The sequence below is a fragment of the Rattus norvegicus genome, chromosome 4 (assembly GCF_036323735.1).
Source record: "Rattus norvegicus strain BN/NHsdMcwi chromosome 4, GRCr8, whole genome shotgun sequence".
NCBI classification, from domain to species: Eukaryota; Metazoa; Chordata; class Mammalia; order Rodentia; family Muridae; genus Rattus; species Rattus norvegicus.
In genome coordinates, this window is record NC_086022.1 from 116143283 (window position 1) to 116214791 (window position 71509).

At 46.9% G+C, this 71509-nt stretch overlaps 1 protein-coding gene across 4 annotated transcripts; it reads left to right on the forward strand.

Moving 5' to 3' along the window:
• Positions 1–8312: 8312 nt before the first annotated feature.
• Positions 8313–57545, forward strand: Eva1a (eva-1 homolog A, regulator of programmed cell death). 4 transcript variants are annotated; one of them, NM_001109243.1, is made up of 3 exons: positions 8313–8588; positions 35824–35987; positions 56245–57545. In NM_001109243.1, the coding sequence occupies exons 2-3, from the start codon at positions 35882–35884 to the stop codon at positions 56616–56618; spliced, it is 480 nt and encodes a 159-aa protein (NP_001102713.1). In that variant the 5' UTR covers positions 8313–8588; positions 35824–35881; the 3' UTR covers positions 56619–57545. The 4 variants fall into 4 exon arrangements, with proteins under 4 accessions (NP_001102713.1, XP_038964078.1, XP_006236770.1 ...); XM_006236708.5 differs by lacking the exon at positions 8313–8588 and adding an exon at positions 35472–35675 and having other exon boundaries at positions 56245–57541; XM_039108150.2 differs by lacking the exon at positions 35824–35987 and having other exon boundaries at positions 8451–8588; positions 56245–57541.
• Positions 57546–71509: the final 13964 nt, after the last annotated feature.

Consider the following 71509-nt stretch of genomic DNA (forward strand, 5'->3'; position numbering starts at 1 on the left):
AAAAAAGCGTGTGTGTGTGTGTGTGTGTGTGTGTGTGTGTGTGTGTGTTGGAATGCCCTCAAAGGATCAGTTGGAGGAGTGGAGCTGAAATTAGAGGTGATTGTGAACTGCCAAAAGGGGACAATGAACTGAACTGGATGGAGTCCTCTGTGAGAGTAGCAAGTAATCTTAACTGTTGAGCCCTCAAGACCCTTCTAACCTCAAGGAAAGCAAGAGACTGGGAATTCTTTTCCTCTGTCCCGTTTGCCCGCTTACCTTTCATACAAACCCCTCTACTGCGTGCACACCTCCCACAGAGCTGTAGAAACCAGCTTTTCCATATCAGGTGGGCCTGGAGTTGGCTGTCACAAGAGGGAACTCTGATCATAGCTCTCTATTCAGGATGGCTATGCTGATTTTCAGTTCCTCCACTTCACATTTATTTGTTATTACACGCTTTTCTTGCTTTTTAGTCTAACCATGTGTTTTCTTCCTAGCAGAGGTGCTTCTGGGGCTGGAGACACACCTCCTTGGTGGTCAGTGTGCTGACAGTAGAAGGCTTTTGGTTACATTTCTGTTGCTATGAAAAAGCAGCCCTAGGAAGAAAGGTTTGTCTTATCTATCTCACAGTTCCAGAACAGTCCTTTCCCAGTGGAGCTCCAGTCAGGGCAACACATTGTATCCGCAGTGAAAAATCGGAGTGGGAGGAACGCTCCCTTCTGCCTACTTCCCTTTCTCCACTTACAGATCCAAGATCCCCACCCAGAGAATGATCTGGCCTGAGGTTAATGCAATGAAGTATTTTATATCAGTGAATGCAATCAGGATAGCCCCATGGGCTGCCCAGAGGCTAACGTAACCTAGATAAGTCCACACAAAGGTGTGTTTGCCTATCTCTAGCCTAGATTCTGGCCAGTTGACAATTAACACTAACACGGCTCTAGGTTCAATTCTACTCACTCAGAAAACAGAACAGAAAAAAAAGGGGTTAAAAAAAAGGTAATCAGGAGGCTGGGGAGGGGGTGTGGGTAGTGGTGGTGGTGGTGGAAAGTTTTGAATGGTCTTCCAATAGTTTTGAATTTAATAGAGTGTGTCAGAAGCTAAGAGGACAGTCTCAGGTGTCACACGAACACACACACCCCTTCCTCCTTTTTCTTAGCTTCCCCACCTCCTCTCTCCGGACAGGTCAGCTGATCCTGGAGCCTCTGGGGATTCTCTTGTCTCCCCCTCCCATCTCAGACTGGGAGTACTGGGATTACAGACATAGCTACTGCATCCAACTTTGCAGACTTCCTGGGGTCTGAACTCAAGCCCTCATGCCTGAACATAAAACTCCTTAGCCACTGACCGTTTTCCCAGCAGTGGTTCTCAACCTTCCTACTGCTGAGGCCTTTTAATACAGTCCCTCATATTGTGGTTACCTCCAACCATAAAACTATTTCATTGATATTTCATAAATGTAATTTTGCTAGTGTTAGTGAATCGTAATGTAAATATCTAATATGCAGGACTTCTGATAGGAGACCTTCAAGGGGTTCTCGACTCACAGGTTTAGACAGACTTTTAGACAACTGAATCTTATCTTCTGCCTCTCCCGGCCCTCCAGAAGCTTCACTTCTGGGCAGGGAAGAAGACAATTTTCTATCTGGAAGGTAGAAGCTCAAAGAGTATTTAACTATCAATGATCTTTTGTCTGTCGACAAGAGAGAGGTAGTCATCAGACTTGGAGATTGGTACCTGGTAGGTTCAATGGCTCAGTGGGTCAAGGCGACTGGCACCAACCCTGACAACCTGGGTTCTAGCCTCAGAACCTATGGGAAGAGGGAACTGACTCCCACAAGTTGTCCTTTCCCCTCTGCTAGTGCCCATGTGTGCCCTACACATACACACACAACATGAATAAATGTGGGGGGGGTTGTTTGTTTGTTTGTTTCTTTCCTCCTCCTCCTCCTCCTTCTTCTTTGTATTGGTGAAGTCTGGAGCTACCAATAAGTGGTAAGACATTCTTGGTGACAAGAAGGTATTAGCAGCTGAAATGGCTATTCCTGGTTGTCAACTTGACTGTATCTGGAATGAACTACAATTCAGAATTTGAGGGCTCACCTGTGATCCAGATCTTGAGGTTGGGAGACACAAGTTTCTGTCCTGGGTCTTGGCATGGAGATCTTGAGGCATAGTGGCCATGAAAAGCTTAGGCACAGGCATGGTAGCATACGCCTTTAATCCCAGGAGACTGAGGCAAGGAGATCTCTGAGTTCAAGGCCAGCCTGAGACAAAACAAGTCCCAGATCCAGGAGTGGTGGTGCACACCTTTAATCTGGGCCACACCTTCTGCTGGAGACCTACATAAGGACATCGGAAGAAGGAAGGTTCACTCTTTTTTGACTGCTTGCACTTAACTTGTGAGCACATCTGTTGGAATCTCCTTCTACTGAAGACCAGCTGAAACAACTAGCCTCGTGGGACTGAGAAACTACTAGACTCAGAGACTTCCACTCACAGCTGACTATTGTTGTGGAGTTGGGCAACAGACAGTAAGTCATCATAACAAATTCCCTTACTATATAGAGACTACCCATAAGCTCTGTGACTCTAGAGAACCCTGACTAAGACAGTAGCTAACACTGCCATATAAGAAGCTTTACCGTAAAAGGCTGCCAAGGATTGGATGAATTTAAATGTCACCTGGTTAATGATGACCCATGGGACTTAACAGATCCATGGAATGTAGTAGCAAAAATGAGTCACTGGGTTGAAAAGAAAAATGAAAGAATGACAAAGATAGAGAGAGAGAAGAGGGAGGAGAGTTGGATGCCCTGTCTTTCCAAGACTAATACATTAGGCATTTTGCCTGCCTGCCTGCCTGCCTGTCTGTCTGTCTGTCTGTCTGTCTGTCTGTGTTTGCTTGTTTGTTTTAAGGTAGGGGCTCGCTCAGCCCTGGCTGGCCTCAAAGGCAATACATAACAGTATGATCCTGAAGTCATCATCTTCCTGGCCCTACCTACCAGATCACGTACAATCAAAACTAACATTTTGTTTGATAGTTTATTTAATTGGTGATTAAAAACAACAAACAAACAAAAAACAAAAAACATGGTCTCATGTAGCCCAAGATAGCTCAGTCTCTCTATATAGCTGAGGATAAGCTTGAATTTATGGTTCTACCTTCACCTCCCCCAAGGCTGGGGTTACAGATGTGTCACCAGACTCAGTTCTATGTAGTGCTTGGGACTGAAGTCAGGACTTTCCACTCTCTAGGCGACTGAGCACCCCCCCCCCCCCCCCGACCTCATAAGAGACTATGCACTTTCTTTTCAAGCTCACTTTTGCCAAGATGAATAGATACAGAATGACTGTAGGGCAGAGCATTCAAAGAAATGTCTCAGCCTCCCGGTTTTCCTCAAGTGACATCATTGAGGGGACATCAGTGTCTCTGTCCGCCCATGCATTAGCATCTTGTTGGGCCATGAGGCGATTTCCTTTGTCTCCTGGTGTTTGGCGTACAAGCCTGCCTTGCTCCAACTCTCCTGGAGACCATTTACTACTTCTGGGATTAATCAGAGCTGAGAGTTCGCAGCTTCTTGTAAAAGCATTGCCACAGGACAGGGGGCAGACTCTGGTTTCAATCACTTATACCTTCCTACAGGAGAACCAGATCTCTTCCCCTCAACCACAAGGGCTGGCTTTACCCAGCAGGAGACAAGGCAAGTCCAGGGATCATTGCCTATTTGTTTTGCCCTTTGTTGTTGTTTGAAGGTAGGGTCTGTTTCTGAGGTAGGCTGGAGCTCTCCGTGCAATTCCTGATTCACTGGGAGCCTCCTGTTTTAGTTTACTGAGTGCTGGGATTGTGGGCGCAGTCAACATTGTTGTTTGGTTGGTTGACGCTCTGTCACAGGGGTGAAAGACCTATGGGAGTGCCTACGGGGGATTAACATTTATGGGAAGACACATCTTAAACTGTGTGTTGACATAGTCCCTGGCAGGGGATTTTGGACTGAATAACATGGAGACCGTGAACAGAGTTCCACCATGCCTTCGTCATTGCAACTTTTCCTTTCCTTTTTTGGGTGTCTGAGACAGGGTTTCTCTGAGTGGCCCAGGCTGTCTTCTAACTCAGACATCTGCCTGCCTCTGCCTCCCAGTGCTGGGGTTAAAGGTGTGCACCACCACCACCACGCAGCCGATTCCCTTTCTTGATTGCAGATGTGTTGTGGCTGGCTCCTATAAACTGAGTCTCCTGCCATGATGGATTAGAACCTGGAACTAAGAACCATGACAGATCCCTTCCTCAAATTGCTTCTGTCAGGGTATTTCACCATTGTCACAGAAAAAGAAACAGAGAGTCTCACATTCCAGACTCAGTTTTTGTTTTTTTCATTGACTCATTTGTGTCCTACTGTGTTTTATTTTATTTATTTATTTTTAGGACAGCAGGGACACTGTTTTTTAGGCTAGCTTGAGATTCACCCTGTAGCTCAGGGAACTAAGCTCCTGGAACTAAGGGAAATATTTCTGCTTCAGTCTCCAGAGTAGGGAGGTTGTGGGTAAAGAGGTGTTATAAGCATCATCACGCCTGGCTTGGTGGTGTTAACAGGCCCTGGACAGGGTCCAGACTTAACCAGAGAATTACAGTCCTCATTGTTTTAGACTCTCCTGGCCTTTGAGGCCCTGGGGTCTTTCCCTGCATTCCTACAAATGGGATTGTAGATCCTGACCCCACACTTCAAACACACTCACACACACACACACACGCACACACACACACACACACACACGCACGCACACGCACACACACACGCACACACGAGATGTGCTTGTTTAAAAAGCTTTCTGGTCTGGATGCTGCCCTGTGATCTGAGGCCAGTGCAGGGGAGTGCTGAATATAATGTGCATTGAGGTTGCCTAAGGTGACCAGGACCATTGCCTGTGATGGACAGGCAGTGTCCAGGAAGTGACAGGAAAGTCGAGTTACATTGGTAAGTACATGCACATCATGGTGCCAGAGGATTCAGGGTGAGGATCTCTCTTAACACATCTCACATAGGTGCCTTCTGGTCTCATCAGCAATAGAGTTTTGTCTTGGAGAGCCCTAAAGTGGTCTAAAGGCTCCCCTAGGCTTCAGCTTGGAGCTGTTTGTTCTGTCCTCCCTATGTAGATTTGTGACGTCCTCTGATCATCAGTAGATGAAAAGCCTCTAAGTCAGTGGCTTTTCATTGCTATTTGGTTTTACTTTCCATTTTGCTGTCTTTTCACGCACAGGAGCACATTCGTGAGTGCAAATGTGTGTGTGTGTGTGTGTGTGTGTGTGTGTGTGTGTGTGGTATATGTCTGTATATGTGGTATGTGTCTATGTATGTGGTGTGTATGTGCATGTGGTGTCTATGTATGTGGTGTGTGTGTATGTTGTGTGTGTCTATGTATGTGGTGCGTGTCTATGTGGTGTGTGTCTATGTATGTGGTGTGTGTGTATGTGGTGTGTGTGTGCATGGTGTGTGTCTATGTATATGGTGTGTGTGCATGTGGTGTGTGTGCATGTGGTGTGTGAGCATGTGTGTGTGATTGTGGGATTCAGTTTGATGATCCCCACACTTATCAGCAAGCATCGTTACCCAGTAAGCCATCTTTTGGACTCAAACAATTTGGTTGGTTTGAGAAAGCATCTCACACTGATGCTTATTATCTTGTCTAAAACTCCTGGCAATCCTCCTGCCTCAGACTCCCATGTTCTGGAATTGGTCTTGAGCCACCATATCTAGCTGAGGTTGCATTTTTTGAGGCAATAGGTTCTACACATTTGCCACATGAACTTCTGTGATATTACCAAGTTGTCATCGATTGTCATTACAATTGTCATTGTAAGCACAAGCAGAGCTTTGATATAGGAGCAGTAGGGGTGGAACAAAAGCAAGGCAGGGCCACTGCTAGCCTTCCACCACATCTTGTTAACATTACAGTTTGTGTGCCCCAAAGGAATGCTATGGGAAGTTCTAAAAAACCATGTCTCCTTTGCTAACTGAAGAAACTCCGGGGCTCTAGATTTTTCTCCATGTATTTGTCTGTGCTGTTTGTCAGAGCAGGTGGCCCCTGCTCTGCTTGCAACCTAGGGAGCCCTGTGCATGCTGCAGGGAGGCCCAGTGTTGTGGGCATCTCCTGTCCATATCAGTGGGGCTGCACACCAAGAGACGGAGCTCTGTAGATGATAGCTTTATTCCCCAAGGCTGCCAAAAAGCAGTTCAATGGAGTCTGCTTCGTTATCACGGAGTAAGGCTACATTTAAGTCAGATGACGCATGTTGTAAGAAGTCAGCATATATTGGCATTTCTTAGTAGCAATAATAAACATATCCAAAGACAAATGGGGTCAGAGTATTCCAATATCCTTTCTTCAGCCTTGGGGACAAATGAACAGGGTCTGGACTGCATCCAAAAGTTCTCCTTAAAGCAGTCTAAGGCCAAATGGTCCCTGAGAAGGTCTTGCCCACCTACAGCGGCTGTGGTTGGTCCATCCCTTTTCCCACATACTGAACATCAGCCCTGTGTGTGGCCCAGACCCAATCTGTGATCTCAGGAATCCCACTGCCCAGGTGGCTGCAAACATAGCATTACATCACAAATCCTTTGTGCCGCCTCTCTATCTGCCTGCTGATACAGCTGGCCAGTTATGGGGAGCATGCTGAGTGCCTGGGTATGGAATTTGGAAGTGGTTAAGTGTGTGTATGTTTTACAGATAAGAAAACTGAAGTCCAGAGAAGAGGCCTTATTCAAGTTCAGAGAGTAGCTTAGTGGCTGTCCAAGGCAATAGCGAACTGGTCGCTTGAGGCACCAAGGAAGCAAGTCCCTTCCCACCAGACCAGTAGCTACCACATGAGAAGACAACTGGTCTGTGTTTACATCAGGACCCTGAAATTGTTTTCTTTGGGGAGAGCGCTTTATTTCAAGGTTAAACAAAGCAAGCACCCTTGGAACAAGTGTAGAGCACGGCTCTCGGCTCTGGCTCTGTCAGATCATCTGGGAAGACTTTCAGAAACTCTCCTGGGAGCACCTCCTCAGACCAATTCAGTGATTGTATGAGTGGAACTGGGTCCCTTCTCCTTATTTCTTAAATCTAATAGCTTAATGTCCATCCAGCCAGGGCTCTATGGTCTGATATATTCAGTCTATCATGCCATCAATGGTCTTGAAGGCAGCGCTTTCTTGAATCCGGGCTTTCTGTCAGAATGTAGACTCTCGGGTTGGGGATTTAGCTCAGTGGTAGGGTGCTTGCCTAGCAAGCACAAGGCCCTGGGTTCGGTCCCCAGCTCCGGGGGAAAAAAAAAGAAAAGAAAAGAATGAACAGGACGCCCTTTGGGTTCATTTTAGCCTGTTCTGCACCAAGCTCAGTGTCCAGTTAATCAGGTCCAGAGGGTTGGGAGAACAGCAGCTGTCTCTAGATTATGTTTCTGATAGTTCCAGAGGGTACCTGGGATTCTGATGACCCCTTCAGTCCCTGGTTATTCCATCCAATTTCTCCACCATCTGAGTCCTTGGTTTTCAGTTGCCCTGGCTCCCAGCAACACCCTTTCTTTCTTGGGCTGGAAAGGCTGTCTCTTCTGTTCCCCTCCTCCTCCCTGTCTCTCACAGGGTTGGGCTGCAGAGCCTGCCTGTCTGTCTAGACTGTCCTCACAGCGTGGAACGCTCTACCTTTAAGACTTCGGTCCACTCTTTTCTTTGTCAGTTACCTGTGCTAACTGTCTAGGAACAGGACGCCCTTTGGGCTCATTTTAGCCTGTTCTGCACCAAGCTCAGTGTCCAGTGGCCGCTCCATAAATACCCCTGTAGTTTAACAAACAAAAACTTCAAACCCAGGCAAACAAGGCTAATATGTTGTAATGGCTGTCTTTCTCCTGATACAAACGAACATTCCTTGGAGATTATGCATCAGGCTTTAAACTCTCCACTCAGGGGAAAAAAAAAGAGTCGATCAAATTTAACAAAGTAAGTGGTTATTTCCTGTCTGGACTTGGGGTTTTAAAGCTGGCTCAAAGAGTGCAGTCCACTAGGCAGGAATACGCTGATGAGGATTGGGGGTAGGGTTGGATGTCTGCTTGCGGATCTGGGCTCCTTGCAGCAATGAGGGAAACGCTGGAAGTTTGGGACATGGTGGGGACCGCGGATGGAGAGATCACGTAACCCAGGGAGCGGTGGGAAGTGCGGAGAGGCAGGCAAGAGTTGCCTAAGTTGAACTAAGTTGGAGCAGCAGTTCAGGTTTCGCGTCTCGCGGCGCCCACGTGGGGAAGGGGGCGGGGAGCGCGAGAGAGGGCAGGTCCGGAGCCGAGAGGCGGGGGTGGGGTGGGGTAGCGGGGGAGACCGAAGGAAATGAGACAACCTTTTCCTCCCACGGACTCAGGCTCCTCTAGAGTGTGCAAGGCTGGAGGAATCCCGAGGCCGGTTGTGCGCGTCCCTTGCTCAGTCTTGACTGGGGAGGGCCGCCCCAAATTGCTCTCCGGCGCGCGCCGGTGCCTCAGCCACAGGGCGCAGCAGCACGTTGCTGTGCCCTTCCCTAGGTGATCTGATCTACTCCAGGCCCCCTGACTCGGTCCCCGGAAGTACTCGCCGGCGGTCCCAGAAAAGGTAAGCTGTTTTCCCGAAGCGCGCTCAGGGCGCCAGGACACCCTAATTCTGCTGAGCGGGAACTCTAGTGCTCTTCGGATCCGAAACCACCGCTTTGTTCCCGAACCCCTGTCCAGGTGATAGCTCGGGGTTCTTGCCTTCTTTTGCTTCTTCCTCCGGGCGTCCCCAGCCTCTTGCTCCTTTTTGGCTTGGTCAGAACACTCTTATCCCTCTTTGGAGAGCCAGTGAATTCCAAATCTGGACGCTTCTCTAGCTGCTCCAACCCCTGGAGCTTAGCTGAGCGGACCAGCCCGCGGCGGTGGTGGACTTAGGGTTTGCTGGGGATCAACCCACCAGAAGTTGACCTAGCGAAGGATTACCTGGCTCCCACGGAGCCACTGAACTATTGACACTTAATTTGACGACCCCCACCCCCAGATCCTCGAGTTCCGAGAGGACCGTGGCGTTCAAAGGCTGTTGGCGCCCCCTAAAGCATTAAATGTGACACTCTATTGCTGAGAGGGACTCATTCAGCTTCTGGGGGTGAGGGGTCCTAAACACTCAGGGTAGGGGGAAGCGCTCATTGTGGGGTAAGAAGACAACAGGTCAGGTTCTGAAGCGGGCGAGCCAGAACTGGGTAGTTTCATTTTTACTACTTAGTTAAACTCCTTTCTCCAACCTCACGCCGGTGGCAGGAACTTCTAGGAGTCCTGGCTTTTAAAATGGACAAAAGGAAACGAGGGAGCAAGCGGCTTTGAACCTCACAGTTTGCAAAGGGTCCAGCGTGAATTTGAATCCCAACTGGTCCGTGTCGCACACCCCAAGTTCAGTCCTACAGATGGTTCCTCAGTCTGGTCTGAGCAAGAAATCTGCCACCTCCTGCCTGCTCGCAGCCAGGAAGACCAAGCCTTTGCCTTTTATAGCAAATACATTGGGATTCCGTTCAAATCCAAAGCGTTTATTTAGAGCCCGCTGCTGTCCCAACTCGGTGAAGCTGACACTACCCGAAAAGCTGCACTCCTTCAGCCCCTCCTTCCCCTCCAGCAGTCGATTTGTTATTCTGCCACTGCAGGCTGGCTTGAGATCAAGTCCTGTGTCTAGGAGGAGGACAGGATCAGACCACCAGCCTTGGTGATGCCTCCTTGTTGCTGGTTTCTTTTCCGAAAAATAGAGAGTGGGCCAGGTGTGTTGTAGCACACACGGGGCTCTGCACTTGGGAGGTGGAAGCCAGAGGATCAGGAGTTCAAGGTCATCTGTGGCCACAACCTGCAGTTTGAATCCATCCTGTGTTCACAGGATTTTGTCTCCATATACCAAAGTCAAAAACTAAGTCAACAAAGTAGGAAAGATGTGGTGGAGCTTAGTTTTAATTTTAGATATACTTTATTTTGTATTTTGTACATGTTGTATGTCTGCCACATGTGTTTTAACTGTGCCCCTTAAGAGAAGTCTGGTTGTATCTGGAAATACTTTTGGCCATCACCATGTGAATGGAGGGGCATGCTGTTCACCTGGTAGACCGTTCAGGAGAGCCCTCTCCATGCCGTTATCTGGCCTATTAATGCTAGTGCTTTCATTGAGTCACCCTGACTTAATGAACTGGTTCACAGAGAGAGCCAGTGTTCCAACTCACATCAGCTCTACCTTAGCAGATCACCCCAGCCCCTGTTCTGATATCCCCGCCCCGACCTGCAACCCCAGGGCCACAATTCCATTGCTGGATTCCCACCAGGCCACTGGCCTGCCCCCACACCTTTCTTGGGTCTCCATTGCTCACAGGAAGGACCTAGATCTACCGGTGTTTGTCAGTCATTAACAGCACCCCCGAGACAGTCTCTGAGGGATGAAATCTAATCTGTGACCTTGCACACCAGCCCCAGGCTTTCCTGCTCACCCTCACCCTCCAGCCCTTCTGCCATGCTCTGGACTCATCCTAGCTCACTGACCCTTTGCCGTTCTGATCTCTTGACCCCACCCTCCCTGCCCCAGTGGCTTGGCAAACAGCTCATCATTCTTTGGTGTAGAACTCAGTCTTTTGGATGGAGCTTTTCTCCATTTCATAAGACTGTATTATTGTTCTCAGTATCCCATTTGTAGACTTTACAGCAGGGGACTCCTTGCTCACCTCTCCACTGATCCCCATATACCAAGCCTCGTAGAGGGCTGTGCTCACACTGCCTAACTGATAGGATAACTGTCTATTTTAAGACCAAGTGCCTGCTCCGTGCCATGCTCACTCCAGGAGTTTTTGACTCGCCTGATATTGTATCATCATTACAAATTTCCTATGGAAGCACAGAGAGGCTGTGACGTTTGCCTAAAGTCACACAGCTCGATAATGGTAGGGCCAACATTCACATAAACATTTGGAATTTAGAACGCACACTCTTCTTGCTACAAAGGTAAGGGGGTTAGTCTGTATCAGACTCAGCCAATGTTCGGTGAATGTGATCTGAGATTTGTCCACTAACCGTGCGGGCCTAAACACGTGTTTGTTCTTTTTTAACATGTACCACACTTAGGATCCAAGACTGTCCTATCAGCAGACCTGGTTTTCCTTCTCCTTTTTGCTTTGCCTGCAGCTACTGAATGGTCAGACACCAGCCCAGCCCCTAGTCATGCTGACCTTGCTGCTAAATGAAGCTTAAGTGTTTGCAGTCTAGGCTGGGGCAGCACTCAGTCTTCAGGAGGATAGTAGAGGGAAATGCAGTTAATGCTCCTACTTGGAAGAGAGAGAGGTTCAGTCAGGAAGAAGGGACTTTGGTGAAGGATGTGAATATGTGCTCCCCTTCCTGTATGGGACACTATGCCTTCTCTCTAAGATCTAGTATAGGCAAACTTTGTTGAGGGATTTTAATGCTTCTCATAACGGAGTATTGGAGAACCAGTTTTGAAGCCCACTGCTGACCCTTGTCACTGGATACTAGATTACAGCTGGTCACTTCACCAGCTTAGAATCCTGTTTCCCTCAAAGCAACCTTGGCTTTGAATGCCAAATCCGCTCCTTGCTGGTTCCAGGGGCCTTGCTCTGATGGGCTGTGTTTGACTCACCAGCTGCTAATGCCAGAAGCAAATTTCTCTAGGTCATTAAAGATAGGAAGAAAAGCCAGATCCAAACCTGGGCATCTCTTCTGTTTGCTATTTGGATAGTCTAACCTAGAAAATAACCTGCTCAGAACAGTGGGGTGGGGTGGCAGTCTCAGGACCAATTAGGGCCTCTGATGCCACACCCTGCTGTCTCTCTCCATGCGTGATTCCTCCTAGTCTCTGTGAAGTGTACCTTGCTGTTAGACTCTGTGCACATCCTGTTAGGCTTAGGAAGACGTGGCTTGGTCCATTATTATGATCGCTGCCTGATTCTTCCGGTGTTACCTAGAACTTGGAATGTGGGTGCAGTGTATAGCTCAGTGCTGGGTGCTGGAGACACACAGACAAAGGAGACATGTGTGCTGGGCTTCTGCATGCATACATGCATGTATATGTGTGTGAGTGTGTGTGTAGTGGGGCTGAATGATCAAAAAGCATGAGTATCAGGAAACTTTGTACGAAGCACAAGATCAAGAAAGGGCTGGGCAGATCTTTAGACATTTGATGAGGAATGGAGACCTAGAGATAGGCCTGGGGAGGTGTGGCTTGTCTGCAATCTGCTGTCTGTCCCTGTACTGCTAGGAACAATGGAGTGGACGTTCCCAGTTTAGGTGCGCAGACTGCTTTGAATGGTGATTCTGCCCTCTATCTCTGTTGGCTTTGTTTCCTCCTGGGGCCAGGGGACCAGAGCCTAGGGAGTGGAGAAGGGATACTGTCTCCAGTAAGCAAAGAAATCGTGGTCAATGAAAGCTGAGCTCAGAGGCTGTGCATGGCTGTTTTGTTTTCTTTTCAAAACCCTGGCTGATAAACTATGGGGATGGCCCCTCTAGAGCTCTGGCTTTGGGACAGTTCCCTTTATAGCATCTAGAAGTCTGGGTCAATGGCTAAGTAATGGGTAAGTTTCTCAGACTTAGGGAGAAAGAGGCAGAAGCAGAGACGGAGGGAAAAGAATCGATACAGAGATCCATGGAGAATGAAGAGTGAACTAGAAGAGTTGTGATATCTGGGCCTCTTCTAATCCAGCAGGTCAGTGGCTATCAGGGCTGACACAATTCCCTGAACCCAAAGCCTTTTGTGTGCGCTTACTGATTGTTTAATTGGTGGAGGTGCCTCTGCAGGTCATCCCTAAACTTGACTCTGTCTACCATTCACGGTGTCTACCCCCCCCCCCCCGCCCCCGGCACACATACCCCTAGGGCCATGCAGGCACTTTTGGAGAGGAGAGATAAGTGAAAAGCTCTAGCACAGGAGTCCCCCACACCCCACCTTCAGGATGTCCACAGCAGAATGGAGAGATGGGAAGACAGCTGCACAGCACAGGGGCAAGCAGGACAAGATGAAGAAGATAATGTGACAGCCAAAAGCTGAATGTCCCCTGGAATCTTGTGATGAGAAAAGGAAAAGACTGGGGCACTGTTGCCATCGAGAGCAGGAGTTTGTCTCCCATAGAGAGACTTTACACAGTTCTGAAACTTGTCAGACTACCTGACCAGCAACCTACGATGGAGGACCAGGGACCACGTCTTGACCAGTACTGCTTAGATTTGAACCTAAATGTCACATCAGGATCCAGGGTGGGAAATGTCACTAGAACTCTGTTTCTGTTCCTATTATCTGATTAGATCTCTTTCGTCTGGTTTTTTTTACCAGTGTCTGTTTAACTAGCTTTGTGAGGATGGATAGCTGAGTCTGGTTCTTTAGAGCCAACAGGGCCCAGGCTCTGATACCTAACAACTGTGGTAACAGGAACGGAGGAAAATTCTTTCATCTAGAGCTCAGGGGATGTTGGCAGGTGAGGGTATCCTCTCCTGAAGACCATCTTATGAACACAGGAGAAAAGAATTCCTGGAGGGAGCTCCTGGTTATTGCAGGAGTCCCTGCGGTGGGTATTGGACTCCGGGGATGAAGCTTCACTTAGATAGATTTGTTCAATTGATACTTACATCGATTCTACTCTCTGAGAGGGGTGTGTGTGTGTGTGTGTGTGTGTGTGTGTGTGTGTGTGTGTTATGTGGGGGGAAGGGAGAGAGGGAGGGAGGGAGGGAGAGAGAGAGAGAGAGAGAGAGAGAGAAAGAGAGAGAGAGAGAGAACACATTCATAGCTAAATGGCAGAGCCAGTATGGGATGCCAGTCACACACTCAGCCATCCAACCCTGCTCCTGACCATCTCAGGACAGCCTCTGATCCCTACCACAAGAAAAAAAAAAGATAGAGGATGTAGCTCAGTTGGTAGAATGCTGCTGCCTAGCTTGCATGAAGCCCTGGGTTCAATTCCCAGGACTGCATAACATGCATTTGTGGAACATGTTGTAATCGCAGCACTTGGGAGGTAGAGGCAGGAGGAGGATCAGAAGTCAAAGTCATTGTCAATTATGTAGTAGGTTCCTATGTTCAAGGCCAGCAGACACACACACACACACACACACACACACACACACACACACACAGAGGGAGAGAGAGAGAGAGAGAGAGAGAGAGAGAGAGAGAGGAGAGAGACAGAGACAGAGACAGACAGACAGGGAGACAGAGACAGGGGAAGGGGAAAGGGAAGGGGAGAGGGAGGGGGCAGTCACTTCCTCCTGCCTTTTCTCCATACAGACTTGCTCACTGCTTTGAAGCCTGCTCCTTTACTTTCTTCCTCCTCCTCCTGCCCCAGATTTGATCCCAGAGACAGCCTGCACTTTGTCCTCCAAAGCAAGAGGAGGCGGAAGTACTACTCAGCAGAGGGGTCACCATAAACTTCGGAGGAAAACAGCTTTTCCTAGAACACCCAAACTCAGTGCGAGCTCTCCCCTTGCCCTGTGCTGATCTCTGTGGCTCAGAAGGGCAGTAGCCTAAGGGAGCATACTTCAGGGATCTTGTTCCTCTTGTAGGAGGGAGAGTCACCGGGGCTGGCTAAGGCTGGCTTTCCAGGCATCTAAACAAACACAGCCAGCTGTCCTCATGCTTGCTCAGCCTGTTAGGACAGGACGTATCACTGCAGCCATCAAGGAGGGGGCAGGTGGCACGTCTTTCTCAAGGTGCTCGGTCCATTGCGCCTCTTAGCTGGGCAACCTCTAACAGCAGCCCCCTGCGTTGCCACCCTGAGGTGCAGTAGGGATGTAACTTCTACAGGCGTGGACCGGAGTCCTGAGGGGGACTGCCTATGTCCCACTGCAAAGAACCCGACCAGGGACACATGGTTAGAAATAGAAATAAACAGTTTGTTAACAAAGTAATTAACAAAGGAACGGACTCATTCCCAAGACTGGGAGTGGGTTAGTGAACTGAGGGAAGCCTGTACTCGAACATACTGGGCCCTGAGTGGACTGACCCTTTCCCTTTTGTGTATCTCATTTTTTCTTGCTTTTGTTCACTGAAGCCCAGACAGGACAGGGAAGGGCATCTTCTTTCTCTACCAAGGATGACTTTTCTATGCTAATCTTGATGCAGCTTTCTCTGGTCTCCTGTTGCTTGGCTACTAGAAGGGGCTCCACAAGGTATTGCCAGTGGTCTACCTCAAGGACTTGGTCCTTTCAGGAGGGGCAGGGATGGTTGTCAGGGTATAACCCTGAGAATCTCATGCGAACACCTTGGATGTTGTTCTAGGAAGGTCAGGCATGAAAGTGAGGCGTCCTCTGGCCTCACACATAGATGACTTGGTAACTGTGATGTCTCTGCTCACCTCAGCCTGTCACCATTTGTGGATGGCTCTCATACCAGCCAGGCTTCATTCCATGCCCTAGAGACATGGATGAGCAAGGTACTCTGTTCAGAGACCCCGTGCAGAGACAGATGGAGTCAGAGGTAGAAATGTGTCATCGCACTGCCCATCCTTTGTGCTGAAATACACTCTCTGGAAGCGGAGAAGTACCCTGACAATTCCCAGATGCCAAGGTCGACTAGGAACCTGAATGCTTACATACTCCAAGGACTCAATAAATCAATGTCAGACTAGTTTGTTTTCTGTGGCTGTAACTGCGTAGCCCAGACAGGACATTTTATTATGTTTTAAAGGCTCTTTTTTAGTACACAGCTCAGAAAGCCTAGCTTAGCACCTATGATGTCTGCAGGATCATGTTGTAGTGGAGGGCATCCTTTGGCCTGGACAGAGCAAGCAGCTTAGATCAGGTCTTGCCCCTTCCTCCCCTGTAGGGAGGCATAAGATAGGGTCTATTCCATGACCTTATCTTTTCCTAATTGACTCTGAAAGGCCACCTGCAAATGCCATTTACATGTGAGTTGGGGATTGGGTTTTTAATAGGTGAGTTCTAGGTAACACATTAAAGCCATTGCGGTTGCGATGTTCTGAGAAGTAGGGATGGTAAAGTGCTAGGATCGCCCAGAGGAGGAACATTCCAGCTAAGTCTGGACAGCAGGCAGGACGCCCAGGGGGAGTGCGGAAGGGAACGAGACTGGATTTGTAGGTAGAGGGGCTGATGAGGGAGGACTGGTTGAAGAGAAGGGAGGCCCACCTACAGAAGAGCAAAGCCACTCATTCCATCAGGAAGTGTCTTGCTGATGTCTGAACTTGACTTGGAAGGCACTGGAGAACTACTGAAGGGTTTCACAGAGCAGAGACCAAGACCAAGACCAAGACAAAACTTCCTGGCTGTGGAGAAGACACTAGAAAAGAGCTAGGCAGATGTCAGATGAGCAGCCAGAATGTCACTGTCGTTTGGGGTCTGGAGTCAGATGTTTGCTTCACTGCCTCCAACACCTCTGTGCTACTTGTGCTGGGTGGTGAGTGAGACACTGTCTTCTCTGAACACAGGGAGTGTGATTCCTCATTCCTGGGCAATGGGGCCAGCGTCAGGATTCTGTATGACATGGTATGCCTCCGATCATGTTACAGGTGTAACGGCCACGCGATTATTTTTAATATCGTTACTGTCATCCAGGCAAGAACTAGTAAGTTTCTGAGACACTGGTACCAGGGGTGGAGAATCCAGGGCCAAGAAGCCCTTGGCACTGAAGTCAGCGTTTACTGGCGACTGATCGGACGAAGGAGCACGGAAAGGCAGGAGCCCATGATGACTGAGGCGTTTTGGCCTGGGCATGAAGGAGAAGGGGAGTAGAGCCATTCATTGGCATAGAGGGTGGAGGAGGAGGGACAGGGGAGGGGGAGGGTGCTGTATGGCAGGAGAGGGCAGTGAGCTCAGTTTCAGACTGGCCAACTTGGAAACCTCCAGGACAGGTGGGGAGAGGTGTCTGTGGGCTGATGGCTTCATGAGCTTGGCATTCAAGAGAGGCCTTAAAGCAGATTCATGAGCCAGCTGTAGCAGGAGGCAGTGAAGTCATGTTTCATCATTGCTTCAGGGGGAGCTATGGAGTGTGGGAAGGGGGCTATGGGTAGGGCTTACTTTCCAGTGTTTATTTATTGTTTCTTTCAAGACAGGCTCTTATGTAGCCCAGGCTGGCCTCAGACTTTCTGAGGAACTGAGGGTGACCTTGAACTTGGGATCTTCCTGTCTTTGGGGTTACAGGTGCACATTGCCAAAGCCTGGTTTTTGTGGCTCATGCTTTGTAAGCACTCTGAGTCACATCACTAGGTCCAGATGGTGCTTTTAAAGTATGCTTTGCATTCTAAACCCTCTTATCGATCCTAACTAGGAGCAAAGAAACACCATCAGGAAGGAAGGGGGTTGGTGAAGAGTCTGAACTTCTGAGTACAACCAGAACCAAGGATACCTATAAATGTACCTATTTTATAGCTGAGTAAACTGAGGCACAGAGATGATGAACAACATAGCCATGTAGCTGTCAATGACAGACCCAGGATTTTCACAAGGCTTGTCAGGATCCATATCTGTGCCAGTCTACTCTGAGAACAGGGGGTTGCTGGGATGTCATACAGAGCTCCAGGCAAGGGGAAGAGAAGACTGTGAAGGCAGCATTGGGAGGGGACATGCAGAGAGCAGGAAGACAGGGAGACTGGAATGCAGACAGAAGCCTTTCCTGGATGGAGGGACTAACAGCCCAGGAACAGGTCAGGTCCATGTAGAAGGGCCATTCATTGCCTGGGGGATTAGGAGGCCACCGAGTGATGAGTCCTGAGTGGGTGGGTGGACAAGAAGGCTGCGTTAATGAACACGTAGGAGGTGTGGACGTGGAGCTATCTATGCTGACAGAGCTTGTGGGGAGGTCGGCAAAGAGGAGGTAGGCACAGAACACAGGGAGGAATGAGTTCAAGGAGGCATGGAAGAGAAGCCCCCAGCACATATGAGAGAATCCTGGTGGATGTAGTGAGCTTGGGAAAGCCTGCAGACACAGCTCAGCTCTGCCCACCATCAGAGGATTCCCACTGGGGAGAGCGCAATGGATGTGAGCAAACACTCTCCTGGAGTTTCCACGGAAGTAAAGCATCAGAGAGTCCTCAGGAGAGAGTCATATTTGCTACAATAGCCATATATATATACCATCTCCCTGCATGGGCGTCTCCTTGCTTACTCTCCTTTCCACAGAGACCTTTGTTTGTCCTGTGTTCTGGGCAGCAACCACACACACAGGGAATTATCATGAAAGAAGTCCTGGAGGGGCCCCACCCAAGACCTGAGTTTGATATCCAGAACCTACGTGAAGATCAAATCATGGTGCTGTGTGCTTGGAATCCCAGCAGTGGGGAAGTGGAGACAGGGTGGGATGGGTTCCTTGGGACTCTCAGGCCAGGCAGCCTAGCGTTGAATTCCAAGCCAGTGAGAGACCCTGTCTCAAAACAAACAAAACCGGTAAATAGATAAAGGTGGCTGGCACTCGAGGTGAGATGGACCTCTGGCCTCCACAGGCATACTTGCACACACACTCGTGCACTCCTTCACACGCACAAACACAAAGAAGCCCCTGGTGGGTGTTTCAAACACTCCACCATTCATAGGTGGGGCACAGAAACTGTCTTTCACAATACCCAGCCATGAGTCATCACTCCTAGAATCCAGACAGGTAAAGTTCAGGGACAGCATACGGCCCCTCCTCTCTCCAGCTCCAGGGCTTTGCCTTCAGAAGAGTCTTCAAGGTACCCTAACATGCTGGGGTGCCTTATCCTCTGTGGGGACAGACACCTGCTCTGTAGTGTCAGGTTGGTGAGGGCCACAGCCGACTTATGACCTTGAGGAGGAAGGAGGGGACTCTCAGGGACCCCCACCACTTGGAGAATTGTGAAGCCAGAGTCACCAGCTCCTGCCTGGACATAAGAGTTCTGGTTTTGGGAGCAGAGGAGGGTGGCGGGGATGAAGGCAGTGTGGGGGAGGAACAAGGTCACTGTTTCTGCTAGGAACAAAAAGGTGTGTGGTTTTCACTGCGTCTGCTTTGAATGACTTGATGATTTGTCTTCTGTCATTTAAGTTTGTCATAAGGAAAAAAAAAAACAAGTTCCCTTGTTAACGTTTTGCTGCCCGGCACAAGGAACAGAGGCCCTGCAGGCCTTCTGAGGTGATGTCTTTATCTTGGGGCAAAGTTTCTGAACTTTGGGCACTTAGAAGTCTTTCACTCAGACAGGGACTATGAAGGGTTAAGTCTTGACTCAAGCAATAAATGCTGCTTTGCCTGGCCTGGCCTCCTGGCTAATATCCCCGAGGCACAGGGCTAGAATTGAGAGCCAGCTTGTAAACATTCTGCGGTTCAAATGGCATTTTTGCTCTTGGAAGTCCTTCAGTGAGATGTACACACCTTCACAGAGGGCCTCTGACAGGCTTTCCCAGAGAGGTGCTGCCCTGAATCCAAAAGACCACAGCCTTGGGTGTGTCAGGGAGCATGTGTGTGTGTGTGTGTGTGTGTGTGTGTGTGTGTGTGTGTGTGTGTGTGTGTAGATATGCATTCATGTATGTGTATGTCTTTGTGCAAGTGTGTGTTTCTGTGTCTGTATATGTGTGTGTATGTATGTATGTGTCTGGGTATGTATATGTGTGTGTGTTTGTGTCTCCACACCTACAGCAATAATTCAGCTGAATTAATTTGCTTCAGTTTCTTCCTCCGGGTGTCAGGAAACACAATGCTGGCACAAAAGTCATATTTCAAACTTGGAGGTTCCATGGGTCTCTGAAAAGATACTCTAGGAACTGAAGAGGAATGGGGATGTGGGCGTAGTGCTGAGGGTCCTTGGCTGAGTAGTGGTGTACACAAGCAAGACACTGCAGAGGGAGGACCACAGGTGTCCTCCCCAGCCTTCTTTGGTAGATCGTGAGGAGCAGGCATTTTCCCCTAGGAGGGTGCGTGTCTGTGGCTCAACCCAGGTGTGGACTTTGGGAAGACACGTAGCCCTTTGTGTGGTTTGCATCCAATCTTACGGGTCTGAATGCTCTGTCAGGGAAAAGACTGGGCGTGTGGAGTGACTGCAGAGCACTGTGTGTGTTCCATGATAATTAAGAGTTTGCCTTCTGTGCTTTATCATTGAGAACACTGGAGTGTCATGGTCCACACAGAAGCTTGGAATAGAAGTCTGGGTTGACATTTGCAGCTGCAGCATCCTCACTGTCAAATGCACCCCTGTGCAGGTTTGGGAAGACTGTGGCAATGGGAGTGACAGTGCTTTAGACAGGATGTCTTGTAGACTCAGCCTATACTGAGAAAAAAGGTCTTGATCCAAGTATGGTGGCCCACACTTTTTTTCCAGCACCAGGAGGCCGAGGCAGGTGGATCTCTTCTCTGTGCGTTAGAGGTCAGCTGGTCTGAAGAGTGAGTTCCAGACCATCTATGGCTACCTAGTGAGATCTCGTCCTAAAGAAGACAAACAAACAACCCCAACTAACCAAACAAATAAAAGGTCTCAAAACACGGAAGAGGAACTGTTTCGGTAGAGTTCTGTCGCTGTGATGAAACACCATGACCCAAGCAGCTGGGAGAGGAAAGGGTTGACTTGGCTTACGCTTCCACATCACTGTTCATCACTGAAGGAAGTCAGGACAGAAACTCACACAGGGCAGGATGCTGGAGGCAGGAGCTGATGCAGAGGCCATGGACGAGTGCTGTTTACTGGCTTGCTCCCCATGGCTTGCTCAGCCTGCTTTCTCATAGAGTCCAGGACCATCAGCCCAGGGATAGTACAACCCTCCCAGATCAATCACTAATTAAGAAAATACCCTGTAGACTTGCCCACAGCCTAGTTTCATGGGGGTGTTTTCTCAATTGAGGCTCCCTCCTCTCCAGTGACTCGAGCTTGAGTCAAGCTGATATAAACTAGCTAGCACAGGAATATAGGAAAGATTGGTTTTGATCTTGGCAATGACACCATGTAACAGTTGTTGGGTCCTAGAATTTTAAAGAGTCTTAACTAACTGGAAGGGCTCAGATATTCCAGGTTAGCCCCTGACTTAATTATGTAGCTGACGGTGACCTTGAACCTCTGAACCTCCTGCCTCTACCTCCCAAGTCCTAGGATTACATCTTCTTCCAATTTATGTTTTACTTTGGCAGCAAATAATTTTATATGCTCATGTGTGCTAATTTCATTACTGCTTTTCCTCCTGTCCCTAAGGAACTTCAATTCCTCTTTAGCTCTCTCTTAAAACCTTACAGTGTCACATGCGTACTTTGGCACTTGGAGCCCAAGGTAGTCCACCTGTCAGTATTGCCCTTGACCCCTGATCAGCCACAGGACACTGAGCAGAGTGGCCCCTATGTAGCTGAATTGGTGTTGCTCTGATTTTCTTTTAATTAAAGTTTTATTTCATTTTACGTATATGCATGCTTTGCCTGAACGTATGTCCCTGTGCCCACATGTGTGCAGTGCCCTAAGAAGTCTAGAGTTACAGATAGTTTTGAACCACCATGTCTGGGAATGGAACCTGGATTCTCTGGAAGAGCAGCCAGTGCTCTTAAACTCTGAGCCATCTCTCCAACTCCTTGCACAGGAACAAACACTGGAGCAACCAATTCCACTCAAAACTATGGGAGCCCTTATGTGGCCACCTGCAGCTGCATAATATGTAGTCATATGTATTTCCTTCTTTTGTTTTTCTTGATTTTTTTTTTTTTTATGGTATGGTCTTACTACATAGTTGAGGCCGGCACTTGGCTTGCAGCTCAGGATGTCCTCCTGTTCACCATCGTCCAACCTCCCCCTTCAGAGTGCCTGGATTGCAGGTGTGAACTCCACGCCATGTACAATTGTATCTTCTTGTAAGAGAACGCACCCCATAGGACTGGCTGAGCCTGCCTGCTGTGTTCACTGAACCTAACACCAGAAAGCTGGAGTAGTGACAGTGCGCTCGTGTGTACGGTCCTACAGCATGAAGAGACTTGTGTGGATCTGAATCGTTAAGCGATCTGTTTGCAGCTCCAGATTTCCTAATCTATGACACATGCACACGTGTGCTAGTATGCTCATCATTTTGGCAAGAGACCCTTCTTCAGGAGTGGGCAGTAAGAGCCAGCTGGGCTTGTAAACCCACGGGCCCTGCGGTGGTTCACAATGGGCACAGACCACTGTTTACAGGTCTTAAAAATAATTTTAAAAAGTCTGCATTGTTATTTTATGAGTATTTTATCTGTGCACCACCTGAGGGATGGGTCCTGGCAGAGACGAGAGACATGGTTGGACTCCTTGGCAGTAGATTCCAGATTATGAAATCTTCCTGGGAATCGAACCCAGGTCCTCTAGAAGAGCATTCAGTGCTTTAAAAAAATGTGGTTTTTAGAGTTTTAGTTTTTATTTTTTTTTCTACATGAGTGTTTTGCTTGCATATATGTTTGGGCATCAAGCATGCAGAAGCCTGGTGCCCAATGAGGTCAAAAGAGGGCATTGGGTTCCCTGGAACCAGAGCTATGGACAACCCTGGGCCACCATGTAAGTGCTGGGAACTGAATGTCAGAGATGAACTGCCTGCTGTCGGTGCTGGGAACTGAACTCGGGTCCTCTGGGGGAGCAGGGTGCATTCTTAACCACTGAGTCATCTTTCTAGTCTCTCTGTTTACAGTTAGAAAAATAATTCTTTTGGTATGACGTGAATCAAACATCTGGAGAGCCCTTGACACAGACAGGCTGAGCTCCACTGTTTGGGGGAGAGAGGTGTAAGACCATGGTAGTCCCTGCTGGACTGTTGAGCAGGGCCGGCTGGGAAGGACCCGTATGCTGTATCTGGGAAGTGTCTAGTGCCGGCTCTGGCCTAGCTCGTTTTGTGCTGCTTGGAGCTGGATCTGCACAGAGAAATTTCCTGTGGCTGCCAGACTGACAGGCTCTGTGTCGAGGAATGATCCAGAATGTGCATGTGGAATGTGATTTCTCCCGTCCAAGCTCAGCCCAGGACTTAGCTCTAGATTCCTCTAGACCCCGACCTATCTTCCCTGAGTGGCCAGGTTCTCTGTGGTTCTGGTTTTTTAGTTTCCATATGGATTTCTCAGACTCCTTCTATGTATGTCCTGGCTTTCTTATAAAATAGATATCTTGATTTTATTCTTTGATAGTTTCATGCATGTATATATTTTGATCATATACACAATCCCTTGCTTTCCGTCCCCAGATCCCTTCTCCTTCCCAGGAGGTTCTCCCTCTTACTGTGTCTTTTGTTTCTTGACACTCTTGAGTTTAATTAGGGCTGCTTGTGTGAGTATGGGCTGGGACTTATTTCCTGAAGTTACAGCAAGTTACCAGTGACTCCCCAATCCCCCAAGAAAAAGGATCCAATCGAGCAGGCAGCCATTAACTGCCAACAGCATATAGGGCCAGAGCGGGGATGGGTTGGGGTGGTTCACAAGCCCCTCCCCATCCAGTAGGTTCTGTTTTCGGCCTCGATGATGTCTACAAGTCACCTTTGAACCTGTGAGGTCAGGGTGCAAAGAGTGATGAGCAGAAGAGCTGCCTTTTCCCCTCTGCCGTTTCTCGTCACCTGCACATGCCTCAGATCCATCCAGCTCAGGAGGCCTGCGTTAGAAGGTGGAGGTTTAGAGATGAAGGCTGGATAGAAATGTAGCTAGAGGATCACATGGTTTAACAGGTGTCCTGCGTTAAGGTGCCAGGGGTCTGCCAGCACATCCTTCCTACTCAGCTGCACACTAGAAGGGTTGGGTGAGCTTTGCTTTGGATTTTTCTGGCACGTATGGATTTTGTGGCTGTTTTCAATTCCATACATGTACATGCATATGTGTATGTTTGTGCGTGTGTGCGTGTGTGCGTGTGTGCGTGTGTGCGTGTGTGTGTGTGCGTGTGTGTGTGTGTGTGTGTTGAACAGAATTAGTGTTATGTGACTTTCTCAATCATTCTTGTCTTTTGAGAGGCAGAGCCTCGTACTGAATCTGGAGTTTACTGGTTTCAGCTAGGCTGGCCGGCCAGTGAGTCTCAGGAGCTTTCTGTTTCTGACTCTCCCATGCTGGGATTACAGGTGCCCACTGCCAGGCCAATTAAAAAAAAAGGTTTATTTATCTTTATTTTATATGTATTAGCATTTGCTAATTAATGTATGTGCACTGTGTGCATGCAGTACCAACAGAGGCCCGGAAGAGGGTGTCAGACCTTTTGGAACTGGAGCTCCTCCCGTTCCCAGAGTCTTGATTTCTTTTTCGTATTCAATACAGTCTGGATTCTCTGCCTCATTCTTCTAGCCCAAATGGTCCCACTTTGCTGTCAAGGATTTTCTGACTTGAGGTGGAGCCCTGCAGTGCAGTGGGCACAGAGATGAGGATCTCATTCCTTGCCAAGAACACCTTTTTTCTTTTCTTCCAAATTAGCGAACTACGATCATGAACTTTTAATCATCTTACCTCTTTCTTCAGAGTGCCCGATTGAGGGTAACACCTCGTCCAGTTTACATGGTGCTGGGAGTTGAGGCTAAGGAGGGATTCTTGCCAGGCAATCACTCTACAAACTGAGTTAACCCCAGCAGGTCATTCATGATGTGGATATCTCTACCTGTTTCCAACATTCGAACTCACAGGACCAACTGTGATTGTCTTTGAAAGTTCTTGCTCCTTTTCTGATGCTGTGCCGCATATAGGTCCTACTAAGACAGAAGCCCCTGCTCTCAGCCTGGCTCAAGGAGCCTTATGTCCACAGGCAGAGCCCAAAGGAGGTGGAGATACTGTCTTTAGAGTCCATCTGGCTTTCTACCTGTTTCTCAGACAACATGTCGCTTCTTGTAGAAGTTATGTCTGGTTCTTCCCCCAGCCCCATGCTCCCAGAAGTAAGACCGAGATGCATATATTTACAAATACCTTGGCCATATAGTTTCATTCTTTTCTGACTAGATCACAGCTTAAATTAACCCATTTATTCCAATCTACATTCTGCCACATGACTGGTTACCCATGCTCAGGTCCCATGTATCCAAATCTGGTGAATCTCTAGCACCTTGTTCTATCCCAGAATCCTTTCTGCCTCCTGGATGTCCCACCTCCTATTTCCTTCCTAAGCCATAGGCCATCAGATTTATTATTGACAGGTAACACATCCATACAGACACAAGATATTCTCTCGACCACTTTGGAAGGGCAGCGTCTCAAGTAGCTCATGTTGGCCTTTAACTTGTTAGTAGCCGGGGATGATTGAACTGCTGACCCTCCTACCTCTGCTTCCTGAATGCTGGGACTGTAGGTGTGCACCACTGCACGTGGTTAGTGCTGGGTGCTAGGGATAGAACCTGGAGCTCTGTGTATACAAGGCAGGCGCTCTACTCATGAGTCTACATCTCCAGACTCCCATCATTATTGTTTTAACGTCCCACACAGCCCCACTCTTCTGTCTGCAAGGCTCAGAGTCTAGTGCCATATCATTCTTGGGGGAGGGCCTCAGTGCTCTCCTCACATTCCTAGCTTTCAAGTTCACTCTGCCACCCCACGCCTTGCATTCGCTGGGGACCAGGGATGAAAACATCTCGCACGCCGCCCGCCTCAATGCTTCTGAACATCCCTTCAGACACGCCACTCTGGTTGTAGGGCCCTGTGACTAGATGTCTGATCTCAGCACTTCGATGGAGGTCTTCGGATCGCTGTTTCTGGTGTCTCCTTCTCAACTCTTTCTGCTGACAGATGCCTCTTGTGTGTGACGGTGCCATGTGAGCTGCCTGTGTCTTATGTTTTGGGGACTGCAGAAATAAACTGAAACCAGAGAGAGTCTGGGAGCATCCAACGCTTCCACTACGGGTTACATCACACGTCTTCAGTTACTTTCTTTCCATTCTGGAGACTTCACATAATTAAAACCATCCCCAGCCAAACACTCAGTAAAATTTATACATGCTGCTTGAATTACTATGCAGTCGTATCCCAGAGTGGCTTTCTCAGAGATTAGTACTTCATTGAAATGATTCCTCCAAGTAGGCTGAAGCCAGAAACTGTGGAAACTCAACATTTGCTTTATACAATAAAACTTCAGGACAGGGCCGATTTCTGAAAAAAAAAAAAAAAAAAAAAAGACTTTTTTTTTTTTTAAATAGGATGCTCACTTGAGGGGGGGGGGGGCAAAAAGCACTCTTAGCAGAGCCATGTGGCATGATTCCCAGGTTGAGTTTCTGTCTCTTCAGACATAAAAACTGATAGAATGTGGCTCTAGATGCTCTCATCTGGCACAGGCACATAACAGTGATAATTACTGCTTATTGAGCAGTGCCGTGGTCTGCATGTGGTGTCTTTGGTCCCCTGGAGGCTGATGTGTCAGAGGATTGATCTGCCGTGTGAGTGTGTGGGAGGTGTTGGACCTTGGGGATGGGGACTTGGGCAAGGCCTGTAGGTCATTGGTGGTGAGTATTAATGGCTTTTCTTGTTGTCTCCACAACATGCCTGACAGGAACAGCTTATGAAAGGAAGGGTTTATGTTGCTTCTCACTTGGAGGGTGTAGTTCCTCATGGCTGGGACAGCATGCTGGCAGGGATATAAGGTGGCTTTGCACCCTTAGTCAGGAAGTGGAGAGAGGTGAATTCTGGTGCTTAGCCCACTTTCCTTTTTATTCAGTCTGCTCTCCAACCGATCCTTACGCTGAGGGTGGGCCTTCCTTCCTCAGACAGATATTCCGTATAGCATAGCATTCTCATAAATACACCCAGAGGAGTTTCCTATGTGAATCCAAATCCAGTCGAGTTGATAAAGATTCGTCATTGCAGAGTGTTAGTGTGGCAGAGATTAATGTAGTTCTCAGGGGACTCATTTAGTCCCAGGAGGCTCTTCCACTTCCTGTCTGGCCATGTTACCTCTCCAACTTGTGTGTTCTCCATTGGAGTGCCATCCTCCACGAGGTGACTTAGCTAAGAGGGCCCTAGTAGGGTTGGTCACATATTCTTTGGATTTTCATTCTCCAAAACTATAAGCATCAGGCTTGTGAATATGGTAGACAACATTAATTGGATTTTCTCTTCCTTAGGTTTAAATTTTTTTTAAAAAAAATGTATTCTTTAATCCTTTTTTATTCCCCTCTCAATCTACCCTCTGACTGTTCCACATCCCATACCTCCCATCTCCAAGAGGATGTCCCCTTCCCTACCCCCACCCCACCAGACCGCCCCAGTCCCTGAGGCCTCCAGTCTCTTGAGGGTTAGGGGCATCTTCTCTGACTGAGTCCAGACCCAGCAGTCATCTGCTGTATGTGTGTCGGGGGCCTCATATCAGCTGGTGTATGCTGCCTGGTTGGTGGCTCAGTGTCTGAAAGATCTGGGGTCCAGGTCAGTTGAGACTGCTGGTCTTCCTATGGGGTTGCCCTCCTCCTCCTCAGCTTCTTCCAGCCTTTTCCTAATTCAACCACAGGTGTCACCAGCTTCTGTCCATTGTTGGGTGTAAATGTCTGCATCTGACTCTTTCAGCTGCTTGTTGGGTCTTTCAGTGGTCAGTCATGATAGGCCCCTTTTTGTGAGCACACCATAGCCTCAGTAATAGTGTCAGACCTTTGGGTCTCCCCCTGAACTGGATCTCAATTTGGCCCTGTTGCTGGACCTTCTTTTCCTCAGGCTCTACTCCATTTTTGTTTCTGCCGTTCTTTCAGAGAGGAACAATTCTGTGTCAGAGTTTTGACTGTGGGAAGGCAACCCCATCCCTCACTTGGCGCTCTGTCTTTCTGCTGGAGGTGGGCTTTACAAGTCCCCTCTCCCCATTGTTGGGCATTTCATCAGGGGTCCCCCCTTTGAGTCCTGAGAATCTCTCACCTCCCAGGTCTCTGGTACATTCTAGGGGGTCTCCCCACCTCCTACCTCTTGAGGTTGCCTGTTTCTATTCTTTCTGCTGGCCCTCAGAGCTTCAGTCCTGTTCCCCTCACCTAAGACCTGATCATGTTTCCCTGTCCCCTCTCCCACCCAGCTCCCCCTACCCCCTTCTCCCAGTGATTGCTTTCTTCTCCCTCCCAAGTGGGATTGAGGCATCTTCACTCAGGGGATTGGGCCCCCGGGCTTGTTAACCTTGAGTTCTATGGATTGTATTCTGGGTACTCTGAACTCTTTTGTCTAATACCCACCTTATTAGTGAGTACAAACCACACATGTCCTTTCGGATCTGAGTTACCTCACTCAGGATGATATTGTCTAGTTTTATCTACTTCCCTTTGAGATGGGTCTCACCAGGTGCCCAGAATGATTGAATTCATCCTATGACCTAGAAGGCCTTGAACTTCCCACGCTCCTACCCTCAGCCTCGAGAGTAGCTGGGAATGTGGGCTCACCTTGGAGTTTGGCTTCTTCACAGTTGCCAGCACTGCTTGGATCATCTCTGTCTCACTGGATGGGCTGAGGTGGGAGTCCTCTGGGGAGGATAGTTCAGATGTCAGAGCACCGGGGTTGACCTGCAGCCTCTGGTACTGTCCCACAGGTCATCGTGGAAGAACTGCCTCCACGCCACGATTCCCACTTGAAACATAGCAACAACCACACCTACATCGTGGACAGAAGCATCCAGCCAATTCAAGGGGAGGCCTTGCAGTGAGTGCTGAGAATATAATTAGTTATTGATACCCAGAGCACTGCCTCTAAAGGAGCCTTTATGGCTTTTCCCTGTGGCCACCCCACTGCTGGAATTAATTACTCTATCCCCACTGCCCTGTAACACTCAATTTACAATGCTTTTATGCTTCCTTGTTTGTTGTGTCTTGGGTAGCTAGACTGCAGATCTCTCCCACTGGCCATGTTCATTCATTTCTACATAACCTTCATTCATTCAGGGAAGCCCTCTATTTATTGAAGTAAGATAGGCAGGCTGTGTATCTTGGGACAGGAAGGTAGGCTCCCTTCAGGCTGAAAGGCATTTGGTTAGGATTAGAAACTTCGATGAGCTATTCCCACTGGTCATCTCTGTCTAGTCCTAGGTGAAGGCACCAGGCTGTTAGTCCCCCACCAGAGCAGCACTGGGACTCCAGAGATTGGGGACTGCCTTTGAGTTTGGCCTGAGCTACACCAGGTCAAGCCGGGTTCCATTAACACAGAGAGAGCTTTTGCCAACGAAGACGTAGTCCTTGTCAGTCTCCAGGGAGTTACAGAAAAACTACTGATGGTGCAGACAGTGTCAACTCAGCTTTAAAGCCTAGAAATCTAAACCCCCTTTTTGATTCCAGCCATGCAATGGGATTTGTTTTGAAGTGGTCATGTACCAGGCAATGTACTGACCACCACTGTTGGGAAACAATGGGGCATGGGAGCCTGACAGCCAGTCTTCTTCCGGAACAGGCTTTGGCAACTCAGACTTGATGGTGTCATCAGCACTGATTGGCTAAGGATAATTGCAAGACACGGTAGTCATAAAGGTGACTTTTATAGGCTGAGGATTGAGTAAGGAGAGCAATGGAAAGTGCAAATATTTGTCTGTGAATGTGTGACGGTTTGTGTTGATGGTCAGAGAGGCAGGCTCTAGAGTCACCTGAGATGAGCTTTTAGATTTACAGATTAGGTTCGTCTCTGGGTATTCCTGGGTGGGACCATCTTGATGAGATTAAATAAGGCAGGGACACCCATCCTGTGTATGTGGCTTTATGTAAGAGAAAGACATGAATAACATACAAATACACACACAAACATCTGTATATGTGAGTGCTCATATATACATATATGTACATTTGCATACATATATGAACATGTATGAGAAGAAAAAGGTAAGAAGGGAGAGAGTGGGAGAAAGTTTGTGAGAGAATTACACACACACACACACACACACACACACACACACACACACGTCATTTCTCTGTCTCTTATTATTCTATCTTTCTGCCTGTGTGCTCATTTGTTTTATATGGAAAGATGAAGGCGAGTTTTTTTTTTTAAAAAAGAAGGGAAATAAAGGAAGACTGAATCGTTGCTGGAGTGTGACCCGCAGGAAGGAGAGAGTGATGGATAGAGAGTGCCGGTGTCAGGACAAGCAGGGAGACTGGCATAGGCCCAGGGAAGAGGGTGGAGGGTTAGTGGTATGTGCGTGCGTGCGTGCGTGCGTGCGTGCGTGTGTAGGAGCTCGAGTGTGGAGAGTTGTCTCTGCTTCCTCAGGGAAGCTGGGAGCATGGTAAAAACTGCAAATGGTTTGTTTTCATCCGTGACCAGGCAGGTGGGGGTTGGAATGGTTAAGAGTTAGGCCTGGGGGAGAGAGGGGATGTCAGAAAGGTCCTGATGGGAACTGTAGGGTGCTTGGGGTAGCCAGGCTGTGTGGAGAGAATTGCTGAGGCTAGGATGATGTGCCAGGTGAACACAAGGAAGACTGTGGGTGGGATCAGGGCTCCTAGAGGGGCTGGTGAATGGCGGGAACAGGATCTAACGGAAGCGTGGTTCTCCAGGGAAGCGCTCATCCAGCGGCTGCTGAACACCAGCTCTGCTCCGTTATGGGGAAACTCTGGGAACAAACAGAGGGATTAAGATACTTTCCTGCCCAAGAGTGGCTCAGAGCTGAAGAAGTCTCTCAAGGGGCTGATGGGGTCCAGAAATGTCACTGGGAATGACTCGCTGCTGGAGGGACAGTGGCCAGCAGGTGGTGTGACTCATGGGGCACCATGAGTGCTCATGGAGAAAGTTTAGATTTCAGTCTGCTTGATTATTTCTTTGGGGCCATGAACAACTTCTTTGCAGCCAAGGTGTGGGAATTGTGTGTGTGTTTGTGTTTGTGTGTGTGTGTTTGTGTGTGTGTGTGTGTGTGTGTGCCTGCGCACGTGCGCGTGTGTCATCACCAATCATAATACATGACGCACACAATTTCTGGGTGGAATTACTATTTTGGCTCACAGTTTCACAGGGCTCAATCTACCATGCTTGGTTGATCCCTTACACCTAGCAGATGAGGATTCTACCACTGAACCACCAATACAGGTGACTCCATGCATTTGGGTAGAACATCATGGTGTCCGGAGAGTGTGGCAGAGGCTAGTCTCCTCTAGGTGGGCAGGAATCAAAGAAAATAACATAGGGAAGGCCAGGGCTCCAAGGACATGGAGCTGCCTGTAAACTGTTGCCTCCAACCAGGCCCCACCTTCTGCAGTTCTCCCACCTCCCAGTAGTTATTTGAACCTATCAGGATTAATCCAGTGTTAGTCAGAGTTCTCCATAGGAGGAGAATGAGTGGGGTGTATATGTATGTGTATGTGTATGTGCATGTGTATGTGTATGCCTATGTGTATATGTGTGTATGGATTAAGTCTGTTTGTGTAGCAGTCGTGCCTGAGAAATGGGAACCTGGTGGTTACTCAGTCCTTAAGCTTGGTGTCTCAGCCGTGGACATGCTCCCTTTTTGCACTGGGGAGACCGAAAACCAGCTAGCTGGTGACTAAATGCCTCTGCCCTGGGCTGAAGAGAGAGGCTTCCTGAGCAGCAGGAACAGGCTGTGGGAACAGACAGGTCAGACCTTACTGGGCTTTAATGTCCACACAGAGCTGCAGGGGATTTTATTCCACAGTGCATCTGGGCATTGCTATCTAGGGCCTGAATTACCTTCCTTCCTGTCCCAGAGAAGCGGCCTGCAAGTTTCACTGATGTGGGGCCAGGCAGACTTGTCCCTCACCCCCTGGGCTGTAGGTTTTGGCTGAAGAGAAGGAAGAGGAAGCGGATGTCTCTGATGGTCTGTTTCTTGCTTCCTTTCTGGTTTGTACAGAAGAGGCTGGATCCTCCAACTGGCTAGTCCAAATTCTAGATAAAAATCTAAACCAACAGGGACTGGAGAGATGGCTCTGCAGTTCAAAGAACTGACTGCTCCTGCAGGGGACCTGGGCCTGTTTCTCAGTGTGCACACGGCTTACAACCGTCTGTAGCTGCAGTTCTAGGGGATCTGATGCCCTCCTCTGGCCTGTGCCAGCATAAGCATGAGGTGCACATACATACCTGCAGACCGTCATTTACATAAAATAAAAATGTTTAAGTCCTTTAAAAAAACACCGTTACTCATGGGGTTTTTCCTTTGAGAGAATGTTACCCAACTCTTCAAGGACCCAGACACCCCACCCCCAAAAGACCTCTCTGTTGGACTCATGATGGAACCAAGTACAAGGTGATCGCCCAGATCCTCCCCCCTCTGTGTGTGTGTGTGTGTGTGTGTGTGTGTGTGTGTGTGTGTGTGTGTCCCCTTTTCTTCCTTTCAGCATCTGAGATGTCAACTGGGGCCAAGCAGGTTTAGAACTCTGACTGGCTGCAACCACCCTCATCGAGGATGACCAGTTCTGACCAGATACTTCTTTGTTCCTGGCAGGCCACCTCTCCCCAGGTAGCTATCAACCCCCAGGAGTTCCCTGCGTTGGGGTAACCTTACTCCCAGGTTACTCTCTCAGGGAAGGCACATTGCTTCTGAGTATAAGGTGCAGTGGACTATCACCGGGAACATTTCATTTCTGAGATTGCACCCTGTGTACATGGATGAAGAATGTAAATGTGTAACTGTGGGAATGAGGTCACCTGTGATGCGGAAGCTAATGAACGCAGCGTGCCATGTGACCAATTAACCATTCAATCTGGGTTCTCACAAGATGGGGCATGCCGTTGTCTTCATCAGGACAGCAGTATGTGGTCAGGAAGCCCAGACACTGGGACTCGTGTGGTAGAAGGTGGTTTCTTTCCATTCTTTTGCTGTTCGTCGATAATTAGGTGAGGAAGCTGTGGACCAGTATATGAAAGAAGACTGCCATAGGGTTAATAGTTGGGGACCTGGGAAGATAGCTCAGCGAGTAAGAGGACTTGGTATACAAACACGAGGGCCTGAGTTCAAATATGCAAAACCCACTTTAAAAGGCTGTAATCCCAGGGCCTCGGGTGCCAGAGACACAGAAAGGCTGTTAGCTCATTGCCTCGCACCGGATTCAGCGAGACTCTGACTCAAGAAGTTAAGTGGAGAGTGACAGAGCAGGACACCCTCTTCTGGTGTTCGGGTGTGCACACAGTACATGCAGCTGCACGCCTGCATGCGCAGGCATTCTCTTTCATCCATACAAGAACTGGTAGGTCCTGCATTGCTAGGAGAGCATGGACAGAGTGTTTGTTCTTTAAACGTGATTTTTCTCTGGAAAGATATGGAATAAACCCAGCGGATTATCACTCAGACAAAGCTCTGGCTTTGGAAATAGGTGATCCTCTTATACTTCTTCCTTTTCCGAGATCATCCCCATCACTCCTAGCACCAGTGTGTCTGAAGGGCTGAATCCCAGTCTTGGCATGGACCTAGTACCCCATGAACCAAGGAAATATTTCTTTTTTTTTTTTTTAAAGATTTATTTGTTTATTATATAGAGGGCATCAGATCCCATTACAGATGGTTGTGAGCCACCATGTGGTTGCTGGGATTTGAACTCAGGACCTTGGGAAGAGCAGTCAGTGCTCTTAACCACTGAGTCATCTCTCCAGCCCCCAAGGAAATATTTCTATGGAGATTTCCTGTAGGGTGGGCCAACTGAGTCGGGGCTCTCTGCTTACAGATTAATAGGCCACTGTTTGCTTGTGGCGTCTTCTTTTGAGGACTTTGCTGGTTACTTCTGAGCACCGAGACACCGCATTGTTGAACCAGTGTTTGAAGCAGTGCCTCTGTGGGCAGACACTGGCACCTTCTGGCTGACACCTTCCTGTATGGGACGGGCACATGGGATTCTTAACCTGAGGATGCCTTAGGCTGGACTCTGAAGTAGTGGTAACCTCGTCACTCGAGAACCCTTTCAACACTTTGGACCAGATTGCTCTTAATGGCTGAAGACTGACCTATATGAGATATTCAGCAGCATCTCTGACCCCAAGCCTGAATGATAGTGTCACCTTGTCTTGTAGCTATAGCAACCAGAAATGATGCTAAATGCTGCCAAATGTGTGTTGAGAGGACAGACCACCTGGGCTGAGAACCAGCCTTCTTGGAGCTGAGAAGGGTCAGAGAGCTTCCTGGGGGAACATGGCGTAGCCCTGTGCATAGAAGTGGCTGAATTTCCTGTCCTGTGCTGGTGTGCAGCTTCATGGTGCCCTGGCCACATGAGCCCCAAGGATTATATACTACAACACTCAAACTCGGCTGAGCGTGCCAGACACTGACACTTGGATTTATCATGTCCGGGATGGGGCCTAAGATTATGCAGACCTAACGAGCTACTAATTAATGTTGTTGCTGCTGATACTCAGATGATGCCCAGCGAGAATGCAGGTCCCTGGGGGCCAACTCGAGATCACCGTGGGTATTTTTTAAAAGTTCTTTTATAGTTTAAAATTATATGTGTGGGAGTATTTGTATGTTAATATGGGTACCTGAAGAAGCCTGATGAGGGGTTTGGGTTCCTTGAAGCCAGAGTGGATGGTGGTTGTGAGTTGCCCAACGTGGGTGCTCAGAAACAAATCAAATCCTCTGTAAGAGCAGTAGATACCAAAGGAAGACCACAGTCGAATGCATGGAATGATGAAGGAACTTGGTGCCCTTGGGGAGTTACAGACAGCCTGGCATTGTTGGAGCATTCGATGAGTTTGTGTCTGTGTCTGCAGCTGTGCAGCTGGGGAGGCGTTTCCTTAGGAACTAAGGGTGAGGGTCATACAGGTGCCAGTGTTATGTTAAGGTCAGTGGCTGTAGTCTTAGGCTGCGGCTGTGTGATCAGACCTGCATTGAAGAAAGACAGAGTCATCAAAATGAGCATGTGGGAAACTGTTTAAACAGTCAGGAGGAGAGGTGTGGCTGCATCAGGGAGCTTTGGTAAGGCCAGGTGGGATGGATCTGAATGTAAGATTCTAGCAGCTTCCTTCTCTTCCTGGATCCTGGGGTCCTTGAACCTGTTGAGCCCAGAGCCGGTGTCAAGGAACTGACCAGCGGTGTGGTCTCCCACTATTTACCTGTATCCTTCAATGTCACCCTTCAGGAATGGGAATGCCAATGGCTACTGAAGGACATGCTCTGCTCTGGCCCAGAGGCTGGGGGGAGGAGAGTCATTACCCCATTCCTCCTACCCACCCCCACACAGTGTTCAGCCCTTTCAGAGCCCTTTTATCTCCCCCTCTTCATTCTGATTGGGTACCCTTTCAGGGGGTTCACCTACTACCATGTCTGATAGACCTCCAACTCCAGTATAACCCAGTCTCCCTAATGGCTCTGATAAGCTAGCCCACCTCAGACTGATTTCCTCGTACTGTCGCAGCTTGTGCAGCCTTTGCTTTAGGGGCGATAGGTGGTCACTGTTCCCTTTTTCTATCTCCACAGCAGTGAGACTGTTCCCCTCACAGTTAGTGAATCTCCCTGCTGCTACCCCACTTTACCTTTTTAAAAAAGCCCCGTCTCCCTTCTGAACTCTGAGATCCCTGTCCTTGTTTTAACCCCCAGCACATTATTGTCAGAGTCGTGGAGCCCAGGATCCAGAAGCAGATTGAGCTCCAAAGTCTTCCTTGGCATTTTAGAACTGGACACACAGTGAGTGGCAGCTGTGGGATGGACATCGCCGGCCTGTCACCAGGGGTGGCATATTTTGACCGAAGGGACAATGCACCTACCTGATCAAAGTACATGTGTGATGTGAGATGTGTGATGTGGGCCATTGGTGCAGACTTCCAGAAAAGAACAGGAGCAGAGCGGTCCCTGAGGGGATGATGTGGTTGTAATGGACTGTTCCTCAAAGATGAACCTGGAGGAATGCTGTGAAACTCATGAGGACCGACCCCAGGGAGGGCTGTAGCGGAACGGTGAAAGGGGACAAGTCAGGAAAAACAGTGTGTTACTTTCTGCCTCCTGAAAACCTGGTACGTCCCCTCATTAAGACAAGACACAGATCTTCGTGGCTCCCTGACTGGGAAAGATGGCTTCCTTTGGGAACCTGGTTCTTTATTACTGAGCACAACCCCAGGAAAGCAGATTGTGTTTCATTGCTCATGTTGTGTCTCCAAACAGGAGAGGAGAGGGAGGGGCCGTGCTGAGCCTGAAGAAGTGTCCAGGAGCTCTTCTCCCAATGCCACATGAAGCTGCCCTCAGCCCCAGCACAGAGCCAGTGGCCGCGCAGCCCTTGGAGATGGCTTTGCTCAGCAGCATCCTGGCAGCCTGGGCCTATATCTCAGGTGGGTGCTGATGACTGCCGGCCAGGGCTGGGACCCGGGCTGCTTCCCTTTGCCTGGGTCTGGTCTTCTACTAGGAGAGAAGTGAGTGGTCACCAATAGGGAGGCTCTGCTCCATTGGGTTGGAGATGAAAGTTCTTCGGGTTACTATTTAAGCGGGATGTTCTCTAATTTGGCAGGTGAATACCGAACAGCTTTGTCTGTCTGGAGAAATGCTTAGTTTCCTTTAGTTATGGAATACTGCTGGTTTCCCTTCTCAGCACATCAACCAAAACAGAGGAATCCTCCAGCCTGAAAATTTCTGTAGTCTCAACCCCATACAGGCCTGCCCCTCTCTCTCTCTCTCTCTCTCTCTCTCTCTCTCTCTCTCTCTCTCTCTCCCTCCCTCCCTCCCTCCCTCCCTCCCTCTCCCTCTGCCCCCTTTCCCCCTCCCCTCTCCTCCTCTCCCCTCCCCTCTTTCTTTGTGTGTGTGTGTGTGTGTGTGTGTGTGTGTGTGTGTGTGTGTGTCTGTGTGTGTGTGTTTCGGGGGTCATCTGAAATGTTTAAGAACCCTCTGGAAGAGAGGGAGCCAGGAGGTATGTGAGTCTTGGAGACACTGGTGTTTAATGGCCTCTTCATGATTCAAAGCTGTGCTCTTCAGCAAGATGGCTGACTTTCTTCTCAATATTTTCTTTTCTGACAACCAGACACTGCAAAAATATAAAAGTTGCTATTTAATAACACATGGAAATGCTTTATCATTTGAATGATCAAACTTCTGTCTTGCCGGAGTGGCCGTTTTAATGTTTAATGTTTGGATAACTTGCTTGTGTTTTGTTTTGCCTGGAGTTGTATGGATGTTGTATGAAGGATGCGAAAGATCCAATTCGACTCCCTTTAAGGGAAGAGTTTTATTTTCTGATTTTCCAGCCGAGGTGCACATTGGCAACTTAAGGATTCAAATGTAAAACGCAATGCTTCTATTTACAATGGCTGGGTCATTGTAGGGAGACTTCTGAGGACCAGCCCGTCTGCCATTTGTGGTTGGCAGGATGGAGCATGTCTGAGTTACTTTCCCGTTGGGTTGACAATGCCCTGAGAAAAGCAACGTAAGAGAGAAAGGGTTTGCTTTAGCTCACACTTCAGGGGTAGTCCATCACGGTTGGGGAGTCAAGGTAGCAGGAGCCTGAGCCTGAAGTGGCCTGCAGTGTTGTCTCACAACCAGGAAGAGAGAGCAGCAAGTGTGGACATGCTGCTACTAGAGCCTTGTTCTCTGTCTACACAGCCAGGATCCTCTGTCCGGGAGATGGGCCACCTTTCCCAACTGAGACTGATTTTTTTCACATTAATTAACATAATACAATCCCCTAAAGGATGTGAAATTGGGAGGGGTAAGTAAGGACGAGTACAGGAGGAGCTGGGGAGGGGGAGAGTAGGTGACTATGATCAAAATACATTGCATGCAAGTATGAAATTCTCAAAGGGTTAATAAAAAACATTTTTTTAAAAAAAAGATCATCTGTCACAGACATTCTCGAAGGCGAGCCTTAATCTAGATAGTCCCTCACAGATGCACCTAAGCTCTGTCACGTTGACTGTCAGCATTAGCCACCACAGGGCATCTAGTCCTTGGGTGCCACACATCTTGGTTCTTCTCTCATGACTTAGAGAATACAACTCTTATCCTGTTTAAGGAAGGCCTCCTTCCTGGGCATCCACACACTAGTGGGATTTCGCTCTGATATTTTTATAAATACAGCTTCTCACAGGCTGTCTTCAAATGCCCCATGTGCTTGTGCCACCAGTGTGGTTTATGCTGGAGACTGAATCCAGGGCTTCACGCAGGCTAAGGAAGCACGCTACACACTGAGCTACCCTTCTCCAGCTGTGTGGGGATAAAGAACACTGAAGCCAGAGTAGGTACATTTGGGGCTGTGACAACATGTTTGCACAGTGACTGGAGGAGGGTCCACCTACTCTGCCATGAAAAGACTTCCCCAAAGTGAAGCAGAGGGCAGTGGGAGGGTCTGGGATCTCCACAGGCTCAAGGATACCTGCAAACTATCTATTGGATGAAAGGGCCTCTGGAGAGAGCAAACAGTAGTGGACTTTGTCTCTCTACTCGGTACAGGGGGGCACCTGGCAAGTTTCCATTTTGACCAGCCTGACCCTGAGTTGTGACCAATGAATGTGGCAATTCATTGGATTGGCTGCTGTTTCCAGGGTGTCATGTGATCTTGTTGAGTCTGAGAAAGCTCATGGCCCTGTTTTTCTGTCTCCTCCAACCTTGCTTCTCCTTACGCCATTACTCTGGAATCAAGTGTTATGTGGGATGCAGTAAAACTTCTGCATGTGAGGGGGGGATGCTGAGGAGACAGCTCTGCTGTGGAAAGCACACGCTACCAAGCTCGACAACCTGAATTCGGATTCCAGGATCCACATGGCAGAAAGAGAGAACCAGCTTCGCTAGTTGTCCTCCACATACATGCTGTGGCACCGGTGCCACCCTCATCCCCCACCCTGTTAATAAATGTGGACATTTTTAAAAAATTAATAAGCATGGGCTAAAATTTAAAGCAAATGCCAGAAAGTGGAAATTTAGATCTCTAAAATGAGATTCATTATGTGTAATAACAAGACAGTGAGCGGCCGGAGAGATGGCTCAGTGGTTAAGAGTACTATCTGCCCTTCAGGAGGACCCGAGTTTAATTCCCGGCACCCACATGGCAGCTCACAACAATCTGCATGTAACTCCAGTTCCAAGGAATCTCACACCTTCACACCAATGCACATAAAATAAAATAATAAGATAAAAATGATTAGAAATTAATTCTGAGTGGCTAAATAGATGGCTTAGTAGTTAAGAGTGAATACTACTCTTGTAGAGAACCCCAAGCTTAGTTCACCCCGCTCACACATGACAGCTCCCAACCCCAGTAACTTCTTCACTAGAAGACCCTCTTCTGGTCCCCACAGTCACCTGTGTGTAGGTGCACATACTCACATATGAATACACACAAATAACAATTTTTGATGATTCTGAAATCAGGAACATGCTTCGATTATAAAGGCAATAGTTTTTTTTAAAACACAAAGATGAATAAAATAGGTAAAAATAGTTATTGTCCATGAGGATAAATTAGAAGCAAATATAAAAATATGGCAGGAGAGACTTGTAGCAACCCTTTGATCTCACCTGGCTTTCTCCCATGCCATTTCCCCTCTATCAGGTTGTTAGTTTCAATAGGACCCAATCTCTCCAGCTTAGTCTCAGTGCTTCGGTTGTATGTTGGTTGATCTTCAGTGTCACCCTAAATGGGTTGAAAGGTGACTAGAATTTGGGGCACATGTCCAGGTTTGTCTAATAGGTTTTTCAGAGATTGGTACATGGAAAGTGAGCCAAGTAGGGAAGACTCATCTTGAGTGTAGATGTCTCTATTCATAGGCTGCTGGTTCAAGTAGAACCAAAAAAAAAAAAAAAAAAAAGAGGAAGAAGGGGGAAACACGTGCACAGGTGGTATCTTAGTGCTGTTTTCTGAGGCTTTGATAATAACAACCCTGAATAAAAAAAAAAAACTTAGGTGAGAAAGAAAGGCTTCATGTTAGCTCACAATTCCAGATTAGAGTCCAAAAACTACAGAAAGTTAAAGTGACTCGAACTTGAAATGACTAGTCATATCCACAGTCAAAAGCAGAGAGAGAATGAATGCATGCATGCTTGCAGAATAGGATTCTCCCCTGAATAGGGAATGGTGCCACCCAGAGTGGGCTGGGTCTTCCCAACTCAACTCAAACAAGACAATCCCCTCATAGACATGGAAACAGGCCAACTTGATCTAGACAACCGTCACTGAGGTTTCCTCTCTATAAAAGTCAAGATTGTGTTAAGTTGGTAATTACAGTGCTATACTTTCTGGGTGGTGTGTTTCTTGCTGCTAGCATTGATTGTTCATATCAGATTGCAGGTCAGTCCACCTTTCAGTGGGGACTTCAACCAGAATCCTCCAGGAGGTTTCCAGCCCTTCAGCCTGCATCATTTGTCCTTCTTATTCTGGGGACATCCAGCTGCTCTAACAATTGAGCAGGGATTGGCTTCCTCAGCTTTCCAGCTTGGAGACTGGAGGACGCTATAACCTCTGATCATGAATCTAAGTTCTCCCTCTGCCTTATTCATTCTGTTCCTCAGAAAAATCCTGACCAACAATGCAAACTGCTTCTTGTCCACCCTTGAGGCCCATTTCTTTAGCAACATGTCTGGGACTTGCTATTGCACACAATTGTCTGTCTTGGTTCCTTGGTTCTTTGTCTAATGAGTGTGTGTGTGTGTGTGTGTGTGTGTGTGTGTGTGTGTGTGTGTGTGTGTATGAGAGAGAGAGAGAGAGAGAGAGAGAGAGAGAGAGAGAGAGAGATATGGTGGTCATATGAGGTGTTTGAATATTCTAGGAGAGATCGAGAATGCTTTGTAAATCTGGGAGTCCTCTATTTGCCTCTTTCTTAGCCCAAAGTTGTGCTTTTCTGCAAGATGTCTGACTAGTTGAGGGTGTCTCAGACAGTGTTATACAGAGTCAGCTTGCTCTCTTATTACATGTGCAACCCTCCCACTTGAGTGAGGTCTTTTTCTTTTGGCTTTTGTTTTGTATCTGTTAGCTGGCATTTCTGGATGTTGTTTGAAGAGGAAGAATCTGGGGTTCTGATTAAATTTCCTTTGGGGAAGGGCTCGCTTTACTCTCTGATTCTCCAGATAGGGTTGGTGGTTGTGCAGGGAGAAGCCAGCAGACCCACATGGCCTCTGATCCCAGCCGAGCCTGTCACATAGATACAACTTGTCCCATGTATATGTGGCATGAATCTCATGCTGTAACTACAGTAGAATGTGCTGGCTTTTCACAACAGCTACCCCAACATTAACCATTTCATAACTAACGATGTCAGTTCAACAAAACACTCCCTGAAAAGAGATGATAAACTGTGTAACCCAGACGGGCTCCTAACTCATGGCAATGCTCCTGCCTTGGCCTCACAGGTACTGGTATTACAGTTATAATCACCAAACTTAGAATGACTCTTAAAGAAAAAAAGTTACTAAGGATAAGATGTTTAAATTTATAACATATAAAAAATCACAAATTTAATCAAAGAGTCCCAAGGAAAGAGTCCCAGGAGAATGGCGACAGAGGACAAGGACTGGCAGTTTGCATAAAGAAAAATGAAAATGGCTGCTAAAGCTGCAGAGTTTAAAGTTCTAGCAAATCCATGAACAGTGAGGACAGGGTGGAGGTTCAGGAAGGCAAGTGCATGCATGCAGAAGCCGATGGACTCACAGACGGATGGGTGCTCTCTGGGGAGCAGTTTGGCAGAATCTGCCCAAAGCCTTAAACTCGCATATATTACACCTTCAGCAACTCCACTGCCAAGAATTTCTTCTAAGGGAATAATTAGAGATCGAGGCAAGCACATTACTATGAGGACAAGAACTCTCAAAATCAGTTTGATGGAAAAGATGAGGAAAATTTGCCGAACAGGATATGAAATAGGAATATGTAAATGCTGTGCAATGAAGGGGATGAGAACAGGCCTGTATAAGGTGTAGTGTGTGTAGCCCTGCTGTCTGTCTGCTTTAAATGGGACTGCATTCTGCTCTAATTGTGAGTGCTAGATCAAGTAGGTGACTGGGTGCTTTTTATATTATCTTGATTTTAGCTATATTTTTTGTATGGTGTGTGTGTGTGTGTGTGTGTGTGTGTGTGTGTGTGTGTGTGTGTGTGTGTGTGTGTGTGGTACTATATGGAGATGTGTGTACATGCCCAGAGGACAGCTTCAGCTGTCATTCTTCAGGTACTCTCTGGCCATCCAGTAAGCCTCAGGAATCGGCCTCCCTCCACCTTCTAGGCCCTGGGATTAAAAGCATCCATACTCATCCCTGGATTTATTTTTTTTAAATGTGGGTTCTAGGAATCCATGTGCTTGCAAGGCAAGCGGTTTATATACTAAGCCCCAACAGAGCCTGCTTAGCTGTATTCTGTAAGAATAGTATTCGACTGGAAGACATACATTAGATAATTCCCATTTCTCTGTCTTCTTGAGCTCTGTAGCTTTCTGAGCTCAGCCTAGACTAGATTTCTATGTACCTAATTCAGAAATAAGATTTTTACCTGCCAACGGGTCTTCTTTACAGTGGTTAAGGTCTGTCTGCTCACCCCTTCCACTCTTCCATTACCCCTTCATGCCCCTCCATCACTGATGTGGTTTGAACTCTATCTTGAATTTGCCCAAATTACCATAATGGTACTGTCCACCATCATCCTACCTCTCATCCTGCTGGATCTGTATTTTTGTGGTAAAATGGCGTCTATAGTGCTGGAGTGAGGGTGCAGTTTACTTTATTTTATTGTTGTCTTGGGCTCCCTCTGCAGGACTGAGGACTGGAGTTCAGATCCCCATCACCCACATAAGTGCCAGTGAGTGTGGTGGCCTGCCAGCAATCCCAGCACATGGGAAGTGGAGACCAGGGACCCTGAGCTAGCTGGAGTGCCAGACTAGCCAAACGACTGGGTTCTGAGCTCAAGAGACAGACACTGACTTAATATGCAAGGTGGGGCCATCAAGGAAGCCACCACCAGATGTTAACCTCTGGCCTCCCTCTCCATAAATGTGTGCACACGTATTTGAGCAGGCATACACACAGGCACACGTCACTTGAACATACACATACCAAAAATAACCCAAGTGCTTTGCATGATCTAACTGTTACTGATAGTGTAAAATCATGGCCGTCTAGCGGAGCCGTCTAGCGAGGCTGTGGAGTTCTCGCACTCCTCCATGTTTCCCTGACTCCTGTTTTATTCCTTCTGTCTCAGCACTTGTATTGGGACAGTTAACATTTCCTCTCTTAACCATTTGCAAGCAACTCCTTACCCAGAATACAATGCTTTATAAATGGGGTAATATCATTAATAATAATAGCCTCATTAATAGTTCCTAGTAGGGTCATTAGAAAGAATAAATGGACTAGTTACTCATTTTAACTTAATGATTGGGCGATTCGGTGCATGTGCCTGGCTCCGGCTGGCTTCCCTCCTTGTAGAGTTTTCCTTTAAAGTTACCTTCTCAGTGAGTTTCTTGCTGGTCACTGTCTGCCATCAGCACACTATACATTGAGCTGGTCTTGTCCTCTCCTATATTTCTCCTTAGCACCCTATGAAAAGACATAGAAGGACGTCTAATCTCAGAGCCTCCCGCTCCATCCATTCCCACTCGCAGGCTTTGGTATGTCCATCGTCACCTTCCCCTTATGTTATATGTGAGTAGTGAATCAAATATATTGTCTGCACTGAGCTTTGCCCACTAAGCATCATGTCCCAGAGACACTGCAGGGCAGTAGAGAGAACCTTCTTTGTTCTGTTAGACAATGTCTTCCTTCTCCATAGCCGTCCCCTTGCCAGCGGCTAGTGGGCATGCTTAGATCTTTCTCAGCAGTGATAGGTAACCATGGCATACATGATCCAGTACGTGTCCAGAATCAGTTTCCCAAAGTACAATGGCTGGATCATGTCTTGTCCACATTCTAAGGACAGATGTCACTAAGTTGCCACCTAGAGAGCTTTTCTAATTCACCCATTTATAAAGAGATATATGCAAAGCCCCGGAACAGGATTGTTTTTGACAATCTGATAGATGAGAAAGACTCCCTAGGTATCATCTAATTTTTGTAGGCCAGGAGTCAGCAAATTCTGTTTTTCTATAAACTTCCAGAGAGTGTTTTCAGCTTTGTAGTTCAGCCTATGTTCTACCAGTTTAACTCCAGTGTAACCCAAAAGCAGACAGGCTATATAACTGGACAGCCCACCTTCCTTCCAGTGGAGCTTTGTGTATAAATGAGGGAGTCCTTTCAACTGTAGCTGAGGCCACAATGTTCCAGTCCCTGTTAGGGTGACATTTTTCACAGGACAGAGACCCATGCCTATTACTTTTTCTGTACTCAGATCCATTCCAAATTTTCCCTATTAGTTATTTCTTTTCTTTAAGAAATATTTACTTTTTATTTGTGTGTTTGGATGTTTTGCCTGCATATGTACCACCTTTGAGGAGATCGGAGCAGGCCATGAGATACCCCAGAACTGGAGCTCAGATGATTGTGAGCTCTTTTGTGGGTGCTGGGAACTGAACTCTGATCCTCTGGAAGAGCAACTGGTGCTTTTAACTGTTGAGTTCCCTCTCCAGCACCGTTGCTTGTTTTCTTAATGCTTTTCTTTATATATTGATCCTGTTTTTCTGATCATACAACTACTCTAATCTGCCATTTGATTTTACATATAGTAGTATTTTAGTGAAGAGGTTTTGCTGCGTCCATTGAAGGGGTGTGTGTGTGTGTGTGTGTGTGTGTGTGTGTGTGTGTGTGTGTGTCCCCGTCTGTCCATCTGTCCGTCCATCCATCTGTGTCCATGTGTATGTGTGCCTGAGGAGCCCAGATGAGGGTGTTGGATCCCCTGGAGCTGGAGTTACCAGTAGTTAAGAGGAGCCTGATGTGGGTGCTGGGAACTGAACCTGAGTCCTCTGTAGGAGCAGCCAGTGCTCTTGACCACCAACCTCTCACCTCAGGTCCCCAGCTTATAAAACTTGGAGTCTCACATGCTAGGGACAATTTGATGACAGAGGGTTTCCTTTCATGTGAGTCCACTTGTCGATACACATGAGGAGCTATCCTGATGTGCAGCCTGCCTGCCACAGTTTCCTGAGAATCCTTGAAGGCAGTCAACAACAGATAAGCAATCAAGAAAGCAGCACTACACGCAAAGATACTCTTATCACCATCATTTTATTGTATTTTCTGTGTGTATGGCATTTTGCCTGCGTGCACCATTTATGTGCATCATGTGCATGCCTGGTGCCTGAGGAGGCCAGAAGAGGGTGTCAGCTCCCTAGAACCGAAGTCACAAATGGTTATAAGGTGCCATGATGATGCTGGGACTTGAACCCGGGTCCCCTGGAAGAGTGGTCAGTGCCCTTAAAAACTGAGAAATCTCTCCAGTACTTATTATTGCTATTTTTTAAAATAATTTTTTTCAATCAACTAAATATCTGAAAAGCCACTTTTGTAAATGGTGGTACATCACTGCCACTGGCTGAGCTACTGTAGCTGCAGTTATCTGGGGTTTGAAAAGGGATGTAGAACTAAGAGTAATGTATACAGTGTATGAAATATACTCAGAGAAAAATACATAAATCATTTGTGTACCTCGACTTGAGCCAAGTAAACACAAATAAATACATGCGTGTATATACAGGTAAAAAAGTGCCTGCACCCACTGAGATAGCTTGCTGGCCCCATTTCCTATTCTTCATATGTATATACATATACAAATACATGCATGATTTAACACACACTGTTCCGATATAAAGTGCCCCTCAAAAGGCTATGTCTATGGGGGTGTTGTTTTGGCAGTTTCTAGAAACTTTGGGAAATGGAGCCTAGTTAGAAGAGTAAGGGGTTCTTGTAAATACGTTTTCTCTGGCCTCTTCCTGTCTTCTTGGCTACTTATTGTCTGCCGTGAGGTGAGGTGACCAGCTCTCCTCTGCCACACACTGCCATGGCCATATCAGCCCAAGTGCAGGGGCCAAGTGACCCTGGATCCAATCCCCTGTGTCTTAGTTTCATTTCTGTTGCTGTGATAAAATCCCTGACTCAAGCAACTTTAAAGAAGAAAGGTTTTACTTAGCTTACAGTTGCAGATAACAGTCCATCATTGCAAGAAGTCAAGACAGTAATTTGAAGCAGTTAAGCCTATATCATATCTAATATCAAGGCCAGAGAGAAATGAATGCATGAATACCTGCTGCTTTGCTCACTCTTCCTTCTATTATACAGCCTAAGACCCAAGCCTAGGGAATGGTGCTGCCCGCAGTGGGCTTGAACTTCCCCCATCTATTAAGACCAGCAAGACAATCCTCCTCAAGCTGACCTTATCTAAACAGTCTCTTCCCAGATAACTCTAGATTGTGTCAAGATGACAACTTTGGTTCTGAAACTCTGAGCGAAAATAAATGTTTAAATTGTCTGTCTTAGATATTTTGGTTACAGAGACAAAAAGCTAACTAATTATACAAATACATACACATCCACACACTCATACATATAATAAACTTATGGACATATAATGAATGTATTAACTGAACTTTTAGAATTTATAGTCATGATTCGATTTAAATATCATTCACAATTTAACTTTTCAGCATATTTATGATAAACACATGAACTGGGTTCTGAGAACCCAAAGTGACTCATGGATTCTGCTTTCAAATTTCTCACTGTTATGGAGGCAATGGCTGTATAGCTGATTATAGAAGAAGTACATAAAGTGCTGCCTGGGCTGGAGGGACTAATTAGTCAGAGGACATGGACAAGCATTGGTCTTAGTCTTCAGCAGTGGTAAAGTGCAGTCAAGTATGCACCGGAGTCTTTATCTTTCTTGGACCCCAGGGAAGCTAGTTTTCTTTCTCTTGCTGTGATGAAATACCATGACCAAAAGCAACTGAGAGGAGGAAAGCACTTATTTCGTCTTATAGATTACAGCCCATCATTGACTGAATCCAGGACCTGGAGACCACAGAGGAGTGCTGCTTACCAGCTTGTCCCCCTGACTTCCTTTCTTATATAGCCCAGGCCCACCTGACCAGGGATGGCAACTCCCTCAGTGGGCTGGACCCTCCTCCATCCAATAGCAATTGAGAAAACGACCTCAAAGATATGGCCAGAGGCCAGTTTGATCTGGGCAGTTCTTCAGATGAAGATCTGTCTTGCCAGGCGATTTTGGTTTGTGTCAGGTTGACAAAAAACAAAGGAATACACTAAGAAAGGAGACAAGTGAGCTGTGAACTCCATAGGCACTGGGGATGTGGAAGCTTCCTTGTGGAGTGCTTACTGCCTAGTGGGTGGGGAGAGAAGGTGAAGGGGGCCAAAGGAGCAGAAGTCAGGCTGGCCCTGCATGGGGCACATTCTACAGTATTCCTTGATCCTAAGCAGGAATGGAGAGACTGAGGGAGATTTCCTTCCAGCATTTCAGAGAGGCCTGGAGTGTTGCTGGAAGACTTACCTTTCCTATGGTGTAGCACAGAATCCCACAAAGAGCCATGTGTATAGTGATGCTCAGTGAAGAGATTCTGCTGAGCTCTTCCTTAATTCACACAACCCTGCTACTCTCCTTAGAGAGAGCCCATTTCATAAGCATATTTCCTTCCCCTTTAAAGACTGAACACCTCGAGGAGTGCAAGAAACCTCAGGCAGAGAGCGTGGTACACTGGCTTGGAGACCAGCTGACCAGGCCAGATCTGGTGTGGCCTTCCTACAGTTTTCTGGGAACAATCTGACTTCCTGTCATGCAAATGAAATCAGCCTCAGGACCTCCCCTCAGGTCTCTTCCTGCCCAGGAAAACAATGACCCTGCAGGAAACAAGATAGAGTAATACATTTATTTTTATTTGTTAAAGGAAAACAACCAACAAAAGCCCTCTTCACCCTGCTTCCTGGGTAATTAACAGATGTCTGAGTGTGGTCAAGACCTGGGTGGGTCATTGGCCAAGAGAAAAGTGACCTGAGGCAGGAAATATTAGAGGAGTGTGAAAACAAACAGTTTAGAGCTCCAGTTTGATGTAGGCAGAAGGGTGAGTTAGCATTGATTCAAAGCAAGCTGGCTTTTTGCTTTGAAGCATCTGCTTGGTACCGGTGAGTCCTTTGCTCTGTCTGGTTGCTTTTACAGAACTTCTCTTGGCGTCTTTATCTGAGATGCTGCATGCAAAAGAAAATGTTTTCTTATATGTGAGAAAAACTAGTTAGGCTAGAATGAGAATAGCGGTTTCCAAAATGAAACCCATGTTGGTCTATGGCTATAATCTCAGCACTAAGGAACTGGATGCTGGAGGAGCAAGTCCAGTCTGGGCTACATAGCAAAATCCTATCTCATAAACAGACAAACAAAAAAACCCAACAACAAGTTAGGTCTGTGTAGCAAGTCGGTAAAGAGAGGGTATGAAAGTCACAATGACTGTTTTCATCGCAAGTATGGCTTTCCATCTCATGCACATAAGGACATGGATCACTCCAGTCTTAATGGTTAGCCATGGGTACTGGTACTTACCCATTGTCCTAAACTGTGCAATGTTTAAAGGTAGAAGATCAGCACAAAGACGCTTTTCCTGATCCTGACAAAGATTCAGTAAATGGGAGCTCCCTCTGTCTATCTGTCTGTCCATCTGTCTGTCTGTCCCTCTGTCTACCTATCCACCTGTTTTCTTGTCTGTCTTCTATCTTCTATCCACCACCCCTCTATCTTTCTTCCAACTTATCACCTGTCATCCATCTATCACTTGTCAATCACCTATCAACCTCCCTCTTTTTTTTTTTTTCTTTTTTTCGGAGCTGGGGACCGAACCCAGGGCCTTGCGCTTCCTAGGTAAGCGCTCTACCACTGAGCTAAATCCCCAGCCCCTCAACCTCCCTCTTTACCACCCCCCTTCCTTCCTGTTTTCATCCCTCTCCTCTTTCCTTTCATCCCTCCTTCCCATCCCTGAGAGTGTATGTGCATGTATATGCAATATGAATTTTTGTCTATGCCTGTGAACATTCTTTGGGTCCAACGTTGGGGAAGGGTTATCTTAGTTTCTTTCCCTTTGCTGTGAGCAAATGCCTGGTAAGGAGCAGTGTGAGAGACGGAAGATTTGTTTTGGCTCAGAGGCATGTGGTAGGAAAGGCCTATCCTCCTCCCTGCAGTCAGCAGTGGGGTGGCCAGGGTGCCAGGCCATGTCGGCACGGGGAGATCATAAACCCTGTCCGAGTCATCCCAGGTTTTGGCACCAATGTTGGGGTTTCGAATCTCAGCCCGTGCCCGGACACCTTGGTTCCATGTGGAGAGGTTTAATGGGAGAAGAGTAGAGGAAGAGAGGAAAGGTGGCCTGCCATGGGCACGTGGAGGGGGAGAAGGGGGCAAGAACAGAGAACAAAGAGCAAGAGGGGATAAGAGAAGGAGGAGGGGGCAAGCAGCTCCTTTTATGGTGTCAGACACAGCTGGCTGTTGCCAGGCAACTGTGGAGCGGAGCATACCTGGCTGCTGCCTAGTAGCTGTGGGGGTGGAGCTTAAACAGAATACCAGCAGTAGAGAATTCATGGTCGTGAGAATCTGTGACTGACTTACTACACCTTGAGTGATCAGAGAACAGACAGCATGGGAGGTAGGGCAGGGATATCCATCTACAGATCCATCCATCCTGTGACACACTTCCTTCAGCTGGATCCCACCTCCTACAGGTTTCATAACTCCTCCAAAGAGCAACACTCGCTGGGAGCTAGGTGTTCAGAAACGAGCCCAGAGGAACATTTCACATTAGACTACAAGGGGGTCCGGAGTGATTCTACTTGTGATGGGATTGGAAAGTAAGGGACTTCTCCAAGTTCTTACACTGTGTCTGTTCAGTGTTGGAGCATTTTGCCAATGTGAGTGTGTCAAAAACTCATGTTCTGAGACCAGGGTCTTGTAGTGTGTTAAAAAAATAAAACCCAAAACCATTTTTCCTCCCATACTTGTTAATAAGTGCCTAGGCCATATACTTCAGCCTGTTCTCTGACTTCTTATTAACTTATCATCCCTTTTATTCTAATCTGGATTCAGTTACATGGCTGGTTTCCTCTCATTGTCTTCTTGCCTTTGTCTCCTCAGGGTTCCTGGAGCTAATCTCTCCTTTATTCTATCCTAAATTCAGCTACCTGCTGGTTTATCTGTCTCCTCTGAGTTAACAGCTCTAATCTCCCCTGCCTCTATTCCCTAGAATTCTTTCTCTCCCTGCCCAATGTCCTACCTCCTATGTTCTGCCTCAGCTCATTGGCTATAAGCTTTAATTGGCAGGTGTTGCTATAAGAGATTCTTTCTACAGTAGTGAGTGGAGGTAAGTCTCCCAAGACACGGAGACGGGAACAGAGTTAGAGTCTGTTGACTGTTTTAATGGCCTGAACTCTCCAGAGGTCTTTAAAAGTGGTCTACTCCGAAAAAGTAATTTTTATTCACCTGATGCAGTTATCTTCTCAGAGACTTACTGCGAGTGAACTCACCTTTTGTAGCTCTCTCTGAACTCTGGCTGGCTGGTTCAACTCAGTTGTTCTGGCTAAAACTCCTCCCCAAGCTGACTGATTAGTCTGGCTTCTCTTAGCTTCTCACTGAATTGTTCTTGGCCTCAAATTAGCTGGCAGTTTGTTTTAATCTTCTGGCGCCTTCTTACTCTCTGGCTTTGCCTGCCTCTGATGACTTGCACTGAACTTTGTGAACTGACAGATAAACTCAGCCCTACTGCACTGCACTCGCTGTACTGATTCCCAACTCACCGAGCTCCCTGCCTACAGAGCAGCTGTCTCCACTGCACTGAACTCTTCTGACTGGACAGAATTGACTGACTAGAACTCAGAGATCTGCAGGCCTCTGTCTCCTGAGGGCTGGGATGTGTACCCCCACACCTGGGCTTAAGCTTGTCTTAACTGGAGGTTGCTCTATACCAGGCTGGCCAGAGCAGCCATGTCAAATTCCTCCACACTAAGTGTATTTCTAGCCTATCAGTGTGGACTATTTAATCAGAGTTCTGCCTTTACATCCCCTGCACCTTTTCAATGGCACATGGATGTGGCATCCTGTAATTCCAGTGCTGTGGAGGTGGGGATAGGATATGCTAGGACAAGCTGCTAGCTAGACTAGCCAGAAGGGGAAGTTAAGAGGCCCTGCCTCCAAAATAAGATGGACAGCAACCGAGGAAGACTTTGGGTGTCAGCTGTGGGCCTCCACTTGCACTTGTAAGTATGTGTGGGTTCACCACACACAAGCATGCAGGAAGCTAAACACTTGAATTGACTCAAAAGGATGTGTTCGTCTGAAGGAGCTCCTGCCTCCTGACTGTCAGTGTCTTATTTTACACACTGGCCATTTCTGCACTTGATGGAAGCTCAGTGTGATGCATACAGTTCATGTGTGGAAGGGGAAAGGACACCTTCAGTGAGAAGCTTCGGGCCATGATGGGGGTAGGGCAGGCAAACGCATTGTCAACCACAGGTGACTTCTCGGTTAAGAACGGCATGGGGAGAGGACAAGAAATTGTCTGTCAAAGGCATTGAAATCGGTTCTATTAAAGCCATCCAAGAGACTGGTGTGCTACATGCCCATGACCTCAGTTCTTAGGAGTTGGAGGCAAAAGGATCAGGATTTCAAAGGCAGCTTGAGCTACACAAGATGTAAGAGCCTATCTCAAAACTACTGTGTGTGTGTGTGTGTGTGTGTGTGTGTGTGTGTGTGTATAATATATATATATATATATATATATATATATATATATTAGAGAGAGAAAAGTTTGCTATTATTCCCCTCCTATGCACACTTTCCCACTGTAAAGAGAGTTTACCCTAGAGCAAAGCTCACAGCCAGAGCCCAGGCTCTCTTAGACTCAGAAATACAGGCAGGGTCAGTGGCCTAAAGGGTCCTGGGTGGTTGTGTGGGAACAGGAAGGACTCTGGGTTTCCTGACAAGCTGTCACTTCAGGTACAATGACCTTATTTCTGTCCTGTGCAGACAGTGGCAGAAAAATCAATGCTGGTAGCACCTGGGGGCGGGTGTTTCGAGCTGAGTCAAGCCTGCTTTAGAAGAAGGGACCGTTGGATCTCTCTGCACAGAGAGCAGCCAAGCCAGGACATGGCCCCTGGGGGAGGTTTGATTCTGGTAAACAACAGAACCCATTTTCCAGCAAATAGATTTTCATTTTGGTTTTTTTCCCCAGTGATACTCTTTTGAATTATCACTGAAGTGAGGTCTGATAAGGTCACCCGGACTGAGCCTCTCTTGCCTTTCAGAGATCCTTCCCCTGAGCCCTGACTCGACGCACTGCAGGTCTGTCTCTACATCTGCTCCTGTGTGCTGCCCACACGGCCCATTCACTCCATTCCAGTTATTTATTTCAGAGAGAGAGAGAGAGAGAGAGAGAGAGAGAGAGAGAGAGAGAGAGAGAGAGAGAGAGTTGCACACATGAAGGCCAGAGGCTGAAGTCTTCCTCTATCAGTATCTCCCCTTAGTTCTGGAGACAGGGTCTCTTGTTGAACTCACTGATTGGGCTCAGCTGTCGGGCAAGTGAGTCCCTGGGACCTCCCCGTAAATGCCTCTCCAGGTCTGGGGTTATAGTCGTGTGCCCATGCCTCAACTGTTACAGATGATGGGAACACACACTCAGATCCTGCTTGAGTAGCAGCAGCACGCATTGAGCCGTCTCTCCGTCCCTCTCCATCTGAACTTTGTCATGCACAATGAGACTCGAGGTTCCATGAGGCTGAGATGGAACCAGGCTGAAGTAACTACCTGAGGGGAGTGCCTCCCTCCTGCTACACAGTGGGAAGACAATTCATGGGATCGAGCCTCATGGCAGGTTCTGATGTCCCAAGTCACGTCCTATGCATCAGAGAGCTTAACGATTCTCTACTTTTGCTCAGGCCCACTATCAGCAAGTCTTGGAGCCTGGCTTATCTCCAGCTGACACCAGATAACAAATTGTTATTTGGTGAAACCGATCTAGATGTGCTTACTGGTTTTGTCAACTTGACACAATCCTAGACATATCTGATGGAGGAATTGCCTCTGTCAGAGTGACCTATAGGCAAGTCTGTGGGGGCGTTTTCTTGATTGATTGGTTGGTTGATTGATTGATTGATTGATTGATATGGGAGCCAGCCCACTGCGGCTGGTGCCTCCCCTGGGCAGGTGGTCTTGGGTTGTATAAGGAAGCAAACAGCAGTCTGGAAGCCAGGGCGTGTGTGCAAACCAGAAAGTAGCACTCCTCCATGGCCGTGGCTTATGCTCCTGACTTCAGGTTCCTCCCCTACTGACTTATCACCCCGAACTTTCGTCAGCGATGCACTGTGATTGGGTCATGTAAGCCAAATAAAGTCTTCCCTCTCCAAGTGCCCTTTGGCCATTTGTTTTATTACAGAAAGAGAAATCAGGATATGCAAAATCAAGAGACAGGTACCTTAAGCCCTCACTGTAAGGCCGACATCTCATGCTCTCCCACACAGCTACACATCTTGCACACCTGCACATCCTCTGGAACACTTTTCCTGATCTCCACATGGCTAACTCATTACAGCCATCTACTCTTACCTCAGAAATTATGTTTTTCTCATACCTGGTGATATAATTTTTCATTGTTGTGACCAATACAAGAAACAGTTTAAAGACTGGAGGATTTCTTTTGGCTCGTCATTTCCAAGGGTTCGGTCAAACACAGTGGAAAGCTGTGGTAGAACATGGCTGCTCACCTTACAGAATCCATGAAGGAGAGCAAAGGAGAGAACACCGGGTCCAGCGTGCTATTTTCTGTTCTTTTACCTTTATGTCGGCTCTAAGGCTTGATCTCAGTTTTCCAGGATTGCTCAGTAAGCACACCTGCTGAGACGGCTTGCCGGCCCTATCTTTAAGTCACTAACATGTGAAAATATGAGGAACAGTTCACTGGCTATCAATAAACGACTTAATGAACTTTAAGGGTCTGTTCTATAGAGCACACGTTATCCCCATAAGCACACAGATCTGAGTACCTCACTATGAAATGCATGCCCTCCCCAAGACAGGGTCTCATGCAGCTCAAGCTGGCCTTGAACTCAGTAGCTGGGGGTGATGATGAACTTAAACTCCCGATCCTCCTGCCTCCACTCCCAGATTGCTGAAATTACAGGTCTGTGCCACCTTACGGAGCTTTAAATTTACAAAGCTCTTCCATGCCATCTGGGATCCCATTTCTGTTGTTTGATGCTCCCTAATAACATGTTGATCCATGTTCCGAGTGGTTATAGACTGTGAAAATTGGTTGGCTGATGTATCGATCATCTCGGTTTGACCGATGTCTATGACCTTGGCCAGGTATGTCTTCATGACAGCTGTTTACCCCATGATTCTATTCTGTTGAGGGCATAACACCAGGGTCACCAAGGGCCCCACGGAGCGCACACCTCATCCATAGAACAATTATACTGTTCTCTAGCCAACCACCTTAGGCCTGCCTCCTCTTTCAGTGAACTTAATGAGGTCATTCCTCAATGCTTCGAGATGTGCTATAGATTGCACGAGTTACCCGTGGCTGAATACTAATTATCCCAACTTTAGAGGCCTAGAATAGCACAGATGGCTGGAGAGATGGCCTAGCAATTAAGAGCAGGGACTTTTTTTGGTGGAGGACCTGAGTTCAGTTCTCAGCACCCACAGCAGATGTTCATGTCTGCCTGTAACTACAGCTCTAGGGGACTCCATGGCCTCTGGCCTCCTAGGGTACTTGCACTCACATACACATGACCCCCACACACACACACATAAATGTGAATGTCACACACCTCAGCTTCTATGGTTCAGAAAGTCACATGTGGCTTAGCTGAGCTCTTTCAGTCAGGACTAGACTCTGTAGCTCTTTAGTTGAGAAAGCTGCTGGAAAGCCAAGCTTGCAGCACCTCACCTCAAGCTCCATCCTGACTCGATTCTTCCGAGTTCACCCACATGGCTGTTGGCAACTTCAGTCCTTTGAAGGCTGTTAGCTGGAGGCCATTGTTGACCCTGTGATACTTGGACCTCCATATGAACAACTTACCTACAGCAGCTGGCTTCAGCTTAGTGGGGAGTGGGAGTGGGGAGAATATCTGAGGGATGGGTATTGAAGCTCTATGTAACTTCATCTTAGAATCATCTATTACCTTTGTCATACTTTATAAGTTACTAGGGCCTGGGAAGACGACTTATTCAGTAAATTACTTGCCTTAGAAGTGCAAGGGTCTGAATAGGATCCCTAGGACCTACATTTTAAGGAGCCAGCCAGGGTGATATGTACTTGTAATCCCAGCATGATGAGGTGGAGGGTCCAGGTCAACTGGCCTACCCTTCCTTACATGGTCCAGGCTAACAAGAGCAGACAATGCCTGAAGGATACACAAGATTAACCTCTGGACTTGATATGCACACATGTACACACACACACACACACACACACACACACTTACACTGAGACATTTATACACACACACTCATACATAGTTACACTGACATATCTGACACATACACATACAAACACACACACTGACACATTTATACACACACACACACTCACCCATACTTATACTGACACATTCATACACACACACACACAAACACACACACTGACACATTTATACACACACACACACTCACCCATACTTACACTGACACATTCATACACACACACACACACACACACACAAACACACACACACATGCTCGTGTGCGTGCATGCACTAGCTCCAGACTTTAAGGAGAAGAGGTTGATTGACCAAGGGCATGGATACCAGGAGGCAGAGTCACCTCACAGTGATGGCAGTAATTCTGAAACTATGTATGATGAACGAAAACCTTCAGAAAGCAGGTCTTCATAAAGACACATGGCTCAAACTGAATAGTTATTTCATGTGGGAGGGGCTAAGTTATTAGTTTTTCTACCTTTTAATTTCTTGGGTCTTTTAACTTTAAAAATTATCTAAACTTTAGTATTAAAAAGTTGTTCTCTCTCTCTCTCTCTCTCTCTCTCTCTCTCTCTCTCTCTCTCTCTCTCTCTCTGTCTCTCTCTGAAATTAGCCAGACCCAAATGCTGCACATATGGTAATTTTTCATTTGGAAATAATTCCAAAGTTAAACTTGAAACCAGTGATAATTTCATATACCCCTGCCCATATCAGATGTGTTGTTAGCCAGTTGTCAATACTAATACCAATTCATTTATTCTGCCTTTCCCTTCTTTTCATTTTATCACATTTATGTATTTGTGTGTTTGTTTTCTGATACACTGTACCATGACGTGTGTGAAGGTCAGAGGACAAGGGGAGTCCATCTATTCTTTCTCCCCACCATGTGTCTTTCTGCACTAGAACTCAGGTCCTCAGTCTAGGGGACAAGAATCTATTCATTGAGCCATTTGCCACTCTCTTTTGTCTCTTTTTTGAGACAGTCTCACTCTGGCCTGGATGTCCCAGCAATCCTCCTGCCTCAGTCTCTCAAATGTTGGAATTGTTTATAGGCACAAGCCGCCATACCTGGCCTAATAATGCTGTTTGGAAACGTTATGAAATTGGCCCCTGGGAAGGCTGGTCTTGGTTGCCATTTAAGTTCAGGTCCTGGTGAGATTATTGGTCTGTGCCCCTGACACTGCATGGAGACATGGCTCCTGTCTGACTGACTCCTTCTCCTTCCTCTCTCTGCAGAAAACCCTGAGCGAGCCGCTCTGTACTTTGTCTCTGGCGTGTGCATCGGCCTGTTCCTGACCTTGGCAGCCTTGGTGATGAGAATCTCCTGCCACACGGACTGCCGGCAGGGTCCCCGGAGGAGGTGCTTGCAGGACCACGAGAGCAGCAGTGACAGCAGCGACAGCGAGGATGGTAGTGAGGACACAGCCTCGGACCTCTCGGTGCGCAGACACCGTCGCTTCGAGAGGACTTTGAACAAGAACGTGTTCACGTCTGCAGAGGAGCTGGAGCGCGCACAGCGGTTGGAGGAGCGCGAACGAATCATCAGGGAGATCTGGATGAACGGGCAGCCTGAGGTGCCGGGCACCAGGAGCCTGAACCGCTACTACTAGGGCTCAGTGTGGACGCCAGAACCTCTGCAGACCTGAAAAAGAGAGTGGGTTCTGCAGGCAGGGACGATGTGCACGAGCTGAGGCCAGCTCTGTTAATGTGGCCGGAGAGTGCAGAGCGCCAGCCTACTTCCCAAGAGCATTGGGGTTTGCTTTAGACTCTTGCCTCTGGAGAAATAGACAACCCAGGCAGGGGTATCTGCCTTTTCAGGTCTTGACACCCACCTGGACACACCAGCCCAAAGCTTCCCGGTCTTGGAAAGGTGCTAAGGATTTCCTCTCCAACCACGTGACAGCGATGTGATGAGCTGAAAGTCCTTCCGAAGTGCTCAGAAGTTTGGGCGGACTTGTGCTATTCCTTTACAAAAGGAAAAAAAAAGTCTCATAGCTGGAGAGCTGGGACATCAGGGTGACCATAACCCAGAAAATGTAATTTTCTAAAGGACTCCGTGTAGAGGAAGTGGTTTTGATTGAGATAGCATGATCCATGCTAATTATTTAAAGCTAATTTTTAAATGAAAAAAAAAATCTTGGCAACCTCTGCATTTTAACTGACACCTCAGGGATTAAAATCCTATTTTTTAGTCTAGTTCCCACCTCATTCATGAAGATGAATAGAACTTACTGTTTAATGAGATGTGTTGGAGACCTAGGACACATCAATAACCTCAGAGGATAAAGGGTTTTATTTTTTAGTAGTTTATGAAATATATATTGACATGTGTATTTGAAAATGCTGCATAAAAAATAGAAACCATGGGTCCTTCCCTTTTGGAGAGATAAGTCTCATGACTTCAGAGATTCATAATATTTAAATAATATTTTGTTTTAAAAAATAGTTTGGATTTCCAAGAAGAGAATGGAAACCAGAGGTGAGAATTAAAGCCAAAATTAGAATGGTGTCTAAAATAAACATTCCATGAAAATCTTCTGCTTCCTGTCTGTGTGGTCATGTATAAGCCTCTATGGTCACCTTTAGTTGTGGGCAAGTGTGGCCTCTGCTGGACCCCGTAAGGATTAAGGATTAAAAAGGGTCCCTGGAGATAAGGACTCTGTGTGTAGGTTATATGGTATGGTTGAGTTATTGCTAAGCAGATAGAGGAACTGAAGATTTACCTAAGGCAAGAGAGATCAGATAGTGACCCCACCCTCAGCCCTCCCCCTCTATGGAGAGAAGTTTGTAGGGATGGAATGCAGACACACCCTAAGGAAAGATGGGAGGAAGACTGCCATATTTGAACCTCGGTGACAGGATGAGACAGCATCCTCCAGGGCAGCAGTTCATAACAGTAGCAAAAGCACAGTTGTGAAGTAGCAATGAAATAATTTTTACGGTTGGGGTTCACAACGTGAAGAACTGTATTGAAGGTTTGCCGAATCAGGAAGGTTGAGAACCACTTGCTCTAAAGCATAAACAGGAAACAAGGTTTGTCATGGATTCCCCTCTCTTGCCATAGACTAGGACCCTTCCTGGTCCAACTGCACAAGCTGGAGCCTTCTTACTGGGAGGGCTTCTCCTCTGCCCATTGCCTCTGCCATGGAGTGTATACTGTTTATGGAAATTCAGTCTCAGGCTCACTAAGTGTACACTCATAATCTCCAGTTGCCAAGGATGACACAGTTTGCTTGAAGCCCTCTGTGTCTGGTCTGATTATTCCACTTAGACTAGCCTCCCCTTGGCTAGCAGTGCCAAAGACTGTAGTTAATTAGCATCTCTGCATCGGGATTTACATCCCTGTGCTTTGGGTCCCTTGGGGCCAATCACAGCAACCATCCTATTTCCTGGCCTGTTGATTGATGTCTTTGGTCCTGGTCTCCATCTCTTAGAAAAATGGAACAGTCAGTATCTCCCATCATCTTCGGGAGATGGGCTGGGTGATCATAGAGAGAAGTTACAGTCCTCACTAGACAGAGGCTGCACTAGTGGATGTGCCTGACAGGGTTCTAGGGCACACAACTATCTCAGTGGTCACTGAATCTTCATATCTTTCCACCAAGTCCCGAGGACACTATCTAAGGAACACAAGATACTGAGCGATAGTTTAACCAGTGACTTCCCTCTTTCGTGTAACAAGATTTCCACTTATTTTTAACCTGTCCAGTTTAGATTTGTAACACAATTTCTGGTTCTAGTTTCTATACAAGACACTTGTGCTTGTAATAGAGAGATATCCAACTTGAGAGAATTTATTGATTTATAAAACTCAAAGGGCAGAGGCGGATCGAGCTTCAGGGATGGCTGGGTTCAGAGAATCAGATACCACCAAGAGTTTAGATTTTCCTAACTCTGCTTTATCTCAGGTTTGTTGGTGGTGCTGGTGGATTTTTGTTTTTGTTTTTTGTTTTGCTTGTTTGTTCCTGCTGCAGATGCAACTGTAGCACACTTACATTGTCTTGAGTGCTAAGCTCCAACACAGCACATAGAGATTGTGTATGTGTGGGGTGCGAGCGTGTGGGGGCGGGGTAAGGAAGGAGAGAGGAGGGGAATATAAGGGTCATTTTGGGTGTGTGTTTTCTCTGCTGAGAAATACCAGCTGACCAAAGCCTGCCGAAATTTTTGGGAAACGTAAGGTGTCTCAAGGGCCCAAGGAAGCCTCTCTCCGCCTTGAGGCAGCTTGGCCTCTCTTGCCTTAGGGCGGCTTGCACCCACTTCCCTTAAAAGCATCCTGAGCTGACCAGCATAGGTAGCTAACGGCAAACTCATGCCACATGAGAGTCATTGCCACTGGTGGGCTGTGCTTTGGACACTTCTGGATGTACACTGTTGCAATGTAGGACACAGGAAAGTAATGCCTCACTGAATGGTAGGTAAGAATGATGGAGCCTCATTGTCTAATGGGCCCACCAGTGAGATTCCATTGGATCCATGAGTCGTGTTTTTCTGCCATTAAGGTCTGTGGCATTTTACTACACAACCGACAGCTGTACAACCAACCCCATTCTTTGGCTCAATGTTCCTTCTTGAAATTTAATCGCCATGGAAACAGTGCTGCGATGTGGGACACATATGAGGAAGTGGCTCATGAGGGTCCTGTCCTTATGGATGGGTGAATACCCTCACGGAGGCGGGGGATACCTGATTAAAGTCTATGAGGTAGACCCGATGTTTCTCTCTCGTGAGTACTTACCTTTCTGCACTGAGAAGGTCCTCGTTAGAGACTGGGGAGGTAGCTCAGGAGATGTCCCCTCACTCATGGACTTCCAACTCTCCTTAAGTGACCAAAAGAATGACCATATCACACTCCCATTTCCCAGGAGAATACCCTACCCATATTTTAGCAAGCGACAAGGTTAACTAAAGTCAGGGACCATTAAAGCCTCTTCTCCCTTGAGCCTCCCATGCAACTAATTAGCAAAGCATCTTTACCACAGGCATTGTGGTAAATCTTGGTCATTAACTTGACTAGATAGAAAACCTGAGCCATTGGTGAAGTACGTTGCTGGTTATGGCTGAGAAGGTCTTTTAGAGAGGATTGGCAGGTGGGTCAGCGGCCTGAGTGGGGAAGACCCTGCTTGAATGTGGAAAAGCTATTTATTACATTTCAACCCCAGCTGGAACAAACATTGCCAGTTCTAGCGTAGACTTGCTCGGCCCTTTCTGAGTGGCACCTGATTCACTCCTATCATGTCATACAGACAGCCTTCAGAGTGGACCAGAAGCGGTGGCTCTCCAGTGAGCCATTTTACAATGGAGCCTTCTTGTTCCGAGGCTTCTTGGTCCTTATATTGATGGCCATTTAGAGTTTTAAGCCGCTGTCCTTCCATTGACGTTACCTGATAGTCACAAGAGATTTTTTTTTACAAGAACTCACATTAAATTCAAAGACTTGTTTTAACAGTCATCTCTCTGTGAGTAATATTTTCTGATTTATTAGTGTATTTATCACAAAGTTGCTCTACCTCTCTGCACCAATTATTTGCATGTGTACATAGTTTGAGCTCAACTGTGCTGTGATCATATGTGCTTCACCCAGTATGTGCTCATCAGAGTGACAGTTCTGAACATCGGCACTTGCTTTGCCTTGCTTGCCTTGGGCACAGCAAAACTAACCTTGTTTCTTAGGTGTTTCTTCAGCTTCTCAGTCCAGGCTGTGGTCCCACAAATTGGAAAATGAACGTGTCTGAGAAAATGCAATGGTTTCTTTGTCTTACCATTGGCCAGCCAACTTCAGCCTTTCAGGATCAGAATACGTCATTTCCTGGCTCTAAACACTGAGTCTAATATTTTAAACTCTCCATAGCCGGCCTATGGGTCTTTCTGGGCTACATGATCTTTCCAAGTCCTCTTGTAAATTTACATCATAGCTTGACACTATTACTAATTGTAAATTTGAAAACTGACAAGTATAAGTTTAAAAGTATAAGTTGCTTTTCTTTTTAAAGTATGAAAATACTTTCCTTCAGATAAAGTCAAATGTTCCCATGGCTTCCCCATGGTTCCTGGAATCACACATTCTGGCTTGGTGTGATTTTTATGGACACCATACTCTGAGCTCCTGACAATGAACTGTATTGTACTGTTGATGCGAAAGCACAGCTCTCAATGCAAAGAGGATAAGATTGTTTATTCCAGAACCAAATTTGAGTAACCACTGCCTGGAAACATAAACTTTGGTTGCCCCAATGTGGGAGTAGTTTCACAAAGTTTTAGAGTAACAGAAAAAAGAAAGACATAAACCAAGGCTGTGCTGCCTAGTTTTTATGTCACCCTGACACAAACTAGAGTCATTTGGGGAAAAAGGAACCTGTGTAGTAAAATGCCACAGACCTTGGTGTTTCAACTGAGAAAACACCATTATCAGATTGACCTCTGGGTAAGCCTGTGGTACATTTTCTTGATTGATGCTTGATGGGAAGGCCCAGTTCATCCTGGGTGAGGCTGCCCCATCCTGGTTTCTGTAAGAAGCAGGCTGAGAAAGTTGTGAGGAGAAAGCCAGTGAGCAGCATCCCTCTATGTTTTCCATAGGAGTTCTAGCTCTGAGGTTCCTACCCTGCTTGAGTTCCTGCCTTGACTTCCCTTAGTGACATGTAGTGAATGGAACTGAGAGCTAAAATAAACCCTTCCCTCCTCAAGCTGTTTATGGTCACTGTGTTTTATCACAGCAATAGAAACTCTAAGACAGAGACAATTTAAATACATTGGTGGAAACATTAAGTGGCCCTTACAGCCCAGCTGAGAAATCCCAGCTGAAGGTTCAGACACTAGCTGATGACTTAGCATTTTAGTGGGTGGAAAAGTAGAGTCAAGTTAACCCATTCACCCATTCCAACTTTTTTCTTTTCTTTTCTTTTTCTTTTCTTTTTTTTTTTTTTTTTTTTTTTTTTTTTTTTTTTTTTTTTTTTTTTGTAATCTGTAGTTAGGATGCTAGGTCATGCTTGCTAGGAGCAAGATGTCAGGTGACACAGAAATGAGACAAGAAATAGCTATTTAGTGGCTAAAGATTGCCCAAGATACATTGTAATTAGGCTCTGGTTCCACAACATTCCAAACTCTCCACAGAGATTGAGGTTTTAATCAGTCAGCCTTTGCAGACAAGTCCTTTTCCGTAATTCTCACTCGCAGTACTCATTCTTTATTCACATCTGATTGAAGGAGTAAGACCTCCTTCAATACTGATAGTGTGTGTGTGTGTGTGTGTGTGTGTGTGTGTGTGTGTGTGTGTGTGTGTGTATGTGTGTGTGTGTCTGTCTGTCTGTCCACTTGTCTGTCTCCCATCACAATCTCACCGTGATGCTCACCTTGGCTTCACACTCCCAAGTGGCTGGAAACACAGGTGCACACCACTAGACCTAACTAAATATTTTCAAACTGCTAAAGTGACGAGCAAGGTCCCTGAGTTCCTGTGCCACCGTCTTCTGCGGTGCGCAGTTCCATAGATTCCCAGCCCTGCCTATAACAGGGATTGTTTCCAGAGATCATGGACATCTGTTTTATCCATCTGTATCTTTTCCTTCGCTGCTAGAAATTCCTTATGTTGTTCAACTTCTGATGTCCCTTGTCTTCCTCTACATTAGCTGAGGTGTCCATGTGGTGGGGCTGTCAGCTGGAAGAATCCTCTAATTTCAGTTCTGTCTGGAGAGTGTCTAAAAAGTCTTCAGAGTTTAGTTAATAACCCGCTAAGTCTAATTAGCGCTGACCATATGCTAATGTCCGTGAGGCACTCTGGGGCACAGGCAGCCTACCAACAGCCACAGCCCAAAGAGAGCTGACTCTCCCTTCCACAGCAGCCATCAACCAACAATAGTCCCTCAGCTAAGGGTGTGGCTTCAGGAGCCAGTCGCCATTCATGTTGAATTTTTCACTGGTTTGATTTTGTCCAGATAACCACAGCTGCTGTGAGCTCAAGAGTAAAATCGTTCTATCGTGTCCAAAAGACAGCATTTCACAGCACTCTTCCTATCTCTGGGTTCTTTCCTTCTTCCCACCCTCCTCTTCTTTGATGCCCTGTGCGCCTTGGATAGGGTTTGGAATCAGAAGGAAGAAGCCATCCATCAACTACAGTGGTGTTTGTGTGTGTGTGTGTGTGTGTGTGTGTGTGTGTGTGTGTGTGTGTGTGTAAGCTCACTGGTGACCAATATTTAAGTCCTTAAACATTGAACAAATGAAGGGAAACTTTCAAAACTTTACATCTGGCAGTTGCCCCGTGAGTCTGCCTAATTGTCCTATCTACCCACGTTACCCTGATGCTCCTGTTTTCCAGACCATCTGCCTGCCTGCCTAGTCTGAGACATTCGCTCCCCAGAGGAATCCATGGGGCTGAAGTCTGTTTTCCCCCCACTCACCCACTTCCTCTTTGTTTTCTTGTATTAAGTAATAGACACTTGGGCCCCTGACAGAGCAGAAAAATGAAACGCAGACTTCATTTCCGGTGCTCATTAGACAAACCAATAGTAGCCTCCAGAGGTCTAGGAAGGAAGATTTCTCTGCTGTATAGGTTAGAATATTAGGCAGTCAGTTGGACTCACAGTCATAAGTTGCTCCATAGTTAAAAACAATGACCGGGTGACTTCTCTATAGTCTTAAAACTGTGTGCTGTGGCCAGTCTTTATGAATAGCATCTGCTGCAACACAACTTATGATGTCAAGCCAGACACATGTTTTTACAGAGGAATAATGGTAGTCACCACTCTGGTTGGCTGACCACTGGCTCTACAACCCTGAGTATTTCAGAGCACAAATTGGACGCCATTGATTATTGTGTTTGAGAAAGAAGACACAAAGTTGGGGGTGGGGTGGATCTTGGAAGGGTGGAGGTGGATATGATGATATGCATTGTTCAAAATTCTCAAAGAATTAGTGAAAACATAATATAAAAACTAGCAGGAACTGATCTCATTAGGGATAAAACCAAACAAAACAACCTACGGAGGTCAGGATCCACAGAGGGCAGGAGCCACTTGAAATGGGTGAGATCCATGGAGGTTACTCCCTAGTGAACTTCTAGAATGGGAAGGGTGGATTTGTGGATCAGGAACTGTAGTACTTAGGGAGAAAATGTCTCCCATAAGCTCCAGCGTTTGAACACTTGATAGACCATTGCTGGTGCTGTTTGGGGGAGGTTTAGGAGGCATGGTCTTGCTGGAGGAAGTACATCCCTGGGAGTGTGCTTTGAGAGTTTAAAACCTTACCACACTTCCCGTTCACTCTCTCTACTTTATCTCTCAGCTTCCTGCTCCTGCCCCTGCTGCCATGCCTCCCTACCATGATGGACTCATCCTTCTGGAACCATAAGTGGCAATAAACTGTTTCTTCCTTGAGTCACTTTTGGTTGTGGTGTTTATTACGTCAACAGAAAATAGCGAGTGCAGGAGCTTTGGTAGGAAAGGAATTCATGAGCACAAACATTTGCTCTTCATGGTGCCACCTTCACTTTGATGAAGTAAGCTTTTACTTACTGTCCTGCCGCTGACAGATGGAGGCCCCAGGAGGCTGTTCCCACCTTCTTGATAATTTCTCTTGAATGTGAGCCTGCAAGTAGAGCAGGGCATCCACAAGTGAAAGGCGGGGTGACAAAGACACTAAGCTGAGTCTCACGCTCCCTTACAGTAGCCTTTTACAGAAGCGCATGGAGCAGAACTTAGCGATTGTCATCTGTTTGAGTGGCTTACAAGCTCAGAAGGGTGTCTACATGTTTAAAGAGTTACATTTCAGGTGCTTGGATAGGGAGCCAGCATTCTATAGGCACATACAAGAAAGGTCCAGGGCCCGAAAGATAGTTCAGCAGGTCTGATGACAGGTCAACTCTCCAAATCCCCATAAAGGTAGGAGGAGAGGACAGACCCTACAAAAGTTGTCCTTTGATCTCCACATGCACACTGTGGCAAGTGTGATCTTCTCCACCATGCATGCGCGCGCGTGCACACACACACACACACACACACACACACACACACATGTAAACATAATAACAATGCATTTTTAAATTTCTAAAAGAGTTAATGTCCACTGTAGTCTAATGGCCCAGAGACGTGCATAGGAAATATGACCAAAAAAGAACTCTGTGCCTCCCTGCAACTGCAGTGGGCTGAGAAATGTCCATCCATACTTTCACAGAAGAATTTTTGGAGTTTCTTGACCATTTAAGTTATGTGGTTTCCTTTCCAGTCAGACTCTTGATCTCCTGACTCTTGTGTTAAGACAAATTTCCCTCTAGCCAATCAAGGACTCATCTGTTTGTTATCTTTTTGGCAATTTGCATACAGTGGTATCCCTGGCAATAGGGATCTTTGGAGATGTATGAAACTTAGAAATTTGAATTGGGGAAATGATCCTGGGTTACCTGGATAGCTTCAGTATAATCCCAATAATATTTATAGGAAGAATCAGGATCAGCCAGGTGGTGGTGGAGCAGACCTTTAATCCCAGCACTCGGGAGGCAGGGGGCAGGTGGATCTCTGAGTTTGAGGCTATCCTGGTCTACATAGTGAGTTCCAGAACAGCCACAGCTACACAGAAAAACCCTGTCTCAAAACAAAACAAAAACAACAACAACAACAAAGGAAGAAGGAGGAGAAAGAAAAAGGATCAGAGTCAGAGAAGGATAGGTGTAACAGTACAAGCAAAGGTTGGAATGATGTAGTCCTGAGTCTAGGAATGCAGGCAGCTGCAGAAGAAGCCGCAGGGAAAGGATTCTGTCTTTAATGTCTCCAGAGATAATGGAACCATGGGTATCCCTTTTTACCGAAGGCTCACTGCGGACCTTGATCTCTAAGAGCTATAAATAACAATTTGCTTTAAGCTCTCACTATATGGTAATTTGTTACAGCAGCAATATGACACTAATACTTTCACCAGAGCTATGCTTCTAGGATTGGAGATGAATTGGGAAATTTGTCTCTCCTTTCACAAATCATCGGGAGTGTCTACAGACACATTGGGTAAGGGGCTGAGGGAAACTGCACAAGGAAGCTCAGAGTGTAGCCAGTATTCCTAACCGCAGAATGGTGGCTCAGAAAGCACTTGGAAAAGGTACACAAAGCGATGATATGTAGTCCAATTGGTAGCCATGAGTTCAATCCCCAGAGGCAGCACATAAATCAGGCAGTAGGGGAGGAAGGAGGATCAGAAGTTGAAAGCTACATGTCGAGTTTAAGGCTCGTGTGGGATACACAAGACCCTATCAGAGGTTGTGGGGTAAGATGGGGTGGAGATGGGATGGAAGGTATACAAATGTCTTAGTTACTGTGAAGAGACTCCATGAACGAGTCACCTTATAAAGACAGCGTGTGATTGGGTGCTTGCTCACAGTTTCAGAGCGTGGAATCTATGACTAGCATGGCCACAGGCAGGCAGACTTGGCACAGGAGAAGCAGTCAATAGTTTCTATCTTATTCGCAAACGGAGGCATAGAAAGCTAATTTGGGAATGACATGGGCTTTTGGAACTTCGAAGCCCACCCTCAATGACACACATCCTCCAACAAGGCTACACTTTTTAATACTTTCCGAGACCGGGGGAGGGGACATTCTCATTCAAACCACCGCAACAAGAAAGAGATCATGTGAGAATTCAGAAACACAGAGAAGAGTGCATTTGTTAGGGCTAGAGAGATGGCGCAGCAGTTAAGGGCACTGGCTGTTCTTGCAGAGGTCCTAAGTTCAGTTCCCAGGACCCATCTCAGACAGCTCAACCCTAGGAGATCCAACATCTTTTCCTGGCTTCCAAGGGCATCTGAACCTAGGTTCCCAGACAGCCCTCTTCCCCACTCCTGTGAGTACACGTAATTTAAAAACAAATAGAGCCTGCCCCACATGTGGCCCATATAATATACAGCCACCCAAACTAGATAAGATTGATGAAGCTAAAAAGTGCATGCTGAAAGGGACTGGATATAGCTCTCTCCTGAGAGACACATTCAGAGCATGTCCAATACAGAGGTCAATGCCAGCAGCAAATCACTGAACTGAGAACAGGACCCTGTTTAGGGGAATTAGAGGAAGGATTGAACGAGCCCAAGGAGCTTGCAACCCCTTAAGAACAACAATGCCAACCAACCAGAGCTTCTAGGGACTAAATCACTACCGAAAGATTATACATGGACTGACCCAGGGCTCCAACTGCACATGTAGCAGAAGATGGCCTTGTTGGGCACCAGTGGAAGGGGAATCCCTTGGTCCTGCCAAGGTTGGACCCTCAGTGCAGGGGAATGTTGGGGTGGGCAGTAAGGGAGGTGGAGGGGCAAACACCTGTATGGGGGAGGGGGTGGGGATTTGGGCTTATGGACAGGAAACAGGGAAAGGGAATACCATTTGAAATGTAAGTAAAGAAATAGATCTAATAAAACATTAAAAAATAAATAAAAACAAATATATTAAATAAAAGTGTGGTTGAATGCCAAGGGCAAGTAGAGGATGGAAACATTTGGGAGTCACAATTGCATCAGCACACCTCTTGCCCCCAAGACTTTCTCCCAGATATCTAGCTGAAACTTAATAACATCTGCATTGGCAGACAAACAGAAGTGGAAGGTAGTTAAAGTTGTCGGTGTGTGCTTGTGTGTTAGCCATAGTGTGTGTGTTTGTGTGTTAGCCATAGTGTGTGTCAGCTTGTGTGTTAGCCATAGTGTGTGTCAGCTTGTGTGTTAGCCATAGTGTGTGTCAGCTTGTGTGTTAGCCATAGTGTGTGTTAGCTTGTGTTTAGCCATAGTGTGTGATAGCTTGTACGTTAGCCATGTAAACTGTGAGACTTGCTCTACAGTCAGAGCTTTTACCTCTGCCTGCCTCAAGTTCAGAATAATTTTCCTCCCTCCAACCAAGAATCCATCTGTTCATTATAGTTCCTGAAATTTCCTCATAGAGGTATCCTTGGCAACCAGTGATTCGCCACAAACACAGCATTCAGAATTCAAAATCATGTCCTTATTCCAGAAACGATTCACTGTGTAGCCCAGTACTCCTTGGCATAACGTTTCTCAAATGAGGTGACCAGTTACTGTGCCCCGCCTACCCTCACCCAAACCACTGAAACTGAGTAAGGGATATAGATTAAAACTGGAATTTGGAGTGAATTTCTATTTGTTCTAAGTTCTGGAAGAGAGTCCAATATGCAGAATTCCCAAGGCTTTCATAGAAAGTTAGGTCCACAATAATACAAATCTTTAAATTATTTATGAATATATAATCTATATTTAGGAATATATTTATGAATAATATACATTTAAATTATTTATGAATTATATATGCACACATATATACATGCTGTGGGAAGTGGATGGATGACATCCTAAGTGCATGTATGTTACTGACACAAGCATGACCATGTTAAGGTCCCAGCGCCTTAAACCCATAGCAATAGCAAGGCTTCCTCAGTCAGGTTCAGTGGAAGGGTGAGGCCATTTCCTGGTCCAGAACATATGTTGTCATTGTATGCAGAAACTATCAACTTTAGCCTCTTCTTCCTAGACCCCTACAAAGACCTTCTACTTAGACTGGCTACTCTTCCTTCTCCTATTCATGTGGTGTATGATAAATGATGCTATATAATAAATGTGCTATGTTTCTAGGCTTCCGTTGGTACATATCCGTCAGATAGCATGGAACACTTATTCCAAGCCCCCCCCTCTCTCTCTCTCTCGCTCTCTCTCTCTCTCTCTGTGTGTGTGTGTGTGTGTGTGTGTGTGTGTGTGTGTGTGTGTGTGCCTGTCTGTCATTTTTTCAGTCTCCATGGTCCCAGTCAGGTCAATCCCAGCTTCTTTTAGAAGTTTTCTCCAAACCCTTGAGTAGTTTCTCTCTATCTCCCTCTCTCTGGCACATGTGTGTGTGTGTGTTCATGTGTGTACAGGTGTGTTGATGTCTATACACATGTGTGGATGTTAGAGATTGCCATTACTCAATTGTTTATCTTATTTGTTCATTTCTAATTTATTATTTATTTATTTTAGGAGATGTCTTTTACTGAACCTGGAGCTCACAAATTCAGCAGGGCTGCTTGGGCAGTGGTCCTAGATATCCCCCTGCCACCGCTTTCCCAGTGCCTAGGTTACAGGCGCCATTGTGTCTAACTTTTTATATGGATGCTGAAGATGGAACGCAGATTCTCATGCTGGTGGCAGCCAAGTACTTCATGGACTGAGCCAACTCCCCAGCTTTCTGGACTAGTTTTTGAAATGGTGAACTAAGTTACACAAGGGTCCAATGACTCCCCAGTGTCCCTTTCCCAAGATGTCTGCAGCCACCATCACCAGATTCTTCCAGGGGACAAGGGCCAATATGCAGTCCTGTCTTCTTCAGGGACCAGGAAGGAAGCACACATTTCTAAAGGCTTCCTTGACATCTATGATGCTGGATTGATCCCCTCCCCTGCGTGCAAAGGTGTGAGGAGTTACAGGACTTCAGGTATGCTCCCTTAAAGGGGAAGCAGACCCTTGAGAATCGGCCTCATCATCTTGCAAATGAAGATGCTGAAGGTTTATTGAACTCCTCTATTTCTTCATGATCGGTTCCTAAAAGGTGTTTGGGTGATAACACTGTGTCCGGTTGTCTGTCTCCCACACTACAGTCTAGTTTTGATGAGTTTGGTAAATCTCATATTCATATCACAAAGCCAAGCCTGGAATCCCAGTACAGAAGGAGCTGGTGGGGGTGGCTGCTGACATGTTGGCAGATGGGACACTAAAGCTCACTGTAGCCACATGTAATTCCATTCCTAAAGCTCAAAAACTGCTCAAGAGTTTCAGAACTTTCCAAAGTAGCTTTGAAGTCTGACTTTTTCATGTGGCTTTTTCTCGCCAAGTGCTGTTTTAACAGAAAGCGCTCTGGAGACCTGGAGGCGGTTCTGGTGGTATCGCTCTTGCTGCTGTGTTAGTTTTCTGTTGCTGTGATGAAACACTGAGACCAAGGCAACTTACAGAAATAAGAGTTTACTTTGGGCTTAAAGTTCCAGAGCCCGTAATGGTGTGCACAGCAGGCAGTGGGCGTGGCTGTAGTTGGAAAGCTAAGAGCTCACAATTCAAAGTGAAAGTCCCACACAGAGCAAACTCAAATGTAAAATGGTGAGTCTTTTGAAACCTCAAAGCCAGCCTCCAGTGACATCCTTCCCCAAGCAAGGCCACACTGCCCTTCCCCAAACAGTGTCACCCAAGAGAGACCAAGTTTTCAAATCCAAGAGGATACAGGGGAACATCTCATTAGAACCGTCACACTGGGGGAGATGCTAGTCTGAACACGGCGCTACCTTGCAAGGTGCATTGAAGTTGCTGGTGAGAGAAACATGTCTTCTGTGGCGGTGGGGTGGGGAATAAAACAAGAAGATAACTTGTAGTTCTGCCTGAAGATTATGTTATTTAACTTGAGAAAAAAATGAAAGTGTTGAATGTTTAGAAAGGACTCATATTTTAATACTCCTAAAATCCTTTGGTATCAATTCTGGAATTTCTGCTGGCATCGTTTCAACCAGTGTTTGCTGAGTGCTCCCTGCACCGAGACGTCACGGGAAGACAAGAATGTATTCAGCGGCTGCTTCACCGAGTATGGTACGGTAATTGTGAGACTGACAGATTGGAGGGCTTAGGATATCTGAGGCTGGAAGGAAAACTAGCAGCTGGGGAAAATGGCCAAGGAGACACTTCTAGTCCCCTGACACATTCATCTGTAGGGAAAACTAAACTCGGGGACACGAATACACAGTTAAGCAAATGCACATTCCGCAACGACCTTCATTAAAGCAGGAGTCCTGCACGCCCGGAGCCAAGCGTGCGCTCACAGCATTTGCAGCCTTGCCCAGAGAGGCAGCTTTATCAAGATCTTCCAATTTCTGGCATACGAGACTATTTCTTGTTTATTGAAGCCCTTCTGTATGTGTAAATAGTCTGTTCACATTGAAAAGGGAATTTCATGTGTGTGCTGGTGTGTGTGTGTGTGTGTGTGTGTGTGTGTGTGTGTGTGTGTGTGTGCCTGTGTGCTTTGTGCCTGAGTGTATGTCTGAGTACTATGTGCGTGTAGGGCCCTCAGAAGCCAGAAGAGGGTGTCAGATACCAAGGAACTGGAGTTACACATGGTTATGAGTTGTTTAATGTGGGTTCTAGAAACCAGACTCCAGTGGTCCCTTGGAAAAGACGCAGGTTCTCGTATCTGCTGAGCCATCATCTCTCCAGTGTGAACTTGAGTTTTTTGAGTTAGAATCTCTCATTGACGTGGACCTTGACAGGTAATCTAGCCTGGCTGGCCAGTGAGCGCCAAGACTCTGCCTGTCTCCATCTCCCCAGAGCTGAGGTTATCTGTGCACGCCACCGCACTCAGTTTTAATACATGGGTTGTGGGGTATCCAACTAGGTCCTCATGTGTGTATGGAAGGCACTTTATTGACTGAGCCATCTCTCTCTCCAGTCTCTGAGGAAATCTTATTGAACAGATAATACCAATTAGATTAGCAAAAACCACATCTGTGTGATGCACAC

What these genes read in the sequence shown, in the direction of transcription:
- Eva1a (NM_001109243.1), top strand. Translation starts at nt 35,882, where the DNA reads ATGCCACATGAAGCTGCCCTCAGCCCCAGCACAGAGCCAGTGGCCGCG. An exon ending in AGCCTGGGCCTATATCTCAG is followed by an intron (nt 35,988 to 56,244) that starts GTGGGTGCTGAT and finishes CTCTCTCTGCAG; the next exon opens with AAAACCCTGAGCGAGCCGCT.